This window comes from Leptodactylus fuscus, chromosome 1, assembly GCF_031893055.1.
Source record: "Leptodactylus fuscus isolate aLepFus1 chromosome 1, aLepFus1.hap2, whole genome shotgun sequence".
Lineage (NCBI taxonomy): Eukaryota > Metazoa > Chordata > Amphibia > Anura > Leptodactylidae > Leptodactylus > Leptodactylus fuscus.
This window is the reverse complement of record NC_134265.1, coordinates 116,109,302-116,179,328: the sequence shown is the minus strand read 5'-3', so window position 1 is coordinate 116,179,328 and position 70,027 is coordinate 116,109,302. Positions and strand designations below refer to the sequence as shown.

Below are 70,027 nucleotides of genomic sequence, written 5' to 3'. Positions count from 1 at the left end.
GCTTGGCACAGTTTATGGGATATATATAAAATGGGATCATTATTAAAACTCCAGGGTAATGCCAGAAGTGACTGTAGATCCTGGCAGTGTCAGCACAAAGGCCTAGCCTGGTTTAATGTTATTATAGAATCAATTGTACTTATTATTATACTAACTGACCTGCACTTTGGGAAGGTTCCTATGGAGAGGATAATATATAGGAGTGGAGGATACCTTGTATTCTCTACTTTATAAGACATTTTGGAGATGGCATCTTTATAACTTGTTTTTCCTTTCACATAAAAAGGCATCAGATCTAAGACTAATTATAAGTAGCCCAAGTCCAAAAGGCTTGTATCTCATTATATGTAACAATGATTTTTTTTTTTAGTTCAAAGTCAGTTCAAGAGGATTTCTTATAAGACTGGTACACTGTGTAACTTAGCTGGTAGAAGGACATTCATCTAAACAGCCACACTGCCCCCTAGTGTTCACTTACTTCATTGGCCCCTGTATTTGAAAAAAAAACAAAAAACGTTCAATTGATTTGTACTGTTCATTTTAGAGGAACTTTTCGTTGAATGCCTTATTTCACCATCATAAAGTCATCTCCGCTACTACATTCCTATAACTTCATCACATTTTATAATGGTCCTGAGTTACGAAGCTTGCATACAGTATGGTATGTACAGCAAAGATCATCTATTTTCTTCTAGAACTAACACTCAGATGATTCTCTAGGGAAACACAATCCTTATGAATATTCCAGCAGTGTTTAGACCTTGTGGCCTGCGAGCTAGGAATTACATTCACTATCACATCTAATAGCATTTCCATGGTACTACATACATTTGCATGGTTCTAGAGGCCAGTCAGCTTGTACTATGATATATATATATATATATATATATATATATATATATATATATAAAATATTATATATATACAGTATATATATATTTACAATATATATGTATATACACATTACTGGTTAGATTGAAAGTTAACAGTGTATATTTTACGTCTCATAATGGAAGGGCTTCTAATAAGAATAATAGCATAATATATCCTATTTTTCACAGTAAAGTAGTTAAGGCTTTGTTTATATGGCATGTTTTACAGGCTGAACAATATAGAGTTTATTTCAAGAGAAATCAGCGTCTGAAATCCAGGTATGTTTCTGGTGTGTTCCTTTCTTTCCAAAAAATATGCAAGATTAGTCGTCTGTGCTGGAAAAGGAAGTCTGTACCTCTAGCGCCACCTATACCTTTCTTTTAGTAGAATTTTCAGTAGAATTTTAAAGTATATATCCTTCCACAATACATACCAAATAGCAAACAAGTGTATTGGATATATTAGCTTAGGTGGACACGTCACTTACTTTCTACAACTGCCTCAAGTCTGTATAGTTAGATCAACATTATGTATTTTCCATTGAAATCAAAGGAAATGTGTTCTTAGGCTTATTTGATGTGTTTTTCCGAATGTATTACCATTTCTACATCATAAATGTGCATCGAATAAATGTGGAAATAGTTTCCCATCGGTTTCAATGGAAAATATGCATTATTGTTAATACAACATATAATTTTAAACATCTGAATACAAAGAAATATGCCAAAGAATATGTGAAAAAAATCGAAGATGATTTTAGATAAATACATTCCAAATACACTTTTTTTTGTTATTTGATGTGTATTTTGCAGGATTTACAACAACTGCAAATACCGAAGAAATGACTACACCAAACATTTTTCTTTAAATGATCTCTGTATCAGTTGTGTATTTTTAGCCAGTAATATATGCTATGTGAACATACCTTAAGGATTCGTTCAGACAGCTGTAAAATGTGGGTACTATACTGTCTGTATTACAGCATCATAGAGATCCATAGTGCTGTAAGTTTGGGTCATGAGGCCTATGGTCAAGGCCATATGGTATGACCTTTAATTCCATTAGCTGTAACGAAGGCAGTGTGACAGCGTGACCTTAAGCCAAGCCTTGTGTCACTTGGCCAAAGTCGCTGTGTTGCCCTACATTTAAAATTCCTGGGTCCTAATGTAAATTCTATAACAAGGCCCCTCTTACCAATAACCATTAATAATATGGAAATCTCATTATCAATAAAGCAGCACAGCAGTAAACATGACAATCTGTCCTTCTCTGTATCTGCGGCCATTTCAGGCTGGGAAGAGGCCAACTATAGTGTTAATCAAAAACATCCCTGCAGTCATACCACTACTAGACCTTATATACCTCCAGAAACATATCCATACAAGCTTTATTTTTGGATATTTTTGTCAGTTGTGGACGATATTAAAATGTTACTTGTCTTAAAAAGTGTAATTCATACAAGGAGCTAAAACTAAATAGTGTCTGAGATTATCTGGAATGTTTTGTTGAATGATGTTATTGTCATATGTAAAGCAAGTGTTGTAGCACTTGTCATAATAATTCTGCTGCACTGGCTCCATTTCCATTCAGAGTCTGGGCCCAGTATTTCAGTTTACTATTATAAACCATCTTCAGCTCTGAACAGGGCCGGTTTTAGACAAAATGGGGCCCTGGGCAAAATTAAAAGTGGGGCCCCACTTGTACATACAACATAGTCACATTCTGTTTTAATTCGATATACCGCAGTGCCTACCATTGGTACCTACAGGGGTGTTCTTAATGTCTTTTAAGTGGTTGTTTGTAAATTTGTAAGGTTTTTTGCCTAGGCAAACTAGTTACTTCTGTGCCCTATCTTTAAAGATCAGATGCAAAAGCAACAAGGCTCATGCCCTTCCCCCCACTAACAAATATTTACATACATACAGAGTTATCAAATAAGACCACTATACTAGGACTAAATACTGTTATGTCACCGGCTGACCACTATACCATGACTAAATACTGTCACATCACCTGCTGACCGCTATACCACGACTAAATACTGTTACATCACCCACTGACCACTATACCAGGACTAAATACTGTTACATCACCCACTGACCACTATACCAGGACTAAATACTGTTACATCACCCACTGACCGCTATACCAGGACTAAATACTGTTTCATCACCCGCTGACCACTATACCAGGACTAAATATTGTTATGTCACCCGCTGAAAGCTATACCAGGAATAAATACTGTCACATCACCCGCTGAAAGCTATACCAGGACTAAATACTGTCACATCACCCGCTGAAAGCTATACCAGGACTAAATACTGTCACGTCACCCACTGACCGCTATACCAGGACTAAATACTGTCACATCACCCGCTGACCACTATACCAGGACTATATACTGTCACATCACCCGCTGACCACTATACCAGGACTATATACTGTCACATCACCCGCTGACCACTATACCAGGACTATATACTGTCACATCACCCGCTGACCGCTATACTAGGACTAAATACTGTCACATCACTCACTGACCGCTATACCAGGACTAAATACTGTTTCATCACCCGCTGACCACTATACCAGGACTAAATATTGTTATGTCACCCGCTGAAAGCTATACCAGGAATAAATACTGTCACATCACCCGCTGAAAGCTATACCAGGACTAAATACTGTCACATCGCCCGCTGACCGCTATACCAGGACTAAATACTGTCACATCACTCACTGACCACTATACCAGGACTAAATACTGTCACATCACCCGCTGACCACTATACCAGGACTATATACTGTCACATCACCCGCTGACCGCTATACTAGGACTAAATACTGTCACATCACCCGCTGACCACTATACCAGGACTATATACTGTCACGTCACCCACTGACCACTATACCAATACCAAATACTCTCACATTATCCACTTACTGCCAGATTCGCCTTTGCCCGCATAATACAATCCACAAATAGCTGTTTTTACTGTATAATGTTCCCCTTACATCACCAAACACTTCACGACTATCAGAGTTTCCTCCATTCCCCATATGAAGAACATAACCAGACCCCTTTTATTTTCAGATTCCCCCTCATAATGCCAGCCAGCAATTAACCTCTTCCTGCCCTGCACTGTAATAGGACGCTGCAGTAAGCAGGTTGTTCCTAGGAGCCATATACTCCTCAGTTGTGAGTGTTGGCAGCTTACAATGACATACACTGCACCTCTGCAGGTTGGACAATGGTCCTGGATAACCAGAGAACTGATGCAGATGACGTGTATTGAAAGACAACCTTTCATGTCCTCAGAGATGTGCGGTATTATATACTTCTAGAAACCCGACTGAATTCAGTGCACTGTCAGCTTTGCCGGTATTTGCCATGATGGAGATATTGGTGCAGTTAGTTTCGGCACAGATATCTCTCCACTGTTGGAAAGGTGGACCTTTTAGCCTAGTGGCATCACTGGGCGGTAGAAAACGCCTATATGTCAGTGCAAGTGGAAGAGCACAATCAGGAGGGCAATCCTCACAGCCCAGGAATGACGCTGAGCTATAACACTGCTCTTCTGACAGTGGAGAGATATTGCTGCCGAAATTAATAGCACCAATATCTCCAGCACAGGGGCACATTCCGTGAAAGCTGGCAGTGCAGTGAATTCAGTGTACTGCCTCTTTCTAGTGGTATATAATACCACCCATCTCTGAGGACATGTAAGGTCTAGGTATAGGACAGCTATAGAACCTGCTCCATAATTTGCAGCTCTTCAATTTGGCCCAGACACATGGCTGCAAAAACAACAGCCATATGTATGGGACCATTGAAATATAATAGTCAATAATTTTATCCACAATTGAGTATAAAAAGAATGGTCATGTGTATTACAGCTTACGCTGGGTTCACACCAGCGCCCAATCTCCATTTCCAGGTTTTTGTCTGCTGCCAACAGAAAACGGAAACCTGGCAAACTGTGTCCGGCCGTGAGCGCCGATGAGAGTTTTGTGCTCTCTGCGGCAAAACCAGTTTTTTTTAACCGGACACAAAGTCCTGCATGTCCCAAAAAAAAACTGTTTCACCACGGAGAGCACAAAACGCTCACCGGCGCTCATGGCCGGACACTTTCCAAACAAAATGCCTACAGGTTTCTGTCTCCTGCCCAGTTTCGAGCAGGAAACAGAAACCTGCAAGATGGAGACCGGAGCGCAGGTGTGAGCGAGCCCTTAGTAACTCCATGTGCCTGATATTAATAGCAGTTGACCCCATTATGTCCCTCACATTAACCCCTGTGTACTTCACATAAGAGTTACTGATATGTGAGACATGGAGGTAATAAGTATCTTCATTATTAGTACCCCCATATATCTCATATACTAGTAATCCTTATGTGTAGCATATAAGGGTTAATGCATTAATTGTCATTAATATGAGGCACATGGAGTTGCTAAAACTAAATAAATCATCCCAAATGCCTGATATTAATAGAAATAGCAAGTACCTGGTGTTTTCTTCTTTTACTTTCACTTTGCTGAGCTGTCCTCTCCTCCTTCTCTTGTGTGCACTATGCAGACGGCAGGGTCCATCTTCTGTACAGTGAAAAGCCCCGCCTCCTGGGCTCTCCTCAGCCCTCTCATTGGTGGGCAGAGGGCAGCCAGAGAAGGGGGGGGGGCATCCTAAGAGCAGTGAATAGAGCTTCCTCCATCAATAGCTGCAGCTCCTGCGCTGGCTGCTGTCTATTAGCCGATGCTGCAGCTACACACATGTCATTCCGACATACACGTTCCCTATATTGATAGGGAAAGTATTCCACCGACAGGGGGCCCCTGCAACGGCTGGGGACCTGGGCATTTTATTTGACACTCTTTGCTGGTGGCTTAGTGTGGATGTAGAACCTTTCACAATTGTTTTAAGAGATTTCCTATTAAATATAGACTGCATCACACAATATTACTTAACACTATTTTTAGCTAGTTTCCAGAGATTTCAGAATTCACTTGATAGTATTGAACATTCATCCATTTTTTGTAAGGGGCAGGAGGTAGGAACACTAAATAGAGAAAATACACACATAATTAAACAAAATCACAGGAATTGCATATTTAATATCTTCCGTTCTTTTAATCATGCACATACAATTTTATTGCTACAATGAATATGAAATAGCAAAAAATTATATAAAACATGAAAACCTTAAAAATACCTTAGTAATATTGTGCCCAAAACTCTTATGTAGACCTGTGTGCTATGGTTGGCATAGTTTGGGTGTATTTTGTATGTACATAAGAGGTGCATAGACAAAAGGGTAGGATATTTGTATTCTGTGGTACTTGCTTAATTTTTACAAATAGTTATTCAGGTCACAAGAGATTGTCATACCCACAGTTATAGAGGGTAACTTGCTGAATTATCAAGGACTCTCAGCAATCACAATAACAGGGGTGTTTTGCCCCCAGTTTTAATAGAGGTTGTGGTTAGAAATGCATGCTCCCACTAAATTCATTGCTGTAGAAAGCCAAGTCCTGTACTTCACTTACCGTATATACTCGAGTATAAGCCGACCCGAATATAAGCCGAGGCCCCTAATTTTACTACAAAAAACTGGGAAAACTTATTGACTCGAGTATAAGCCGAGGGGGGGGGGGGGGAGTAATGCAGCAGCTACTGGAAAATTTCAAAAATTAAAATGGTCGGAGTTTTTGGGTGCAGTAGATGCTGGGATAGGGGAGCAGGTGTTTTGGTTGTCTGTCTGCCCCTTCCCTGAGCTTGAGGACTGGGGTTTTTCCCCCCTCTTGGAATTCAGCCTGGCTGAATATAGGGTATCTGCAGTGCTCCTATTAACCCCTTCCTGACGGAACAGGAGCACTGCAGATACCCTATATTCAGTAGACCGGGCACTGTCAGACACAGGGATACCTAATGTGTATGTGTTTCACAGTAATTTTCTACTTTTGTATGTATGCTAGGGAAAGGAGTGATTTAGAACTTTTATTTATTTATTTATTTGTACTATTTTATGGGAGATTCTATACATTAATATTGTGTCTGGTCATAGACCCCCCTCTAAAAAAAAAATAATTTTTTTTTTTTTTTGCTGACTTGAGTATAAGCCGAGGGGGGCCTTTTCAGCACAAAAACTGGGCAGAAAAATTTGGCTTATATTCGAGTATATACGGTATCTCCAGTAGAACCATTGAAATGAATGAAGTAACGGCACACATTGCAGACTCCATTCAGGCTGGGGTGCAAAACAAGTCCATTCTCGTGATTGATGGGGTACAACTGCAGTGACAGGAGGTAACTTGTGACCAGAATATGAAATGAAAAAATGTGCAATGTGCATGTCAGGAGCACTGAATAGGAGTCTGCTCAAGTCAGGAACTGACTTATACTTCCTATATAACTCATGCTAGTTTTCTGGCATGAGTTATAAAATATTTGTTGGGCTGAGGCATCCCTGCCCCATGTCTACACTAAGCCCACTAGAGATGAGCGAATATACTCGATCAAATACCTCTGGCGCCAGGGAAGGTGCCCCGGAAGTGTTTTTGCTCTGGGAGCTATGTGGCAGAGGTATTCGATCGCGTATATTCGCTCATCTCAAATGAATGGGTTTGAAAACTGACTGCTGATTTCCATCTTCTGTCCAGTTTCTCGGGCAGAAGATGAAAACCTGCAAAGTGGAGACCGGGCACAGGTGGGAACCCGCCCTAAGTGGTACAGCAACGACTATACAATGTGTTACCGCTATGGTTTTTCCCACATCGCTTTTTTGTTGCGGCCCACCTTAACTTTGACAGTTTTCTCAAATCTGGTATTCACAGTATAAACAAGTGACTTAACATTTTTCTACTCTGCAGTATTATAATTAATGTATTAAAATCAATGGCATATATGTGAATTACCACTTTATAGCAATGCTTCTCCATTTATGTATAGGCTATAGAATTTATTGTACAAGGTAGATACAAATGATATGTTATACTTCACAACACACAATGGACTTTAGTTTTATAAACTAGTGAAAATAGAAAGAAGCTGCCCACAGCATCCAGATTCTGGCTGACATTCCTCTAGAGCAGACATCTGATTGACTCCTATGGACAACTTCTCCACTAGCTTTAATACGTGAGGCCATAATCATCTCTACAACCATACTGAGCTGTATATTAGTTTTTTATTCTTTTTTTATAGCGATATATTTTTTTAATTCATTCCAGTTTTAAGAGTAGACAACACAAAAATTAGATAAAAGGAACAGTTTAAATCAGCAAATTCTGACAGACAACACTAAAAAACATCTCATGTCTTGTCTGTTGCAGAATACTGACTGAATATGGCTTGAAGTGACATACTACTCCTCGTATCATAGAAGGAAGCTGACATTTAACAAACAAGCTTCCCCCGAAATGTTCTCTTCATAGAGCAGATGAAGTTATTTAAAAGAAGAGCGATTATGTATACAGAATGCAGGGAGACGATATAAAATGATGGCTTTCACGTGGTAGCGTTTTAAAAGCGCAGCTTGCACTATAAAACTTAAAATAACTTGATCCTTAACCTGGAAAGTGAGCTGCAGAAGTTTCATTCTATAAACCCCAATGGTTAGAAATTCCTGTTTTGCTGGAATCCATGGTCTCGGATTAGTCATGCTTTGAAAGTTCCAATGAAATAATGGTTTAGAAAAACACAGAAAGGTCACACTGTGACCCCTACGCTTAAAGGATATATTCTTAATTGTTACCAATAGGCTTAGATCTGTAGAATTGGGTGAATGGGGAATAATCTGCAGAATTTAACATTACCCTTGAAGCAAGATTCTGACCATGGCTGCTACGTTACGTCATAGTGTCATGAAACGTGATATATTATTTAGAAGTCTGGAGGTTTACAAGCGTTTATACAATGTCATGTGGGAATGTATGCTGCATGTTTCTTATATTATTATGATTATTGGGGGTATTATTTGGAGTGTTATACAGGCTGTATGGGTTACAAGTTTATGGGTCATTACAAATTAATTGACCATTATACGTATATGCTATAAAGAGAACTCTCATCAGAAAATTTAGTAAAAACACCTTATTAAAAATAAATGTAAAATCATCATAATGATTTCATGGGTTATCGATACACATCAGTATATCAAGAACCTAAACCTTGAACCATGTATACTGGCCAACAGTCCCTAATTTGCTGGGATTGTCCAGAGTCAGGGTTTATATAAATCACACCTAAAAGTGGGCGTTTTCAGGTGAGCATAGAACTTAAATGTGCCAATTTTTACAAATGGGAATTGGTAAGTATAAGAACATTACAACATTTATGCAGCAGAACATATTTTACAGATAAATCACCAAAGGCCTATATATAGATACCAATATTTTTTGGAATTAAGATTAAGGATTTTTAATTAAGAAATTATTTCTTACACTGGATTACTAAATTATAAAATGTAATTTTAGATGTAACTGTGTAAAGAAAACCTTGGAGAAAAACAGATCACTAAATATGAGGAAACTGTTCTCTATTCTATCTATGAGCAGATTTGCCTTGCTTTAATAAATATATAAAACTTTTAGTATCTGCAGGAATTTAGGGCTACTTGTCAGTGTTGGGGGGAAAAGGGTCTGTGCATCAATATACAGTATGTCCTACAATGTATGACTTGTGTAAAATGCAGTCATGAGAAAAGTAATGTACACACTCTTTGAATTTTTCAAATGTACAACTCATAATAAATTACAAAGTGGCATTATTTATTTAACAAAAACTAGGCAGAAATGGTGTGTGAAAAATTAAGTACACCCTTACCGCCTCCATAGGAATTAAGAGGGTAAGTAAGTAAGCAGGTTCTGCTAATTCAAATACCCTTGGTTAAATGATCATCAGCAAGTGTGAGAAGAGCAGAGGTTTTGGCAGTTTGCTGTTCAGGCATGTGTTAACACAATGTTTAGAGAAACAATTGTTGCTGGCTATCAATCTAGGAAGGGTTACATGGCCATTTCCAAACAATTTTAAATTTATCATTGTACAGCTAGATAGATTATTTACAAGTGGAATGGCTGACTGTATAAAAACGTTCACTGAACAGAGGGGATAAACTAGTTTTTGGTCCTATATTATAACACCACTTTAACAAAATGCAAATAGAATGACAAAAGTGATTCATCCTAAAGCATGCAATGACTGATCTTTTACTAGAGAAAGGGAGGGAGAGACCATTGATATGTAGGATGATCCTTTTATTACTGGATTATTATGGATTACTGAACCGGACTACAAATTCCTATGACGGTCAGATTCATCTGGACATGGTTTACAGAAATGATTCTTTCCGTTAAAAACAACCCCATTCAAATGAATGTGCAGTCAAAGAAATCTCTGCAACAAACCTTCTACATACTACTCTATAGGTCTATTTGCGCTTACAGTTTTCTGTAGTTAGGGATTGCAAACTTGTTTCTTTGCTTCAGTTTTTGTTATTTTAGTGATAAATGTAGTAGTTAGGAAGCAAGGGTGAACTGCCATTTAGACAAAATAGTCATTGCCATCAGATCATACTGGGCATGAAAAGGGTGAAAGGCTTGGTTTGGACACTCAGTTCTGTTGCTCTCCTGTGAGACTCACCTAAGCATATGGCCTAACAGTATTGACCGTGCTTACCTAACACACGGTTTGTATAAAAGAAATTGCAAAGTATTGATCGGAGGGTATTCAGTCAGCAGCCTCCCCAGCTTGTGCGGTGACTGCTCACAGTCATTTCAATGAGGCTGTTTATTTAAAATGCTCAGAGGATCAATAATATGCAAATAATCTGACATAATCTCAGCATGTTGTCCATACTTGACCTTCTCTGAATTATGGGTATATTAAGGATTCTCACCTCAAAGGGCACACACTATCACATCCTCTATAATAATAGGCAAGGCCTTAGGACTCTCAGGGGAACGGAGATTTCTGCTCACTTTATTTTTATAGGAATCCTGCTAAGAGCTCATTGCAAACATGGATTGACGTTCTTCCCTGTATTTGTTCATGTCTTAGTCATAGGCTTTGTGATTACAGATCAGGAGCTGCGCTGACATGTACGTGCTGCACAGAAACTGCACACAATATATTGCACAATTAGATTCAATGCCAGCAGAATCCTTCTGTTTTATTAATTATTATCATTAATAAAAAAAACAACATTAATAAAATGAATGAGAGTATTAATAAATAAGTACATGCTTATATTTAACTGTATTATTTAAGAAGAGGCTTTGCAGTAAGTAGTACTTTGATCTACAGTAGAAAGCAAACAAATGCACACTACTTATCCTTTCCCACTATTTACTACTAACACAAAATAAAAACCTTTAAGTACTTTCTAAGTACTTTCACTTTTAAAAGGGAAGAATCATTTCCTTGAGATGGAGAAATTGTACTAATTTGAAGGATAATTTGCTGCCATCTTCTGGATAGAACTGGAAGTGCAAGTTTTCTGTTATTTTCAGGGTAGGTTCACACCACGTTTCTGCTCTTTAGAAAATAAAATAAAAGATGGAAATTGATACTTATTTTTATTATCTGTCAAATAAAAGGTAGGTGGTATACATACAGTCACATGGTTGTAATCCACCAAAGTACATGTCATGCAGGTAGTGGTGAACCTAGCCCCTCTGCTGCCTGAGGTGGATGATCAAAAGACACCCCATCCCCCCCTCAGACTGATGACCGAGGGATAGGGGCGCAATTAGGTTTTTCTTTTGATCATCTGCATCAGGTAGAGGGGGGGAAGGTGTGTTTCCTAGCAGTAACATTACAGTGAATAGAGAGTGCAGTAATATTTTGTTACTAACAGCAGACATCTTCTCACATTTCCAGGCTCCCTCATTTCCAGACGTCTTCCCTTTGGACAGCCATGACCACTTCTTCCAGCTGTGACTTGACTCTGTAAAGTGTGCAACACAGACATATTTGACTCCTCACTTCTCCACGCACCCAACTCACATATATAGATACATATATATTTATATATAATGTCCCACAGCGGCTGTGGAGCATAATAGAAGTTGCAGGGGGCCACTGTGGGGCATAATATAGGTTGCAGAGGCTGATGTGGGGCATAATAGAAGTTGAAGGGGCCAATGCAACCTCTATTCTGCTCCACAGTTGCCTACTGGAGCCCAGGGGAGGTGAGGGAACATAATAAACACTGTTACTCACCTCTCCGGGATCCGATGTTACTCCTAGCAGGCTTCAGGCCTGTATCATAATGTCCCAGACGTCATGGGGTCTGCCTCCACATTATAATGTTCCCCTCCAAATGTCCCACAGTATTAAGCCTGTCTCCTTGTGCCCCAGTTTAAACTAGCAGAAACTAGAGGGGGACATTAAACTGGTGGAACTGGAGGGGGGACATTAAACTGGGGCAGCAGGAGGGGGACATTAAACTAGGGCAGCTGGAGGGGGGACATTAAACTGGGGCAGCTGGAGGGGGACATTAAACTGGGGCAGCTGAAAGCAGACATGTCCCCCTCCCCATTGTTTAATATCCTCCTCCAGTTGATCCCAGTTTAATGTCACCCCTCTATCTGCCTTCAATTAAACTGCCCCCAGTTCCCTCCTCTTGCTCACACATGCTGTCTCTTCTCACCTCCTTATCTTCCTTCAGTCTCCATTTCCGGCAGCTTGTTCTCTCTGTGTAACACTGCAAATGTCCCACGTGGTTCTGCCCACTAACGAGTCTGCTCATAGTCTAGTGAACTAAACGACCTGTGATGATGTCATCACAGGTCCTTTAGCTGATTTGCAATTCAGCATTTATCTAGGTCCTAGATAGATGCCGAATTGCAAGTCTTTAAAGGACCTTTGATGACATCATCACAAGTCTTTTAACTTTAATAATGTTTAGGAAAAAAAGAAAACGTCCCGTGGTCAACATTCCCTCCGAAAGTGCCGCCTGAAGCGGCTGCCTCACCTCGCCTCATTAGAGGGTTTGCTAGAGAGCCTCAAGGGAGGTGATCTGTGCCAAGCATTTCACTATCTGCAAAGTCAATGGGGAAAATAAATGTGAGTAAGGGCTACTTCACACAGAGTTTTTTGGCAGCGGATTTTGACGCGGAATCCGCCTCAAAATCTGCCTGCCAAAATGGCTCCCATTGACTTCAATGAGAGCCACTTGCTTCTTTTTTCCGCTTGCTAGTAGCAGAAAAAAGAAACGAGATGCCCTATCTTGCTGCGGAATCCAAGCTGACTCAGCCACGGCATCCATGGCGCGAGACTCCCTCCTGATTAGGCACATTCATTCGGGCCTAATCCGGAGCGGAATGCCTAATCCGTCGCAGCTAGCCTTGCGGTATGTTCACACACGGAATCCATTTTCCGCCGTGTGAACATACCCTAAAGGGAATTATTCAGCACCTAAAGTCTAATGTATTTGTATAAACGTGAATGTTTCCCTATTTGTTCTACAGTGTACAAGAGTAATATACATGACCCTTCTGTGGGAATATATTTCGGTAATACAGCAGGCAGTAATACAAGATTCTTCTACATGTTATGTGTAAAAACCTCCATATAAAATTACAAGTACATCACAGTACAGTATAGGCCCATAAACAGGCTATGAGAACCTATTACAGGTATAAACCAGACATAATGTGCATAAGGTTTTAACTTGATAGATCACCCCACTCACCCACAGAGGCATAATAGAGACGAAAGTCAATAGACTGGGCTCTAATGGCTGCAAATGGTTATGGAAGAAACAAGAGCAAAGAGGACTAACGGATCGAGAAATTGAAGGAACTGTCAAGTTTGGTGGACGAAACCTAATGATATGGGGCTGTTTAACAGCCGAAGGCTAGGAATACTTGTCCAGGATCAATGCTTAGTTAGATGTGAGTATCCTAAAAGATTAATTACTTTGTGCATTCGAGTACTATGGGTATGAAAAGGACGACATAGTGTTCTAATGGGACAATGATCCAAATCATACTTCGAGATTAGCGGAGAAATGGTTCATTGATAATGAAGTAGAGGTGCTGGTGGATTGGCCCCCACAGTCCTCAGACCTCAACCCAATTGAACACTGGTGGGTAGAGTTGAAGAAAAAGCTATATTCGTACCCAAGTGAGTCAACCAGTATGTATCAACATTGGAAACAGGTAGAAGAGACTCAGGATCAGATTTCGGTTGAGACATACTTAAATCTGATTGAGAACTTGCCCAGAAGGATTCAGGCAGTGCTGAAATTACAAATTACTAACAAAATAAAATATAAATTTTAGATTTTTAGAAGCAAGACAGTAACAATGCAGTGACATGACAAGAATTGCATAACTAATCATATGCTAAATAGATGAAAGTCAAATTTATGTATGAGATAGCCAAGATGTTTGTCTTTCAAATGATGGTAGTCTCATGGTTGACGCTGTAGTGGATGGTGAGATATGGAGACTGAAAGTCAAAAGTTCAAAACATTGTTACCCTTTTGCTATTCAGTGTATAAAAACCAAGCCATGAGGTAGAAAGAACTGCCTGTAGAGCTCAGAGATAGGATTATTTAGAGACACAAAACTGGAGAAGGGTGCCAAGAGCAAAATGACTTCCTTAATTCTTAAATGAAAGAAATTTGTTACAACCAGGACTCTTTCCATAGCTCCTTTTTGTGAATGGAGCTCCATTCCCTGCTGTGGACTTGCTGGAGATTGCTGTCCCGACAGCCCCATAGCAGTGAATGGAGCGTAGGTCACACATGTACACAGGCATTCCATTCAAAAGCTATGTGTGTGAGAGCAGAGAGGCTGCTGCTGATGATGATGATGATGATGATGACATCTCTCTGCTCTCACACACATTGCAGAGAATAGCAGAAAAAAAAACCCAGTCCAAACAATAGGGACATGCATGCAGCTCATCCTGTGTAACCATTCATTGGGAACCAAGAACCAGAAGTTCGTGTTGGATCTGCGCTCGCTGGTAAAGGAATGATGCGGAAACCATATGGTCCAATGGGATTATTTTATTATGGTATAGCACGACACGTTTCAGCCCACTACGGCCACTACCCATTGGACATATGCTTTCCGCATCATTCCTTTACCAGTGAGCGCAGAGCCAACACGAACTTCTGGTTCTTGGTTCACATTTCTCTCCGTTTATTCGGTGTTTTGTTGTCTCTGCTGCCACTCCCACCTGCATTTCCAACCAAACGCATATAGAGGTTGTGACTACTCACATCCTCTTCAGGTGAGAGCCCAACTGGTTTTATTTTGCATCACTTATCTCGCTTTCATGCCGAACTAACATAACTACTACTCTCAGAGCGCTCGGTGTCTCTCTTTTGTGTTCTACTGTAACCATTCATTGACAGTGACCAGTGGCGTAACTACTGGGGTGACAGCGGTAGCAGCTGCCACAGGGCCCAGGACATTATGGGCCCGGTGACAGCCACTATCACTGCGGTTTTAATAGGCCGTTACCAGGCCCTATTTACTTACCGATCCTGGCAGGGGCCGGGATCGGTAAGTGACGCCGCGGGCCCCACAAACACTATTATTATACTTGGGAGTCTTTTCAAACACTGTTACCTATCTCTCCGCACTCTATACAGGCATCGGGCCTAGTTGTGTGATGTCCCTGACGTCACTTGACCGGAACCTGCGTCCCAGGTCATGAGGCGTTCTGACATCATTGAAGATAGTATATCTTGACTTCAGTAAGGCATTTGATAAAGTATCACATAACCTTCTTATTGAAAAAATGATTAAGTATGGCTTTGACAAAAAATCAGTTAGGTGGATTCACAACTGGCTTAATGATCGGGCACAACGAGTAATACTAAATGGCTACACATCGAACTGGAAGAAAGTCAAAAGCGGGGTGCCGCAGGGCTCTGTTCTGGGCCCAGTACTTTTTAATATCTTTATAAATGATCTGGACGATGGAATTATTGGGGAACTCATAAAATTTGCAGATGATACGAAGATAGGAGGAATAGCCAACACTAGAGAGGAGAGAGAGTGTATTCAAAAGGACTTAGACACACTGGAACAATGGGCTGAGGCGAACAAAATGGTATTTAACAGGGACAAATGCAAAGTTCTACATCTGGGTAACAGAAATGTAAAAAACATATATAGTATGGGAGGAATAGAACTAAGTGATAGCATAGGGGAAAAGGACTTGGGCATAATAGTAGATCACAAATTCAACATGAGCCAACAGTGCGGTGCTGCTGCAAAAAAGGCTAATAAAATTCTGGGATGTATTAAGACAAGCATTGAATCTAGATCAAGAGAGGTCATTATTCCGCTGTACTCTTCCCTGGTCAGACCACACCTGGAATACTGTGTACAGTTCTGGGCGCCTCAATTCAAGAAAGACATCGATATATTGGAGCAAGTCCAGAGAAGAGCAACCAAAATGGTGGAAGGTCTGCAAACCATGTCCTATGAGGAGCGGCTAAAAGAATTGGGATTGTTTAGTTTGCAGAAGAGAAGGCTGAGGGGAGATTTAATAGCAGTCTACAAATATCTGAAAGGTAGTCACAGTGCAGAGGGATCTACCCTATTCTCATTAGCACAAGGAAGTACAAGAAGCAATGGGATGAAACTAAAGAGAAAGAGATACAGATTAGACATTAGGAAAAACTTTCTGACAGTGAGGGTAGTGAGAGAGTGGAACAGGCTGCCACGGGAGGTGGTGGGCGCTCCATCAATGGAAATCTTCAAGCGGAATCTGGATAAACATATAGCTGGGATGATTTAGGAAAACCTGCACTCGCAGGGGGTTGGACCCGATGGCCCTTGAGGTCCCTTCCAACTCTACCAAAAGTAAGTAAAAAAGATGGCCGACACCACCGAGGACTGCAGCGGAACTGGAGATAGGTAAGTGACAATGTTTTTTATGTTTGTATCCCCCCTCGGTCTCCGATTATTATACTCTGGGGTCTGAAAAGAACCCAGAGTATAATAATTGTTCATGGGTGTTCATTATGGGGCATAATACTGTGTGCAGGGGACTCTATAGGGCATAATAGTATGTACAGGGACCACTATGGGGCATAATACTGTGTACAGGGGCCACTATGGGTCATAGTGGGGGGGGTGTCGGTCAAGGTCTTCGGTGTCGGTCGAGGGGGGCCCATGTCAATTGTGCAAAATAATAGCAGTGAGGAGTTAAACTGGTCAAGACATTCATTCCTATTTAAGTTAGGAGGAGGGCAAATGTAGCACATGTTGGTTATAGTGCATTTCCTTCTGAAATATTTGGCAGAATGACTTGGTTCCAGACATTGTTCTGATAAAAAATAAAAAAAAGTACTTTAATTAAAAAGTTGATTTGAGAGGGAAAAACATATAGAGAAGTATAATGAATTATGAGCTGCTCAGCTAAAATGATCTCAAATGCTTTGAAGTGACAACCAAAACCTGAAAGACACGGAAGGAAGAGGGAGACTACTGTCCAAAGGAATCAAAGAATAGCCAAAATGGCAGAGGCTCATCCAATGATCACCTCCAGAAGGATCACAGAAGATCTGAAGTTACCAGTGAGTATTACTAGTAGAAGACAATTAAGTGAAGCCAATTTACCAACAAGAAACCTGTGCACCCTTGTTAAAAAGATAGACATGTCCTGAATAGATTCAACTTTGCCAAGGAACACATTGCATGGCCCAAAGAGAAATGGTGCAACATATTATGAACGGATTAAAATAAAAATTGTTCTTTTTGGGTTTAGTGGCCTCGGATACTGTCAGACAACCTCCAAACACTAAATTCAAGCCACAGTACACAGTCAAGACAGTAAAGTAAAAATCATGATATGAGAATGTTCCTCACATTATGGTGTTGGGCCTATCACATCATGGATCAGTTTCGTTTTATCAAAATATTTGAGGGGATCCATGATGTGATAGGCCAAAGAAGAAAAGCCCATAAAATTTGTGTTTTAACATGACAATGACCCAAAACACATCAGTAAACAACATCTTGGTTACAGATTGAGATAATGGAGTGGCCAACCCAATCTCCTGGCCTCATTGCCAATATGAACCTTGTGCTGTTTATGCAGGTTATGAGGCAAAATATGTAATAGAACTGTAGAACATAGTCCAATATGCCTGGACTGGAATACCTGCTCAGAGGCGCCAGAAGATGGTGGAGTCTATCCAACATAACTGCTCACAAACAATGGTTATACCAACACAAGCTGGCCACATTTTGTTATTACTTTGATTGTATAGTATTCTCAGTTCATTTCTCACTATACAATAGGGATTCCCACAACAACAATATTTCATATAAAAGTATTTTACAAAATATCATTGTTACCTATTGAAAGTAATTGCCCAATTGTGGATGTCACTAGAAGAGCCCAATGAAGTCCATCTTCAACCAGGGGGAGAATGCAATGTGCACCTGGGAAATGTAATTTTCACTAGTCACATGATGAACATTAAGGGCTGCCAGTTTTGGTGCTATGGGGGTGCAAATCTTGGAAAGGGGACACATAGGAGTTGGGTGGAATGGATTGTATAACCGCATGGCTTTTCAATTATTTTTGTTTTTGGAGCTGGTTGTTGCTAAAAAAAAAAAAAAAACCTTTAATCCACACAGTTGCTATACAGCGACAGACACTGAAGAGAGTGGAGTCATTCTAGGGCATGACATGGCGACATTGTTGTCTTGCTGATAAGAATCCCAACTAATTCACAGATACCAATACATAGGATGGAATGCAGGTTCTAAAGCCCTTTATAAGACCATTGCATACATGTGGGCCTTTAGCATGTTCATAGGTTAACAGATTTAGTAACATTCATGCAGGACATTGTTATATTTATTTTAGATTTTAACTACATTATAGTTACACTAAGAACATCACAAAGGCAAACTGCAAAGAGGCATGCTAAAGCTCAAAGCCATGAAAGATTAGATAAGTGCACCCTCTACTGGCCTTGGCAAGTTACTGCATTGTCTCTGCCAAAATACAGGGTCACTTTTAAGATTTACCCTTTCAATTTATCTCTAATACAATATAAATTAGTGTACTTTAGTATTGTAAGAATAGAGCTACTACATTTTTATATAAAATAATATCAGTATACACCTTATGGTAGCAATAGATAAAATCAGATTAATAACTATTTATACAGAGGTATTTTGAGACTTAAAGGTACTCTCCCACCTCCTCCAAGAATATTCACCAGCATTACACAGCACATTACAGTGATATACAGTCCTATGAAAAAGTTTGGGCACCCCTATTAATCTTAACCATTTTTAGTTCTAAATATTTTGGTGTTTGCAGCAGCCATTTCAGTTTGATATATCTAATAACTGATGGACACAGTAATATTTCAGGATTGAAATGAGGTTTATTGTACTAACAGAAAATGTGCAATATGCATTAAACCAAAATTTGACCGGTGCAAAAGTATGGGCACCTCAACAGAAAAGTGACATTAATATTTAGTAGATCCTCCTTTTGCAAAGATAACAGCCTCTAGTCGCTTCCTGTAGCTTTTAATCAGTTCCTGGATCCTGGATAAAGGTATTTTGGACAAACAATTCAAGTTCAGTTAAGTTAGATGGTCGCCGAGCATGGACAGCCCGCTTCAAATCATCCCACAGATGTTCAATGATATTCAGGTCTGGGGACTGGCATGGCCATTCCAGAACATTGTAATTGTTCCTCTGCATGAATGCCTGAGGATTTGGAGCGGTGTTTTGGATCATTGTCTTGCTGAAATATCCATCCCCGGCGTAACTTCAACTTCGTCACTGATTCTTGAACATTATTCTCAAGAATCTGCTGATACTGAGTGGAATCCATGCGGCCCTCAACTTTAACAAGATTCCCGATGCCGGCATTGGCCACACAGCCCCAAAGCATGATGGAACCTCCACCAAATTTTACAGTGGGTAGCATGTGTTTTTCTTGGAATGCTGTTTCTTTTTGGACGCCATGCATAACGCCTTTTTTTATAACCAAACAACTCAATTTTTGTTTCCAAAATGAAGCTGCCTTGTCCAAATGTGCTTTTTCATACCTCAGGCAACTCTATTTGTGGCGTACGTGCAGAAACGGCTTCTTTCTCATCACTCTCCCATACAGCTTCTATTTGTCGCTGTATAGTTGACCGATGCACAGTGACACCATCTGCAGCAAGATGATGCTGCAGCTCTTTGGAGGTGGTCTGTGGATTGTCCTTGACTGTTCTCACCATTCTTCTTCTCTGCCTTTCTGATATTTTTCTTGGCCTGCCACTTCTGGGCTTAACAAGAACTGTCCCTGTGGTCTTCCATTTCCTTACTATGTTCCTCACAGTGGAAACTGACAGGTTAAATCTCTGAGACAACTTTTTGTATCCTTCCCCTGAACAACTATGTTGAACAATCTTTGTTTTCAGATCATTTGAGAGTTGTTTTGAGTAGCCCATGATGCCACTCTTCAAAGGAGATTCAAATAGGAGATCAACTTGCAATTGGCCACCTTAAATACCTTTTCTTATGATTGGATACACCTGGCTATGAAGTTCAAAGCTCACTGAGGTTACAAAACCAATTTTGTGCTTCAGTAAGTCAGTAAAAAGTAGTTAGGGGAATTCAAATCAATAAAATGATAAGGGTGCCCATACTTTTGCACCGGTCAAATTTTGGTTTAATGCATATTGCACATTTTCTGTTAGTACAATAAACCTCATTTCAATCCTGAAATATTACTGTGTCCATCAGTTATTAGATATATCAAATTGAAATGGCTGTTGCAAACACCAAAATATTTAGAACAAAAAATGATTAAGATTAATAGGGGTGCCCAAACTTTTTCATAGGACTGTATAACATATCTTTATTATGTATGTCCCTTTTTACATTTTTTTTGGGAAAAAAACACTTTGAATCCTTATGCAACTTGGTGCACTAGGTGCGGGTACTCAGCCCAAGGAGCTCGGCTCTTTATGCTCAGGTAGGATGGGAGACATTACAGTAGTGGGAAGATCAATTCCCCACGACATGGGGTGGCACAAGCAGGAGATGGTGGGTGTGTGAGCAGTAAGAGCAGTGCTCCAGGAGCTTATTACAGAAGTGCCATAAGTAACAAACGTATGTTGTTGGGTAATTTTTCCTTACTAGGTAATAAAATCCATTAAAGGGATTCTATCATTAAAATGACATTTTTTGTCCCTAACACGTAGGAATAGCCTTAAAAAAGGCTATTCTTCTCCTACCTTTAGATGTCTTCTCCATATGCAAATAAGCACTGGGGGCATCCCCAATGCTGCGAGAGAAATCTCCAGCGATGCCTCTATCTTCTTCTGTAACGCCCTCCTGTGTCTTCTTCCGTCCTGGGTTTCAATCTTCTAGGCCTCGGTCAGAGACGACTGCGCATGCCCACAGGCCACAAGAAAATGGCCGCTTACACAGTAAGCTGTGTAAGTGCCCAATTTCTTGTGGCCGCTTACACAGTAAGCTAGTGTAAGCGGCTATTTTCTTGTGGGCATGCGCAGTCGGCTCTGCCCCAGGCCTAGAAGATTGGTAGGAGAAGAATAGCCTTTCTTAAGGCTATTCCTATGTGTTAGGGAGAAAAAAAAATGTCATTTTAATGATAGAATCCCTTTAATGGATTTTATTACCTAGTAAGGTGTTGCATAACGTGAAAATAAAATTTGCCAACCTTGTCTAAAGTCCTAGCCAGGGGCGGATCCAGGGCCGGGCGAGCCGGGCAACCGCCCGGGGCCCCGTGCTTAGCGGGGCCCCGCGGCCCGGCCCTAACAAAATGGTCCCGGTCAGCCTCGGCATAGTCAGGCAAGTGCCGGGGCCCACAGAGCCTCTGGGGGCCCCCCGGCACTTGCCTGTCACGATGTCCGTCCGCCGATGAGCTGGAATACATACGCAATGCAGGAGCTGTGAGATCAGCTCCTGCTTTAAAGCTCCGGCCCGGCTTGCGTGTGTAGGCGCGATGACGTCATCACGCATACACACGCAAGCCGGGCCGCAGCTAAGCAGGAGCTGAACTCACAGCTCCTGCATCGCGTATGTGACTGGAGAGAGGAGCGTCGGGGGAACGATGGAAGGTGAGTGATAGAAGGTGAGTGTAAGTGTTTATTTTGTATTAAATATTAAGGTGGAACATAATGAAGGGGGCCCATGAAACTGGGGGGCAAATGAAGGGGAGGGGGGAACGGCATGACACTGGGGAAGATGAAGGGGGTGGGGAGAACAGCATGACACTGGGGCAGATGGAGGGGGGGAGAACAGCATGACACTGGGGCAGATGGAGGGGGGGAGAACGGCATGACACTGGGGAAGATGAAGGGGGTGGGGAGAGAACGGCATGAAACTGGGGACAAAGATGGAGGGGGCCCAAAGAAACTGGGGGGCAAATGAAGGGGAGGGGGGGGCAAATGAAGGGGAGGGGGGGCAAATGAAGGGGAGGGGGGAACAGCATGACACTGGGGCAGATGGAGGGGGGGGAGAACAGCATGACACTGGGGCAGATGGAGGGGGGGAGAACAGCATGACACTGGGGCAGATGGAGGGGGGGGAGAACGGCATGACACTGGGGAAGATGAAGGGGGTGGGGAGAGAACGGCATGAAACTGGGGACAAAGATGGAGGGGGCCCAAAGAAACTGGGGGGCAAATGAAGGGGAGGGGGGGGCAAATGAAGGGGAGGGGGGAACAGCATGACACTGGGGCAGATGGAGGGGGGGAGAACAGCATGACACTGGGGCAGATGGAGGGGGGGAGAACAGCATGACACTGGGGCAGATGGAGGGGGGAGAACAGCATGACACTGGGGCAGATGGAGGGGGGAGAACGGCATGACACTGGGGCAGATGGAGGGGGGGAGAACAGCATGACACTGGGGCAGATGAAGGGGGGAGAACGGCATGACACTGGGGCAGATGGAGGGGGAGAACAGCATGACACTGGGGCAGATGAAGGGGGGGAGAACGGCATGACACTGGGGCAGATGAAGGGGGGGAGAACGGCATGACACTGGCAAATGAAGGGGGAGAACGGCATGACACTGAGGCAGATGAAGGGGGGAGAATAGCATAACACTGGGGTGGATGGAGGGGGGAGAACAGCATGACACTGGGGCAGATGAAGGGGCGAGAACGGCATGACACTGGGGCAAATGAAGGGGGAGAGAACGGCATGACACGGGCAAAAGAAGGGTGGGAGAACGGCATGACACTGAGGCAGATGAAGGGGGGAGAATGGCATGATACTGGGGCAGATGAAGGGGGGAGAATGGCATGACACTGGGGCAGATGAAGGGGGGAGAATGGCATGACACTGGGGCAGATGAAGGGGGGAGAATGGCATGACATTGGGGCAGATGAAGGGGGGTGAACGGCATGACACTGGGGCAGAGACGGGGGGGGACATGAAACTGTGGGCAGATAAAGGGGGAGAATGGCATGAAACTGGGGACAGAGATAGTTGGGGGACATGAAACTAGGGGTAGATGAAGGGTGTATATGAAAATGGGGAGAGATGGAGGGGGGACATATAATTTACGGGTGACTGTAGGAGGATTATACTGTGTGGAATCACATGAAAAATGAATGAGAATGGGCGGAGTCAACATAAAAGTGGGCGGGGCCTAATTTGCTGCGGCGCGCTGCGCGTAGGGCCAAAGTCAATTGCCCAGGGCCCCGCAAACCCTGGATCCGCCACTGGTCCTAGCAGAGACAAATATTTGAAAAATAGGAGAGCTTGTGTACAGATCTTGTATGCTAGCGTTGCCCTATACTACAGGCTATACACAAGAAGCATTTTGTGCATTGTGAAAAATCATCTCTCCCAGAAGGTGGTGGTGTCCTTATCTAAAGGATTGGAGTTGCCAGCAAAGATAACATTAGAGTGACCTGACCCCCAGAAGCACTAGTAACACCACTTCTCACCTCTTACAATAACTTTTTTGTTCATTGGCATCGGCTATCCATTGTTCTGGTCATTCGGAGGTGTCTGTCATTTTAAAACTGAAACCGGTGGGTGAAAAAGCTGCGAGTGCTGGACTTTTTTTTTTGGTCACTGATTTCAGCAAATGTGAATGCACCCTTATTGTTCTTTCTTAACAGGCTCTACATATTTTGAAAAGGGGAATTTCTCTTAATAGTTCTCTGAAGCAGTGCGGACAACATAACTGCCGGGTTTCCTCTGTTCTGTACAGCAGATACTTGGTGGTAATGGCTGCAATGGTTATGGTCATAGACATTGTACCTTTCAGAAAGTGCCCCCAAGCTCTTAGTTGTTTCTTCCAGTACAGCTCCCATGCAGCAACATTGTGAAAGCTTTCTAGTGTTCATGTCATCCAGGACCCTTATGAAGGCTTCTAGGTTTGCCATCACTATATTGAGGCATAAAAAAATATAAATTCCCCCTTTCCCTAAATCACAAATATGAATGAATAATTTATGTATCCTCACGTCCAAAAATGCCAGATCAATAAATATAACAAAATGCTGTCTTCTCATTGTTTCAATAGACCTACCACTTGTGTAATGCAATTTTATAGTATATATTTTCAAGTTTTATTGGCTTTTGAAGTCAAATAAAATTATACAATGGTGTATCATCAAGAATAAGTCATAACTAAGTGAGCACAGGAAAACAGAGGCATAGAACAAGTATCACAATAGTCTTGCATGGTGTGGTGTAAGGACAGGAGGAGACTGGGAGGGAGAGGGCTGTTGAGGGACCATTCACTGATGAATTTATTGATGAGTATTGCATTGAGGTGTCTTCTATAAAGATGAACCAAAATGACCAAAATTTAGGGTAGGTGTGCAATTGAAGATGAAAAAGCTCTTCCAGATGTGATATTTGAGTGATATACCTAAGTGTGAGATCTGGGGGGCTGTGTTGGTTCCCCAGAATAAGGGAATGAAAGCTTTTGCCGCAGCCAAAAGTTGGGTTATAAATGTTCCGGTAAACCTGTCGGGAGTGTGGGCCATAGGTTTAGAAGGACTACAGGGTAACGGGGGGGGGGGGGGGGGGGGGGGGGGGGCAAGAAGGGAGCCATGTGGCTACATTATCAAATAGGCTCTGAGCCTGGGATCAGTAGGGAGTTTTTTGTGATACGGAATCAAGGTTATGGAGTGTTAGTAACTATCAGGTAGCGCAACGTCCTGTAGTGTATTCGGTTGCCAGAGTAACTGAGCAGCAGGAACGCCTCACCTTCTGTGATTGGCTGATTACCTCTTGGACACGTGATTCAGCCTCTTTCTGGAAACTCTCTCTTAGCCAAGAGATGGTTTCCAGAAAGAGGCTGCATCACATGTCCAAGAGGTAATCAGCCAATCATAGGAGGTGAGGCGTTCCTGCTGCTCAGTTACGCTAGCAACCAAATACACTATCGTGAAGCTCTGTGTCCCTTTGCTAGAAAACAGTTTCTTAGAACTGATGCCAGCCCGCCACCCTGCAGACCAGCAAAAAAGCCCCAACGGCATGGTCCTGGTCTGCAGACCGGTGGTTGGGGAACCCTGGTTTATACCGCCTAGATATAAGTTTGTACGTAGATTCCTGGATGTGTACACACCTTAGTATGGTAAGTAAGTATAGGGTAGGAGGGGAAAGCTCCACCTATCAGGATTAAGTCATAGGTAATGGTACTAGCCATTTTAGGCAGGGTTGGTCTGTTCCCTCAGATAGACAGCGGAGAGAGGACTAGATCTTGCACCATCACAGGAGAGGAGCCCCATGGGATGGGGAGGATGCTTCTATGTTGATTCATTTAAAAAAAAAAAAAAAAGTCTCTGACCTAACCATCAGAGGTGCTGAGTGCTGTTTGAGCGCTGGGGCCCGCCCCCAGTGCTGCGAGAGAACTCATTTGCATACTGGCAAAAACCGGGATTTCTATGGAACGGCGGTGCGGAGAAGACATCTGAAGGTAGGAGACGAATAGTCTTTCTTAAGGCTATTCCTACGTGTTAGGCAGAAAAATTTGAGTTTAAATGATAGGATGCCTTTAATGGAATTTTTTTGTTCTATGCAGAATCTCTCTTTGAAGGGTTATTCCCATATTAAATGTCAAACGTCTGGTAGTTGCAGGTACCATGAATGAAGAGGTGGACATTGAGATTTGTAGTACACTCTGAAAGTCAGGCAAGGTATTATGCTTGGCTGTTTCCATATCTCCCATAAACCTCTGAAAATGTTTGAGAGTCATGTGGTTTGGTGCAAACCAGAGCTCCTAGGAACCTATCTATCCAACATCTAGATCTCTAAGGCAAAAACAGCCGAAGTTACACATGTGGACAAAATTGTTGTTACCTATCGTTTAATTAAAGAAAAACCCACAACGGTCACAGAAATAACTTGAATCTGACAAAAGTAATAAATAAAAATTCTATGAAAATGAACAAATGAAAGTCAGACATTGATTTTTGCTTCAACAGATTTTTTTTTTTTTTTTTTTTATAAACTCATGAAACATACCTGAATAGAAATGATGGGTCCTATAACTTAATATTTTGTTGCACAACCTTTTGAGACAATCGTTGCAATCACACGATTCCTGTAACTGTCAATGAGACTTCTGCACCTCTCAGCAGGTATTTTGGCCCCCTCCTCATAAGCAAACTGCTCCAGTTGTCTCGGGTTTGAAGGCTGCCTTTTCCAGACGCCATGTTTCAGCTCCTTCCAAAGATGCTCAATAGGATTTAGGTCAGGGCTCATAGAAGGCCACTTCAGAATAGTCCCATGTTTTCCTCTTAGCCATTCTTGGGTGTTTTTAGCTGTGTGTTTTGGGTCATTATTCTGTTGTAAGACCCCTGACCTGTGACTGAGACCAAGCTTTCTGACACTGGGCAGCACATTTCTCTCTAGAATCCCTTGATAGTCTTGAGATTTCATTGTACCCAGCACAAATTCAAGACACCCTGTGCCAGATGCAGCCCCAGAACATAAAGCCTCCATGTTTCACAGTAGGGACAGTGTTCTTTTTAAGATATGCTTCATTTTTCCATCTGTGATTTTTTTTTTTATATATACACACGATTATATTGCAAAAAGCAATGGTTTTATATAAAAGACTGTTTTGGGGATCACCTTTAAGTTGCAGAAACACTGGAGGACTAGGCTCATATTAGCATTTCCTGGACACGCATTCACTTACACATTACTGATGTTGGGGTGGATGAAAATGAGTAGGAGAAACGTTTGATTATGGTTATAATAATGATGACCCTGTGCCAGGTCTGGATGAGGCCTGCCAGTAAAGAAGATCACTGGAAGAAGTAGGACGACCCTTCTCACCTCCCGTGCCAGACTTCACTGGCCATTTTATTTTCCCAGGATACGTTCAAAACGGTCAGTGGGGCAAACAAAAATGAGATTTTCAACTATAGACGACAACAGTCAGCTTGTTTAGTTTTTGCTGCGATACTAGCACTTTGTATGTGTTGGTTCAAGTGATTGTCCGCGGAGCTGTAACCGATTTACTTGTTCCAGGGTTCTCTGGTGATCCGCACCCTGCTGCAGCATTAATTGCTTGTGCTATGCGGGCTTATTTCCCCTGTGAGATGGGGAAGGGGAAGTAAGCCCCCATAGCACAGAAGGGGAAGGAGGGGGCAGAGCACCGCTTCCAAACACATGACCCAGAGGTTGGGCATACCCAAAAACCATGGGTACATCATCAGCTATTGCCCCCAAAAAACTTTAACAAAATTGTAGAACAACATTCATATTTGGTGATCAAATTTATTAGTACTTACATGTAATTGACATACTGTTCACACACCAGACTGCAATTCTTGACATTTTACATTCATTAAAATTTCCCCTGAATTTTAAAATCTGGACTGAGACACTGCAACATTTCCTCCCACTCGACTCTGTCATTCCCACCTGAGAGAATTAAAGGGAACCTGTCACACACTTAAGGGATACTAAAGCAAACACGTTCTTATGGACCAGTGGCTTAGTGTCAAAAATAGCTGTAGCTAAAATTAAAAAATAAATTAAAAAAAATTAGGTGCATGCACACTGAGGACGAGGTGTATTTCTCTCAAATTCAGTGGAGAGCTGGACAGGCGCCTTGAACACCAGAGAAGTGTCTGGTGAGACTCATTGGATTTGTATATAGGCAAATATATAAATATAGGCTGTTATTTTCCAATAGTGGCCACGGAAAGAAATAGGATAGGGCTATTTGCGCTACCAGTCCATATGAACCTTGGAGTAGTCTAGTGTCCCAGAAATCCATAACAAATTCCCTGTAATGTCTGGAGTATGATAACAACCGACTTCAAGATGTATAACTAGATATCTAGAATAATCAAGTAGAACCAGGGGCATTTACTACAGGTGTAACCGAAAGGCAAGTGTGAAGACAGACTACTAGAGTTTAACGTTGCAGTTCTAGCTGAACATTTTGTAAAAAAAAATCATTTCTGTCATTCCTAAAATATTTCCTTTAGAATTCATTTTAATAAGCCAAATACTAAGCATTGAACATGCTCCGTTACAAAAATGTATTGCCGACATATCTACAACTGAAGTGTATAACATTGTGTTAACCTCGCACTCGCATAGTTTAACCTCTAAATTCAGGTTTTTACATATATATTATTTTGAATTAAATATTCATTTTACACATAGAAGAGCTGGACAGCATAAATAATGTAGAAATGAAACAGTTTGCATAGATTCCAAACTGCAATATCTGAAATGAGCAACGTCTTTCAACTGCGTGTGCAAGACTCATTCCAAAGAAGGGGCAGAACGAAGAGAAATGATGAACAAACGCACATAATAGTAAATGTGTTTGATGTATTCCAGATGCCATCCAGAAAACTACTGAGGAAACTATCCCATAGCTACGTAGCTGAAAGTGTGCACAGCATACCCACATGCCATGCATCATTTCACCAGTAGTTTTCCCGCACTCTGCTCCATTTAAACAAAAAGGGTGGGAGAACGGGGGTAGACAAGACCCCAGAAAGACAGACACATCTCCTACAGATAAACATATATCCAAATTTAGGACAGATCAGCGACCCAAAAAAAAAAAAAAAAATAAAAAAATTATCTTATGCTACAATCCTGCCAAAATTCTATTACCATTGAAATAAAGCTATTCACTGCAATGGCAAATTCAATTAGTTTAATAAAAAAAATTAAGCATATATGACCCACTGGGCATTTTGGAGTTAAATCTAAATTTCCCCTCAGTGCTTCTTAGATGTTTGGTGACATCAGTCTCATCTCCGATGAGTGTCAGGATACAGGTTCATTCTAAGCCCAGACATGATGCTATAATAATGCCATAGTCAAAGCCACTATTGGTAAATCTGTTACAGAACTTAAATTTTAGTTTATTCACATGGCTTCAAACTAGAAAAAGTAAAAGTGGAACAGGATTTGCAAACGGATGGCCTGGCTGTCAGGAGTCCATGCCTTACAATGCTAGTGACATTCATGGGGTTTGTAAACTAGTCATGTACAGTACACCTTCTTTACATTTTTTGCTCATGTCAGGTACAGTACACTTAAGTAGTTTATGCTCAGAGAGTGTTTATATAGCTATAAACGTACAGATATATAAACACAGACGTAAATGACAAAATTCTGCATGCGGTTTGGTCAGGTCCGTCTTCATTCGTCATTGGCAGCACTTGTCCCTCTCACTTGACCTTGGTTACGTAGCTGCGTCATAAAATAAAAAGAGAACTATTAAAACAACATTGTATGCGGATGGGTATTAAAGGGGTTTTCTGGAACCTTAATATTGATGACTTAATCCTTACGATAGGCCATCCCTATAAGATTGGTGGGATTCATACTGATCAAGTGACAGGCAGATCCATCGCAGTCTCTTGACCATTTACCAGGCACAGCTCCACTCATTTTCTAGTGGCTGTGCTGCGTGAGTGGAAGCTACAGAGCGCTGCAATACCAGGAAACTAATGATCTGACGCCCACATATCTGACATTGACGACCTTACCCTAAAAATAGGTCATCAACAAGGTCCTAGAGAACCCCTTTAATAAACACTTCAAATAGTACAAACCAGAAGTACAAATTTTCCCTGTGTGAGCTAAATATTTATCAGCAATGCCGAACTGAGAATATTCAGTGCTTGGAAAGAGCCATTTAATACCGAAGCGAACCACTGCTAAAATCAAACAATTCTTAACTTCCCAGACAGGTAAAGTGAAGATAAAGAAGACAAATAGGAAGTAATAAGAAATGTGCAGCAAATAGCAAGAGCAATAGACTGGACCAAGCATTTGGGGCGTATGTAGTAGTATAGAACCATCACCTTTTTATTTGCCCACTACTTACTTACAGACCTCAATACTGCCCCTGTAACTAGACTTGGCTTGTTTAGGTGTCTGCCGCAGTTGTACCTCGAACAGGACCCTTCTTACGTATCTAAATGTGGAATGAAATTAAAGGCTGCTGAAAAAATGAAATTGACGGAAAAATAAAACAAACAAAGTGGAACCGACCAGGAGAGGAAGAAACATGCTGCCACATACAGGCCAAACATGATGTGTGCAGAGCCCTATGATGATGTGGTACATGCACACTGGTCAGGAGTCGGTAGAGCAAAACTCAAGGAACACAGGGCAGAGATTGTAAAATCCACAGCATATTAATTCATTTGCATGGATTTCTCTCCTGAAGCATGTTATTAGGGTTTGTAAAGCACCTATTCACATGTGAGATCATCACATTCTGCATGCATATAGGAGTGGAATTTCCATGAGGAAACAGTCAGAATTTACAGATAATTTATACAATGTATCAGCAGCAGCTGCACAAATCTCTCTAGAAGTTCGTTACAGCACATCAGGGTGTTTAGATCACAAAGCTTTATTTTGTTTGGATCAAGCTGTACAGCTGTAAAAAAAAATAAGAATACGCCAAAAAAATCCTTTACGGTTAAGGCCCCATGTTGCAGAAACGCAGCTTTTTTTTGTTGCAGATTTTGCTGCAGTTTTTTGAGCCAAAGCCAGGAGTGGACTCTATGGAAGGTAGAAGCATAAGAGATTTCTATATTTCCCATTCCTTTTGCACTCTTGGCTTTGGTCCAAAAAAACACAATAAAATCTGAAACAAAAATAGCTGCATTTCCGCAATGTGGGGCCACAGCCTAAATCTGTTCATCTGGGGTTTTTTTTTTTTTTTTGGTTTTTTTTTTTTTGGGGGGGGGGGAGGGTTTGCCAATGAGGAAAGTGTGTTTATTGGTTTTTACTGTAGCACACAATTCATTTCTTTAAACAAGGTATACAGACATGAATTTGTGGCACTAAGGTTTGGTCGGGGGGAGGGGGGTGTTATGTCCAGTATCTCCTATTTTAAACCTTTAAAGGGATTCTATCATTGGGATTTCACAGAAAGGATCCAAAATTTGTTATAAAATTATATTACAAAATTCATTAAAGGGATTCTATCATTGGGAAAACTCCTTTTTTAACAAAGCATATATTTGTGCAGCCTTTAGAAAGGCTATTCCAGACATATCCTTTGTTTGTAAATCCTCCCAGCCGTTTTTGAATCAGCCCGCTTTTATTGATATGCTAATTAACCAGCAACGAGCACTGGAAGTTCAGTGAGCACTGTGTGCTGTGTGTACATAGAGGGAGGTGAGAGCAGGGAGGCTGAAAAGTCGTCAGCAGCAGCCTTCCCCTGTGTACACACAACGCTCACTGAACTTCCTGTGCTCGTTGCTGACTAATTAGCATATCAATAAAAGCAGGCTAATTAAAAACCGGCTGAGTGGATTTACAAACAAAAGGTATGTCTGGTATAGCCTTTCTAGAGGCTATGCAAATATATGCTTAGTTAAAATTTAGTTTTCCCAATGATAGAATCCCTTTAAGGCATTAAAGTTTTCTGAAATTAAAGGGGATATTCAGCTTCCAAAAGTGATCTGCAAATACATCCACAACAGTGCTAAATCCTCACTGTTCCCTTGTGCTGCCTATTCTTGGCTTTATTATACTTGAGAGTCCTTGTATGACTGTTCACAGATTCACTGCAAGTAAATAAACTACATTTCCCAGGATGCATCTCTCTGATCTCACTCTCTGTGTACTCCTCCCTTCTCCACTCTCCCCGACAAATGAAACCACATGTAATAAATCATTCCCAAATCTGAGGTCACGATTCTGTGTTGTTTCCGTCATGCTCCTCCCCTCCTTCATGTTCAGCAAACACAGAATGAGAGCAGGCAGATGCATCAGAGGAAAAGTTGTTTCTTGACACATCCATTGCATGTGAATAACAGTGATACAAGGAGTCTCAAGTAAAATAAGGGCAAGTAAAGGCTGCACAAGGAAACCATAAGCATTTAGCACTACTGTGGATGTATTTGTAGATCATTTTTGGAAGCTGGATAACACCTTTAAGCTTAAAGAGTACTGACATCAGGTCTGCAAAGCTTAATGGCATACATCATCAGATAGATGTGGTCACCCTGAGCCTACAGTATTTCATTTAGCTGTAGCGAATGAAAAATGTATCAGTTAAATGGATGCGCTGTATGGAAGGCAACATGGGATCTCCACTGTTCGTTTTATCCCAAGACTAGGCCATTAACTTAGATTCCTAAAATTCCCCTCAGAGAAAAAAATTATTATCTTCCCCATCATTTCTATTTATCCTTTAGTATGACACGGTACTTAAGATATTTACATATTTATCAAGAAGAAAAGATAAATTCATCATCTTTTATTTGTTCCTTATACACGGGCAGCGCCGCACCTCCCATGAGGCAACCGCTTCAGGCGGCGCTATGCCAGGGCCCCAGGGAGGGCGGCATTTTTGCTTACCTAAGCAAGCTGTCCTGGACTGGCTTAGCACCGAGTGGTGGATTGGGGAGGCCGCTGGAGCAGCGCTGCTCCAGCGGCCTCCCCTCACGCTCAGGCAGAGAGCAGGTCCTCTCCGTGCCTGCTCTCTGCCTGCGAACGCCGCTAAGCCCCGCCCCTTCGTTTAGCCACGCCCCCTACTCCCCGGCTGTCTTTCATCCGCCTCGGGTGGCGAAGAGGGCAGGTTCACCCCTGTACACGGGTAACAAAAAATGATTACAAATTCTTACCGCTTCTAACTCTTTCTGTGTTTCATCCTCCATTCGCCTTATGTCTTCCATTGTTAAGTCAATCCATTTGTCAATCCAGCAGAACAACTGACGGTGGAAATTTGTAAATATTCGTTTTTCTTGCTTAAAAGAAATACATAAAAAAAGGTCAAAACCAAATATATTGAATGCAACATTCACTAATTGTATCATTTTGCCAGTCTACAAGGCCTTAGAAAAGCAACTGCCAGGACAAATAGGCTGGATTGAGGGAAGGCAAAAACGTAATGTCTTTGGTCAGACTGAAGCTGGCCATACACTCTAGGTAGCTATAGACCCCCAATACACAAATGGCCAAGCATGCAAGTGTCGTCAAGGTGGAGAGGTAAATTAGGCGCTGCTCTAGTCCTCTGGAACAAGGGTCTTACCTTTTGAATAAAATTTTCTACTTTATTTTGTAGTCCCCACCATCTAAACTTAATAGTAACTAGTTTGTAAGCACACATTCGTGGACAGTCTTCTGAGTTTGCCAGTTCTTTCTGCAAAAGTTGAAGATGAAAGCAGATCAGTTTTCATTGAGTAAATCATATGAAAATATACAGTTTACCAATATAATGCACTGAAATACATAAACACCCCCAAACAAGCCGCTACTTGTACAATATAAGCTATCAGATTGAACGAGTCAGTAAACTCAATACAGCCAGCCCTGACAGAATTGTGTGTTCCTTCCTATGACGGGAGGTTTTGTTAGATAGCAGCCAAGCTCTAGATTCTTGAGAAGAATTTGTATAGTACTGTACAATACTAGACAAATTGTACTATACAGAGTAATATAATAAAGTGAGTATTACAATCCATTTCACAACCGCTGGGACTAGAGAAGTGGCTTCTGTAACTTCTGTAAGTGTTCCAAAAAGTTTAAGAACAAATTGTTGAGGTTTTGGATATAAGTAAGATAAGTGATAGATGTAGATGAAAATATTAGTCCTAGGTTATCTGATGGCAGGAGAAATCTATGCAAAGTGTACACCATGGGGCCCTATATCAATCGTGTACACAGGTGATAGCAGCTTAGCCACGGGCATCTCCACTACTTCACTCAGACCAGCCAAGCAAACAGGTTGACCGCCAAGGATAAGATGCAGCCAGAAACCTCTGGCAGAACCAGTCTCCTAGGGGTCAAATTATCAGGTGACTGTAGACAGGTGGGCCTCTCCCATATTCACTTAGACATCCAAAACATTTATCTAATGTCTATGGCCACTTTAAGAACGGTTGGAAATAGGAAAAAAAAGAGACAACATAGTTTTATAAGGGACATTGTGCATTGTATAGATTTCCCATACACAGCTAAGCTTGGAAAAATTTGTAAAAATTGTATTACATCTTGAAGGGTCCAACTACTCAAGGTCAAGTGAAAAGACTCAGCACCACATCCTTTGATTTTTATTAAGTTTATTTTTTATGCCCTTAATAACTACCACAACCAGACTGTGTGAAGGTAGTGGGATAAATATGAAGGATTGATAATACAATTACAGTTACCTTCCAATTAGGTCCCAGAGGTCCCCGCTTTGTTTTGATTGACTGAAATATTGCTGGATCTTCGTCAGCTTTGTAATCCTGCACAATACAAAAACAGGATCAGCATTATTTCTCTTTTTATCAAAACAACATTTTCTATTACTTGTTGAAATCATGACAAATAATAATAATAATAATTACAAATTATTATAAATCCTGCTCCTCAATGTCCTAAATACTACTGACAAGATAATAAGCATGCCCAGTCTCCTGCAAGTGTTAAAAAGGACCTTTCACCACCTCTAGACCATTACACCAATTAAGGCCGGGGCCCCACAGGACGTAAACGCCGCGATTTACCCGCACTGGAGACGCTGCGGGAAAAATCGCGGTGTTGTACAGTGCAGGCAAATCGGATGCAATTCATGCAAATCCCATCCCCACTTTGCGGAAAAGATTGCAGCGCGGACAAGCTGCAATTTGCAAAGCCGTTGCAGCTTTGCAAATAGCAGCATGTCATTTATATGTACGGAAACGCCGGTGGCTTTCCCGTAGATATAATGTTAAGAGAAAGTCCGCAGAGGAAAACTCTGTGAACTTTCTCTTAAAAGCGCTGCGGAAAGAACCGCAATGCGTTCACACCGCAGTTCTTTCCTCAGCACTTTAGCGCTGCGATTACGGCCCGTGAAGCCTTAGCCTTATAGGAGCTGCTGCACTGATTCTGAAACAGCTGGATTATTTTCTCTAGCCCACAGCGTTCACATTCACTAGCTTTGGTGCCTGATGTGCCATTTAGTCTTTGTACTGTCAGGAGGGCGGTGTCAGGCAGGAGCAGGTAAAGGGTGTGATTCTGAGCTCTGACACTGGCTGCCTCTGATTGGATATCTGAGTCACACCCCCTATCTGAGATCACCCTTCTGACATTACAGAGCTTAAATAGCACATCAGGCACCAAAACTAACTGTGCTTGTTGTTCTGGAAAAGACGCTAAAGAAAACATTCCAACTGTGCTGGAGTCAGTGGAGCGGAATCCATTAATAGATGCTGAGGACTAATATTGGTGAAAGGTTCCTTTTAAATAAACAATAGAAATAAATAAAAAATAAACCATAACCGATGACTCCTTATACAAGAGGTGCTTCAGAGCAGACCACACGTCTCACACCTGTTACTGGATAGTACCATGAAGAAGCTAATCCACCTACTTCACCGACTGACTCTACCATGCTCCCACAGACATGAACCGCACTTACATATAGAAGACTGGACAGAATATATTATTAACTGCATAAAAAGTTTACTGTTTTTTTCTATTTAACCAAAGATTTAGTTTGCAAGAAAAAAGCAGAGGAAAAACAAAAGCAGATTCTATGATACATGACAGAACTCAGCATAGGAAACACAATGCGCAGCTCCAATTACAGCTGTAAATGAGCAATAGTGTGGAAGGAGACAGCCTTCTGGCTTTGTTAGCATGCAATCTCCTTCAGGATCCCACAGGGAGCGCGGAGCCACTGGAGGCGAGCCTTTGGCTTGTGGTTTATTTTGTTTGCCACCAGCTGTACACTTCTCATCTCATTAGGTTACTTGGAATACTCTGGGGGGTGACAGCTGGAGCCCACTCCAATCTTCAGCTCTGAGGATTACTGCCGGCTAATTCCGCTGTGCAGTTTCTGCAACCCTTAGACCGGCGCGTCCACTACATATCACTGTACGCTACAAACAGTTTGAGCTCCTGAAGTAGGTTAAAAACGCAACAGGCCAAGATGTCAGAACGGATGAGAAGGCTTCCTGTCCATGGAGCGCCCGAGCAAAGGAAACAATTCATTTTAAACCAAGGGAAACTGCAGACAGGTCACATTGGCTGCCTTAAAGCCTGCCGTCTCGATAAGGCAGTGTAGGAAATAGGACTTGTAGAACAATATAAAATACCGCCAATGCATATTAGCACATCAGCATAGCTGTATACTACGGCAGATATGACATAACCAATGCCTTGGTACAAGGCATGTCCAACTGACCCGAGAGCAGACACAGACTGGACTGCAGAGATTATCCACAGGCTACGCCTTAACTTGCTTAAAGATGCATCAGCGATCTTAAGAACAGCAATTCTATACCACTGGGAATGGAGTGGTGGTAATACATATGGGCTCTTTCCATACATATCTATAGAGGTTACCAAAAACAGACACACACGCATGAACACCAATAGACCTGGATGGAGAAAGCTGCACATGGATAGTCACTGCTTTATTTACAGTGGTCATACAATGATCCTGTTTTTCCAGAGGTGGTGTCTGCATCTATAAAGGCCTTTATAGCATACCCTGTGGACATAACATACAGGTCTGAAGAAACCCCCTTAAAATCCAAAAATGAAATGTACATTGGGCCCCAAAAATATAGTAATTATGTGTATTATGTGTATTCTGCTTGTATTACACACTTCTCCCTTCTTTACTTTCTGGTTTAGGCAACAACATTGTCTACCATAATAGGACTCGGGGTTAATTGTCATTCAGTAACTCAGATGCCCCTCACACACCCTCTCAGGTCTACCTGGATGCCAACCAGAGCACTCCTCACTGATCAGTCATACAGTGCCTGTAAAAGGGAAAACATCAGGATAGGTCAGATTGTGTCCAAATAGTCTATAGTATAATATAAAGTGTATACATAGGAAACAGTCAGTGAACAAACATTCATTTCATGACTTCGCAGCCTCTACATGGGCCTGGGCCTTTGTGACTTGGGCCTCCCCAGTTAGCTGTGACGTCAGCGCTTCACCAGCAAAGAAATATTACTACAGTGGGCCGAACAAATGCCAGTATGCCGTACACACACAATACCCACACCGGTGTCATTAACAAAAATGACAGCATAGCACACAAATAACAGTGCAGCAAAAAACACCATCTCAGCAGTGCCAAATACCAACGTCCAGACATGACAATACCAAACATGGCAAACACATAGCACAGCTCACCATAACACGGACTTTATTTTAACATTTTTTATTTTTTTTTTTTAATGTAGATTGTGAGCCCCATATAGGGATCACAATGTACAATTTTTTCCTATCAGTACGTCTTTGTGGAATGGGAGGAAATCCACGCAAATACAGGGAGAACATACAAACTCCTTGCAGATGTTGTTCCTGATGGATCTGAACCCAGGACTCCAGCGCTGCAAGGCTAACCACTGAGCCACCGTGTTGTCCCTATTTTAACAATCTTTACGCAGCAGACATTGCACACCTGTAGTTCTTATCTTGGCCACTAGAGACCAGCAGAGGAGTCTCTTATACTGAAGAAAAAAAAAAAAAAGAAAAAAAAAAACACCTGTTCTTCAAGCCTTTGCAGCTCCTTATTACTAGTCCTGGAGGTTTACAATGATAAAATGACAGCTATTGGACTTTTTGGCTACATGTAGTGACACAGGCTCAACGCTTGCTCTTCCAGCATTTTCTCAGCTGTTCTCTACCTACATATATTCCCATTTCAATAACAAGAAAATGAGCAAGAAAACAGAAGCAGGCAATTGCAAATATTTTATTGAGATTTCATTTCCCATAGTGCCAACATATTCCACCATGATGCACACAGGCTAGAACCATAAGCCTCAGACCAAATATTCTCTGGATAAAAAGAGGTAGACCGGGCTACATTTTTTTAATGCTCTCTCCACCAAGCCTACCATATACTACATCAGTCAGACATGTGAGTAACAAAACTAAATCACTGACTACTGGGCGGCCCTTCGTCTCCTTGCCTTGTCCTCTCAGCTGCCACTCTTATCTTAAAGCACTAAACGATAAGAAGCAAGTGTAGAGTCTCTGCCAACCTACAGTCCTGGTACTTCTAAGTAGCATAAAGAAACAGAGAGAATACATTAATCCCAATGGGTTGTCTGTTGTAACCAGCAGTGCGACCGGTGAAGAAAAACAGCAATATAGTATTTCTATATTATCAATTAGCAACAACCCCCTTATGTCAAGTCTGCAGGAAACAGAGTGGTTCCGGTACCTTATTCAGTCAGTACACAAGTCCAAATATGAGAGGAGATTCTGGGGAACCCAGTTTATCTCTGGGACCAGCACCTAACAGACATATCTTGTCGATATACCAATAATATTTGTGATGAGAATAACCCTTTAAAAAGAAAAAAAGGCACACAAATTTGTGATAGCAATAAGGATATTTTTTACATGGCCATAGGTGTGGGATAGTTATTGTGGCACATGTACCGTATTTTTCGGACTATAAGACGCACTTTTTTTCCCCAAAATTTTGGGGGAAAAGAAGGGTGCGTCTTATAGAATGAAGGTGGCGCCTGGCATCCGCTGTAATAGAGAGGCGGAAGCCGGCAAGTTGACGCCATTACAGGTGCCGGGGCCTGAGACATCGCTGCGCTCCTCTGCCATGCATGAAGCCAGCAGCGGCAGGGGCTCCTCCGTGCCCCCGCCGCTGGCTTCATGCAGGGCAGAGGATCGTAGCGATGTCTCAGGCCCCGGCGTCTATCCCTCCCCGGCATCCGCCTCTCTAGTACAGCGGATGCCGGGTCAGTATCCGTGGCCCCTTCTCCCCCGGGGCCGGTCCCCACCGGCCCCGTACCTGTAAAGTTGCAGGCCGGCTCCTGCGCGGCGATATCGCAGGAGCCGACCTGTTCGGGTGACAGCCGGGAGCCTAATGAGGCTCCCTGGCCTGTCACGGCTATATTAGTATTACGGCTGGTCTCTATGACCAGCCGTAATACTAATAGACAGAATGTCCCATAGACGGCAATACAGTTGTATTGCCGTCTATGGGACTTGCGATCAAGTGACCGCAGGTTCAAGCCCCTGGGGGGGAATAAAATAGTAAAAAAAAAAAAAAAAAGCTTTAAAATATGAAATAAATAAAAGTTCTAAATCACCTCCTGTTTTTTTTTTTTCAATACAAGGTGATCTAAGCAATAGATATCCCCCAAAATGGTATAACTAAAAATTACATCTGGCCCCGCAAAAAAAACGCTCTATGCATCCCCGTACAGCTGCAGGGTCACCTGTCAATGTGGCCTTGCAGCTGTTGCAAAACTACAACTCCCATATATTAAATATTTTACCAGTTTTTGCTTCAAAAATTTTTTTCCCTATTTTCCTCCTCTAAAACCGAGGTGCGTCTTATAGTCCGAAAAATATGGTAAGCTGGCACATAATTTATATTAACTATATTGTATATGTAAAAACAAATGCAATACCATCACACATGCACCATTAAAAAAAAAAAAAAAAACCACTAGTAGAATGCATCAAGAATGGCAGAAACTTACAAATTTGTTGCATCTTTACAAAGTAGGGTAGTACTGTTGGGGGGGGGGGGGGGGGAAGACATGCCCACATAGTTCAACCATAGTAAGGGAGAGGATCCACATGCACTGGCATAGATTTGCAAGCCATTGTGCTATGTGAGATTCCCACGGCTTGCTGGCGAGCACCACAAACTATTCAGAAAAGTGTGAAGATCGACAGTAAACTTTTACCTTTGGTTTTTGGTGTTCTGGTATAAAGACATTGAGAAATTCTTCCATTAACATGTATTTGTCATGGTTTCATGGAAAAAAATATAGTGATTCATTTAATAAAAAGGATTTCTGAAAGATTGTGTTTATTTTAGGATTTCTTTGGTACATTATTTTATTTTCAATACAGACTGCCCTTGTCCATATACCTTGTAAAGGCAGATCATCATCTTCTCTATGGCCACCATGTAACCAGTCACCCGCTAGATGAAAGAGGAAGTCTATAGTGTACCTTTAGGGCTTGTTCACACTTTACAAAATAAAATTTGAGGCAGACATCAGTTTCAGATTCCTCTTAATTTTCTGCTCCCCATGTCCCTGTGGTAGAATGCCGAAGCATACCACGGTCACAGGTTAGGCTCAGATGTATATAGTAATCCGAGGGGAGTCTCGAGCCACAGAATACACTGCAAGATCGAGCGGGACACTTTTTTTTTCAGCATTCTGCTCAAATCTCTGCTTCTTATTGTACAAAGACAGACAGAATCCAGGAGGATTCAAAATCAAAATACGGTAAGCAGATTCCGCCATGTGAACCCATGTGAGTTAAACTTAACTTTTTTTTTTGTAATGTACTATGCCTATGTACAATATAGCTTCGTTTGCATCAGGATTGGGAGATTTTGTAATGACAATGTGTAATGTTGTGATTTCCATTATGAATGTAAACTATCATGCGGATGTGAGGAGAGCCCTATAGGCATTTGCAGCTGCTATGGCATGCCTAGGATTCCCTAATGGTATAAATGTAATCAGAATACTGAAGGGAGGTGTCAGCCTCTGCCTGATATCTCCCTTCTGACATTACAGAGCTTAAAGGGGTATTCCTATAACTCTTGTTCTGCCGCCTGCAGGCTCTGTGCTCTCTTCACTTCCTGGATTTCTCGGCACATTGGTGGGCGGGGTTTCACTTCTGCTATGTTTGCAGTTAGTAATGAGGGATTGGTTGTAAAGGCATTACCACAGTATAAAGCTGATGTGGAAACTGATATAGCAGAGCTGGATTTGAGTCAGCTTGCATTACTTATAGAGGTAACGGACTCCTTATCTCAGCCCTTATCAGCCAAATTCAATTAAACCGGCTGATAAGTGGAAAAGCTGAAGATAGACAGCACAGTAATCCTGGAGGGAGCTCTCACCTCCCCCCTCCCTTATCTGAGGAGCCCCTTATCTGTCAGCCCCTCCCCCCCCCACTTGGGAAATGAGCAGATAAGCCCACTGGCCATAGAAAGGCAGTGTCAACAATGAAGTGAATAAATTAAGATAGCGGTCAAACAAAGCAGTTTTGATAAAGCATTGTATTTAGGAAAAGTCTTAAATCCACATAAAATAGCAGTATAAATAGGATCCTTGTGATGGGACAACCCCTTTAAAGAGTACATCAGGCACCAAAGCAAAGGTGGGGCATCATCAAAATCCCAAAAAGAACTAATAAAAAAGTAAATCACTTATATGCATCCCAAAAAGATGTCAATAAAAAAATGTATATCATCCTACGATAAATAAGCCTTCATATGGCTACATCATAAAAATAAATAAATATAGCTTGAACAATGTAAAAAAAAAAAAAAAAAAAAAAACACTCAAAAATAGCCAATTCTTTAGGCCAAAGATGGCTGCAGCAGGAAAGGGAAGTATAAACTGTGCAAGTGTGTATTAGGGCACATACCAGATTTAGAGCTTATAAGGGAAAAGACACAAGTGACCCCTAGAGTGATCCTCCAATACAAAACAAAATAGTGGGGAACTTGGTGTATCCAGTGTACTGAACACAGCTTATATATTCACATACCACCATCCCCTGTGCATTCACATCTGGGTAAACTATTCCTCACTACGCCCATGAATAAATTCTTTGAGGGGTGCAGTTTTCAAAATGGGGTCACTCCCAAGGGAATTACAGTATAAAGGTACTTTAGGTCCTCGACAAATGTGACATCCCATTTCTTTTGGAAAAACATCTCTGGTGCCAAAATGATCACTATACAGTTTGATAAACACAAATAGTTTCCAAAAGGTGGTCACTTCTGGGTACTGTCCACTGCACTGGCACCTTAAGGACTCTGCAAATGCTTTATGGCACCTCAAAATGATTCTGCCCTTGAAAAGAGTAAATGATGCTCTTCAACGTCTGTACCCTGCTGTCTACCCAAAGACCAATTTTCATCCACAGGTCGGGTATTTCCATACTTAGAAGAAATTGTGGGTAACATTTTCTTCTTTAACCCTTTGTGAAAATGAAAAAATTGGGACTAAAGCAACATCCTACTGGGAGGGGGAGGGGGGTAGAGGAAGTCATTTTCACATCCCAATGTTAATAAAATCTGTGAAACCGTCTCAAACATCAAAATACTCACTATATTCCAAAATTAGCCACTTTACTGGTATTTTAGGGGTTCTGCAAATAGAATATGGCTCCTGAAACCTATTCCAGCAAAACCTGTCCTCCAAAACCTAAATAAATAGCGCTCTGTCCACTTTGAGCTGCAGAAATATGGTGGGTAATATTTATTGATTCATTTGAGTGGTATGACTGTCTGAATAGGAGAACATTTCACATTTTGTCAATTGTAAATTATTCCAAATTTCCACTACTTTTCCTATATTTTCACAAATTAAAAAAAAAAAAAAAAAAAAAAAAAAAAATCACCTAGATAAGTTAAAGTGACCCAAAGTTAATACGTAATTTTTGAAAAATGGGACAGTGGCCTTAAAGGGATTGTCCAGGACAACATTTTTTTCCCCTTCACCATCCCTGACATTTAAAAAACAAACAAAAAAAAAAAAAAACACCACACACACAAACATACTCTCCTTTTCCTGATGCTCTGCTGTCTTGCAAAGCAGTCTGGTCATGTTGCTGTTCCTAGCAGCCTAAGGAAAGGACATGGGACATCACAGGTTTTGATGTCCTAGACCCTTTCCTGAGGGAAAAAACCACCAGAGCAGCAGGGCTGGACCGTTCTGGGAGACACTGGAGCGACAGGGACAAGGGTGTATGTTTGTTTTTTTCACCTCCCCCAGCCTCATATTAAAAAAGTGGTTATCCTAGACAAGGCGATTTTTGGCCATGTCCTTAAGAGATGAAAACAAGTGTCTATTTTACGTTTTAGTAGATTTTATTATTTAGACATTTTATATATTACTAAAAGTTTTTAAGAAATTATGATTATTTTTACATTTTATTAATATTGTTTAGATTTAATTGATTAGTGGAGTATAGAACAAACCTATGAAATACTGGATTTGTGCACTCCAAGAAGTTACACTTTGGTCTTGAGGGATAATTGTATCAACCCAAGTACTTGTTTGTTGTACTCTTATGTGGAGCAGTAAGCACTGTTACTCTTATTGCATAGTTATAGTTATGTATTGGAGATTGAATTTACTTTTAAATTTCATAAATTTATTTGTCTTCTTTAGCCCAAAAGTTGTTCTTTGACCCACAGGTGAAAGGAACTTGAGTTTCAATATATTATATACAGCAAATCACTTACTGCTGGTTCTACTTGGCTTCTATCTGCAATGTCGATATGGACCACTTCAACAGTCTTCCATACATTGGGATCTAGACAGTGTACCTAAAAGGAGGGAAAAAAAAAAAAGAAATAAATGGGTATTTGCAAATTACAAGAAATAAACTAAAAACTGTGAAACTACTGTAAACTGTTGTGTAAGCCTCTTGTGTACAAAAATTCTGAGATCCACAAGCCAGAATCATTTAAGGCTAGGGTCCCACCTAGCGTCTCGCAGCAACACATTGCGGTTTTCCTACAGCATTTTTCACTGAAAGTCTGCAGAGGTTTCCTCTGTGGACTTTCTGCTTCAATTATACCTATAGGGAAACCGTATGAGGCCCCTGGCCTAAAGGAGTTTTCTGAAACCTGAAAAAATGATTAAAAGGGAGAAAATGGCATACAAACAACAGCATTAAAAACAACAAAAGACACCCTATACTCGCCTGACAAATCTGTTATAGTAGTCCTTGCCACTTTTTACTGGAGAGGTGACATGCCTACAGCCACGAGACAGTTGCATTCAACCACTGTCCTCATAGAATCAATATTCACAGAATCTTAGAGATAGAGAGTCAATTTTGTACAATATTCATTGGAATCTTCTAAATGGAAACACTGGTTCAAAAATTCATATAAAACTTCACTTTTATTAAAAAAAAATGTATATAAATTTATACACACACAAATATATACATATGCTCCCGGCCAAAGTTCATAAGTCACACTAGTAACACTAATACTGCTCGATTGCAGTATAAAATAAACATATAAGCATGTCCAAAAATCCTCCCATATGATATTAAGAAATGTATGTAGGGGGGGATGAATCCCTTCCTACCCTGAGGCGACTGGCTTAATGCCACACCAACTTGGTTCAGAAAGGAGACAAAACCACTTTAAATGGGGGATGACCACTGTCAAATATCTCACTTTACTGCAAGGAAATACTAACCCTATGCGTTTCCTTGTTACAATTCATCAGGGGCACAGAAGAATTACAAATAGCAGTCCAAACTGTAACATACAGATGTCAGCAGCGTGACAGTCATTAGGCCTGTAGCCTCAGGTATTCATCCCCCTACATCCATTTCTTAATATCAGTATGATATGGGTGACCATCACAAGATGTCTAATTACGTGCAGGTATGGATAAGGGAGTTCAGATAGTAATTGTTATAGAGAGGATGAGAGTATCTTCCCATCTGCCCATACACTACCTGTGAACTCTGCCTGGGAGCATAGGTTTTTATATATATATATATATATATATATATATATATATATATATATATATATATATATATATATATATATATAGTCTTATAAAAGTGAAGTTTTATATGGAGACCAACAGACTAACAGCGCTGGAGCAGTAGGGTATCAGAAGAAAATACTGCAAGTTGGAAAACTAATTTGAAAGAAAAAATTCCCAAAATTTCCACAGGATATCTAATATACTTATTAAACAAAGCAAATAACTTACATTTTCTTGCGTCCCCACATCTGGTTTGTGCCAAGTCTCAATTTTAATAAAGAAATCTTCTTTCATATATTCATTCTAAAACAGCAAAGTAAACATAATATATACAGAAAACTTAATATAATTTGATAAAAATTTGCTGGTAGTAGGTGGAGAGCTTAAGCTTTCCTTTTACAGATTCTCATATTTAATTAAGTCTTAAATTTATGGTTTGTACATTTATCTGGGTTCATTCTGTAACTTGTGAAAGCAGCATCTATAGAAAAAGCAACTTAGCTGCTTTTTTTTCTAATTTAAAGATGGCGGCCCCCATGTGATTTTGATTGTGGCATCCATGTGGTTAAAAAGCCACAAGCTGTATAAACACTGATCGTCACTCTTAGCAGTTCCTGCTGTACAATAGAGCAATTCATTCAAAGAAAATTCATTAGCATACCGAACAAAACTGGGATATCAACAAAACGGCGGCGCGGAGAAGACTTCTAAAGGTAGGAGAAGAATAGCCTTTCTTAAGGCTATTCCTACGTGTTAGGGAGAAAAAAAAATTCCATTTTAATGATAGGATCCTTTTAAAGAAGGGTTTTTAAAATCTTAAATTTTAGTCTTCAACTATAAGGACATGTTCACTTCTAGCGCAAATGCTGCAGATTTTCTAACCAGACTAGGGAACGTTGACATCTGTCATAAGAACGGATTAAACAAAGACATATCTGTTCCATAAGAGACAACAGACCTCGAAGGATCTCACTGACTATAATGGCGTCCACCTAGAATCCGACACTTTTCCCCTACATTGCTGGATTATGTCTGTGATTTTAGACGGATTTTGTGCTGAAGCCTCCAACACAGATGTAAATATATCCTTATCGGGCAGAAAAACCCCAAAGGAAAACATCTGCAGCAAAGTGGGAGAGATTTTATCAAATCTCATCTAGAGAAAATAATAACTCATCAGATTTAGAGTCTGGACTACAAGTGAGCTTCAGCAACAATCCCCCCCCCTTCCCTCTATTTCTAGATCTACCTGAAACATTTCCAAGTCAAAGTTTATAACTGAAAACTCACCGTTACAACTGATCCAAAAGAGTAGGGTGCACATAGAAGGAAATGAGGGGAAAAAAAAAAAAAAGTTAAAAATGACAATGTACAGCATATAATAAACACCACTAAAAATTTCCCAATAGATTTTCTGTATAAATTCCTAATACGCTAGCTTTCTAAATCAATGATTGCTGTCAATCTTTATTTACTTCCAGTGGATAAAAATCAGATTATGGTCATGTGATATGCAGTCCACGGTCATATGATAAACACAGCTTGTTACTAGGCAAATGTCCGAATACAGTCTATAATGAGCTGTGCACCGGTGTGTCTATCACATGACCATGGACTGATTTTTATCCACTAGAAGTAACAGAATGAGCGACCGCAAGCAGTGATCTAGAAAACCGTGAGGAATTGATACAGAAAGTATATTGGAAAATTGTACAACTTTTCATTAATACACACAGTAATATTTATTTGCTGAAACTGGACAACCCCTTTAAACGGAAATGGAGCAGTATTAAGCACGAACAGCAGCTATACAGTGTACGAAGTAGTGTACTTCCGGACTGCTGTGTGTCACTGTACACAGTGATATTTCAGGCAACTGCAGACCCAGCCATCATCTGATGAGTGGGGTGCTGGGTGTTGACTTCCATTTTGGAAAAGAAGCCTTCCTATAGTTTCCAGACACAAACCTTCTCAATTGCAGAGTTAGGGGATGTAAAAAATAGATGCAAAAGGATGGGCATCCATTTACATAGAGATCAATGATATATATACACACACATAAATGATTTCTATTTATACTTGAGTTCTTAAAATATTTTCTTCATTGATCTCTATGTAAAAAGATGACCATCTGCTTGAATCCGCTTTTATCCATCTGTTAAGCAGATATGCTAGATGGACATGATCCGAATGGAGCCTAAAAGACGTCAGGAATTCCACATCATCTATATACACACACACACATTATATATATATATATATATATATATATATATATATATATATATATATATATATATATATATATATTTGCAGTAAAAAACATAACTACTTCTGCAGCATTTGTGCCACAGTATAGTGTAACGTACAGTGATATGCAGTGGTGATCAGAAATACAAGAGCAACTGTATTCACTGCTAGGCCATCCACGCATAAGTCCCAGAAACCCCCTTCAAATCAATGTGCTTTGGAATTTTAACCTCTTCTTAGATTAGACACCTTTTGGGCTGTTCTAAACAAGAAGGTTGATATCTACGCTTGCTATGAGCAGGGAATTTGTACTTATTTGTGCTAGAATTTCTCATCCAGGAGTAAAAACTTCTCAATGCCATAAAACTGGCAAAAATAAAAAAAAAATAAAAAAATCATTTAAAGAGGACCTCTCACCAGGTCCACCAAAAGGCACAACTTCACTAATTTTGCCGCAATAAGAATTTTTTCTCTAGACCTCAGTATTTCCAAGCAATCATTAGTTTCAGAGCAATTAAGCTGTGCTGTCAGGTGGGTGGTCCCAATCTATATTCTCCTGCTTAGAACCACCTACCAACAGGGGACAGTACGATTGTGATAGTAAGAGAACTGATTACTTTTTTTTTTATAAAAAAAAAAAATTCCAGCTGCACAAGAATCATTGTCGCAATACCTATTAAAGGATGCAAAAGGTTTGAGTTTGTGAAGGTGGTGAACCGTTCTCTTTATAGGAGTTGTCCCAGCAGAGACCACCCGCTTTAGAAAGCAGTTAAAATTGATAAATTTCATCTAAATGTCAAAAATAGAACTAGCAGATTCTTCAGTAAATCCAGAAAAAGATAAAGCAGCCGCATTGTCAAGATCCCAAAGGGAACATAATTGTGCAGAAATGACACCGATTAAAAATTGTTCATCTGGAACTAGATGGCCTGAATTTACTGCTAGGATGGCATCCTACCAAAATAGTCACCATGCCGAAATGCCGAATTAGCAGAAAATCACTCAAAGCTTCAACATCTTCAAGGTCAGACTGATAAATCTCAGGATTCTCGTTTCGATAGTATTCAGAGTTTTACTGTACCTATGTTTTACAAAATATGTCCGCTAAGGTTTTCACTAAAAAAGAACTTTAAAAATTTTCTGCAAGGTTATCCATAAAGGGCCAACCAACCAGTGCGGCTGCAAATCTTTATCAGGAGATAGGGAAGTTTGCATTTATTATTATTATGCATTTCATAATACTTAACTGTAAAGCTCCCCTGTGCACTGAAAAGGATTAGACAAGGTCATCCTAATTTCACATTTCTTTTTGTAGAAGTTTATAAGATGCAGCCATACTTGTTGTAAGTTGTGCAAAACAGATTATTTTACTATCCACCAACATGGCTGCTGCGGCAGTGAACACTGAGCCATCAGATGTCCGCCAATTCACAACCTTCTCCTATCTCACAGACTGTAGACTACACCAGCATCCCCTGTTCCACCAATTTACAATTTTACAATAAAGGGATTTTTAGGTAAACTTAGGTGGTTTCGGTTAGCCTGCGATCTCTGGGGAACTACAAGCTTAAAAAGGGTTATTCAAGAACCCCTCCAAAAATATATATAAATATTAAATTTCTGGGTAGTAGGTAGGACTTACAGTTTCATGATGCTCAGAAAACTACACAGCCAGTCAATAGTTTCCCCTTACCTCCTGTATTCTTTCCCACCCTCCTGCTGTCTTCGTGCATATGCGCTGTTATTCAGAGAAAGCATTGTGACAGAATGCTATGGGCTTAAAGTGTAACAAAACTTTCAGATAACTTATGTCCTTTAAAGGGGTTCTATAATTGGAAAAACTCATTTTTAACTAAACGTATATTTGCATATTCTTTAGAAAGGCTATTCCACACATACCTTTAATTTGTTAATCCACTCAGCTGTTTTTGAATTAGCCCGCTTTTATTGATATGCTAATTAGCCAGCAATGAGCACCAGACGTTCAGTAACCACTGTGTGCTGTGTGTACACAGGGGGAGGTGAGAACAGGGAGGCTGATGAGCCATCATCATCATCAGCATCATGTGTTGATGCAGCCTCCCTGCTCTCACCTTCCCGTGTGTACACACAGCGCTCACTGAACTTCCGAAGCGCACTTTGCTGACTAATTATCATATCAATAAAAGAGGGCGAATTAAAAAAAAACAAAAAAAACAGCTGAGTGGATTAACAAATTAAAGGTATGTCTGGAATAGCCTTTCTAAAGGCTATGCAAATATACGCTTAGTTAAAAAGGATATTTTCCAATGATAGAATCCCTATAATACATTTAGTGATATACTTTATCAACAAATTTTGGATCCTTTCTGTGAAATCCTGCATTTTTTCACTCTTCCCCATACTTCAGTAAAAGCTGTATTGTAAGCTGCCTTACGGAACGTTGCTGTGTATGGGAAATGGGACTTGCTTTTGGAGTCATATGAAAGAGGAGATTCTCTTCTTTAATGGGACACTAAGGCTAGTCTAGTGCTATCCACATTACTTCCAGAGATATCACTGGTTGAAAACATAGTTGGGAATGATACATTTACATCATCTATATTATACAGCTGCACACTATAATAATTTAGATAGTTCTGCAGTCTTAGTTTGTGCGATTTATAATGCCTGAGTTATAACTGTGTGAAGTGACCCTCCCCTCATTTTCTCTACATGTTACACAATCCGTACTCCATAAATTCAATGAGAGGTAGGAATAGCTATCAATACAAAAGCAAGAGAAAGAGTGGAAAATGAAGGATTTCACAGATAGAAGAGAAAATATGTTAGTAAAAGTATATTGCAAAATATATTAATGATACAAATACTGCCCAAAAAAAAGTTTAATTACGCTTTAAGTTCTCTACATCATCACACTGCCAGGGTCTAGTGGTCAATGACAACACAATGGGAGGTAAGATCACCAGTGGTCAATATCATTATAGCAGGAAAGAATGGGAGTTCCAGGGACATATGACTGTGTTCACACATGGGAAGTCAGTGTCTTAGTAGAATAATACGTGTATTAGTATGTCAGCTTATTTTATGCAACAAGATTGGCATATAATTTTCTGTTCTCAGAAACGCCTTCAAGTTTCCCACATTACTGATTTCTTTAAAAAAAAATGTATTAGCTAGCAGGAGAGAGGACTTAGGTTGTTTGCCTCAGCTTCCTCAGCAATGCCCACAAAAGGAGCAAAAAAGCAAAAAAAAAATAAAAGCAGCTTACTTGTTCTACAGTAAGGATATGCATTCCAGGCTTTTTCATGGAATACCAAGGATCCCTCTGGAGCAAACATCTTTACAAAACCAGGGACTTTACTGGAAAAGAAATACATCCATTAAGTACACAAACATGTGTCCATCTGATTGGACATAACCATTTTTAGCAGCGTTTAGCTGTCATTTCTCATTACGGCTATTTTCCCATCTATAAATATTAGGCATATATAGACCTATCATTGTCAATGTCACCAGTGAACTAAGAGAGATGTATGTGAAATGTCTGGCATTTGTTGACACAGACATTTGGATGTAATTGGACTTTTCAGAAAGAGATTAGTCCTGACTTGAAATGTTAACCTTTCCATTTACTTTATTAGGAAACCTGTGTACTCAGTTATTAACTTTATGGCCAAAAGAAATATGCATGTACAGAATTTCCACTCAGAAAACTAACAGCCCGTATTCCTCGGTTTTTGTTTTGACAATCAGCATATTGGTGGGCCTCAATGGCAGAGGTGGGAGGGGACCCAGCAAAACCCTATAAAGCAGTTGTCCAGGAATTATAAGTTTTGGCAAGGAGGTCGGGGAAGGTGAATATTAAAAAACAAACAAACATACTCACCGGTGTGTCCAACAGCTGTCCAGTCCAGTGGTGCGTCATGGCATGTTCCAGCACTTGATCGCAGAGGTCAATCAGAAGCTACAGCAGGCTAAGGAAAGGAACCAGGACATCACAGGTAACGTATGTGAGTGACATCCCAGTCCCTTTCCTTAGGTCATACAGCAAGGACGTCCACCGGAACAAGTCCCAGGGCGTCGCTGGACCAGATTGTGATGGGGCACACCGGAGCACTGGGGACAAATTAGTATGGGTTTTTTGTGGGGGGTTTTTTCCTGGCCAAAACTTATTTTAAACTGATCAACCATATTCAATTATCGACAGTCGAATGAATCACTTAGGGGACTTAGCCGTCTAAGGTGCATGGGGGCCTATTGACCCTGCCCTGAAAATTTGTCAGAAAAAAAAAAAAAAAAGAAAATCAAGCAGTTGGATTTCAACATTCTTAATCGTCTCGTTCTGGGAATCACTTACTCCTCTACGCCTATTGATAATTTATGCTCAGCCTAAGATGCGAGTGTATGTACATGGATGGGGCTGAAGGGATTGCTGTCTGCTGAACAAGCATTAGGTGAACAGTTATCTAATGCTTAGACCTGCCAATGAAATCAATTCCTGATTCTGGGAATATAATGCAGCTCAACCCCAATCATTCGATAGGAAAAGCGGAAATCTTAGGTCTGTTATTCCATCCATAGCTACCTTCCACCCCAATAGGTAATTATGCAATTTAAGGTGACAGTAATCCAAGCATATTATTTGGGTTAGCGTTTTAAATTATGACACATTGAGAAAGTTAGTAAGTAACAAGGCAGAAACAGGCAGAAAATTGCAATGGAGACCTATTCCTTACAAGTAATGGGAGCAGCATCTTCTGGAGGGCTTACCTTTTCAGATGGTAGATTTTGTGTGTGTATTGGCCCTTTTCCCCATCTTTTTCATATGGTTCATTTTTCAAGACTTCGATTCCTTCCCCACCACCTGTTTCATTTTTGCTGGCTTCTGCCACAGAATAAAGCTGACCAACTTGATACTGAGGAACACAGGGAGAAAAGAAGTAGAAAAACATTGGGAGCGTTAACAAAAAACATCATAATAGCAGGTCTGCCAACTCCCTTTTGTCCTTCTCAAACAATTTGCCAGACATTTTCAGCAGAATAAGAACAAACTTAAGCAGCGGGTAATACCAGAGATTACCCAGTGCCAGTATCTAACAAGCAGGGAAGGATTTAAATAGGTAGATCTACTCTAGGACAAATTGCACCAACGTACAAAACTGACAAACACATAACCAAAGCCACCACCAGGGGGAGCTTGCAGCCTACCCACCAGGGGGAGCTTGCAGCCTACCACTTGAACTAACTAATGCCAAATTATACCGTAAATTCTGAAGCTCCCTACAATGGCGACTGCTAACAGCAAGAATTCTAGTATTTAAAAGGGGATCTGACCTACATCATCTGAAAGGCTCGGGCACCCTGAACATTTTGGAGTTTTGTTTATTCAAATACATTCAGCCGTTTCAAAGATATAAGACTTTTTAATTTAAACTTAAGTTAGAATATACTATCGAAGTGGGTGGTAAAACTATATGACATACAGCACAGAGTCCCTGTCCCCAGACCACTCATTTAGCCATCATACCCTAATTTGCATAAACACTTGCAAAGCTTATATCTTTGAAATAGCTGATCGAATATAAAGACGTCAAAATTCTCAAAGTGACAGTGTCTTTCAGATGAAGTACGTCATTGGGAGTCTCAGATCTGGTTACAGGTTCTCTTTAAATGGGCTGTTCCAAGTACTGTGTTCTGCTTTCCTTAAAAGGAGTGGTGCCACTATTGACATTTCTCCCATATACATGGTATAAGCGAAAATTGCTTAGGGGCCCTAAGCGTCCATCACAAGTATGTAGTATCCGTATCCCCCATTGTATGGAGTGACACAGGTTATATGCAGAAGAAACATTTCACAGCATGAATCCTAACCCTTCAGAAAAGTTACCAATTGGGGGTCTGTCCATGCACACTCTCCAATCTCTGCTGACCGGGTCAGACTTTGTATAGACATGCCATTCTACAACCTTTAAATCCTCACTTCGGTCACATGTATTATGTCTTAGTGCTTTAGTACTACTGCAAAGTGAACGCTGCTTTCACTCACCCGGTGCCTTGTTCACATTCTTCAGCCGCTGCACAGTGACCCAGCTAGTCATGTGATCAGCAGTCGGACCTACTGAAAGACACATCAGCCAGAAGTGTCTGCTTTTTATGTAAGTCTAGGAGAGCATAACATCCCAACTCTCAAGACCTACATAAAAAAACGGGAATTCTGTGTGTGGGTTATTCAGTAGGTCAGTCTGCTGATCACATGACCCGCTGGGTCACCATTCAGAGGCTGACTAATGTGAGCAAAGCGCCCAGCGAGCAAATGCAACACTCACTTTACATTCGTTTGCTCTGAATTAAGAAACTAAGGCATAACACATTTGGCCGGAGTAGGGGCTTTAATATCTCTACATAGTAGAATGAAGGAGGTACTTCTTATGTAACCAGATTACAGGCTGTAAATCACATGGCACACCACACAAGTTAAACCCTTTGTAAGAAGTTGCATAGACACGTTCTCTTTAGATTAACATATTTTTCTGTTGTGTCAGTGATAATTCTCTCTCCATCTGATCAACTTAATTTACAATATACACGTAATGTAGGGAATGACTAATATGCCAGTCACATTATGTATTACTTTGCCCATCAGCACAGGGATCCAGCTGAGAAGCTAGTAGATAGCTGTAGAAGACAGTGGCAGGTTAAAGGATTTATCTGCTTTCTAATATTGATGGCTAATCCTTAAAAAAGGCTATCAACATTAGATCTGAGGGTCCAAAAGCAAAGGTCCGCCACAGGTCAGCAGTTGAGACAGCATGGCGATCAGTAATGTTTATATGCTGCTCACTTGCAGAATCTTCAGGTACTGTTTTGCTGTCGTATAGACTTCAATGTAGCAGCATAGCAGTACCTGAAGCTGCTACTAAACATCTATGGTCAATGAGCGGCATGACTCCTAGCATGTAAACATTACAGAGAGGTGTGCTATACTGGAGCAGCTGATCTGTGAGTGTCCCGCTGTCAGAACCCTTCAGATCTAATATTGATGGCCAGCAATATAAGAAAGTGGATAACCCTTTAACCAACCAAAAATTTCCCTCAAATTTCCAATAGAACTGACAATGTTAAAGCTGCAGTTTGGAGAGATACAAAAGTTCTTTAGTTGTTAAATAAAACTTACTATTTCTTGTTTAGCTGTTTAAGAACGCAGGTTACTTTGTACGTTAATGCTCAACAACTCATTTTTGATATGAATCACTTTTATATCACTTTTTGTTTCTATTTTTAGGGAGGAAGCAAGATGGCCAAAAAAAATTTATTTATTTTTTTTTAACGCTGTTCACTGTACTGGATAAGTAACGCTATTTTAGGATAGTGCTGACTTAAATGAACATGGGGATATCTAACAGGTTGGTTTACATTATGTGTTTTGGTGATTATTTTTTTTTTTTACTTTTTTTTCTGCATAGAGCAGAAAGGGATTAATTCTGAATCCGGCCCCAATGGCCTGATTAAATACCCCTCTTCTGTTCCTGGAAGCTCCACATCAGTTTCATTATGACTGACATGGAACCCCCGCTATACACACACTTTTTTGTTGTGGTGATGCGTTCCACAGTTCAGTAAAGGAGATGGCCACTTTCAGACCAATATGAAGGAACCGATATTTATTTATTTATTATTAATATAGGGCTCACAAAGTCTTTGGAGTATAGGAGGAAACCCACGCAGACACTAGGAGAACATGCAAACTCCTTGCAGATGTTGTCTCTGGCAGGATTTGAACCCAGGACTCCAGCATTGCAAGGCTACAGTGCTAACCACTAAGCCACTGTGTTTCCCCAAGGAACCAATATTATTTGTATAATAAAATGTTGTACAATTTTCCAATATACTTTCTGTATCTACTCCTTACAGTTTAGATCTCTACTTGCCGTCATTCATTCATCCATCCTCAAATGGGTAAAAGTCAATCTACAGTCAAGTGATATACAGTCCATGGTCGTGTGATGAGAATACAGGTGCACAGCTCGTTACCAGGCATATGTCTGATTACTGTGCCGTCATTATAATGAGCCGTATAGCTGTGTACACATCACATGACCGTGGACCATATGTCACATGACCATGGACCATATGTCACATGACCGTGGACCATATGTCACATGACCGTGGACTGTTTTTTTTTTATCCACTGAGAGTAAACAAAATGAAGAACAATCATATCATACAATTACACTATACAACTTATTACTATACAAATAATATTGCTCACTTAATATTGGTCTAAAATGGCCAACCCCTTTAACTAAATGATGCTAGGTTCACAGTAACATATTTGGGCAAATACACCTGAGAATCGGCAAAGAGAAAAGTCATAGTCTATGAGGTTCGCTGGTAACCGCTTTTTAGGCAGACAGGGTACTAGTGTGAACCTAGCCTGAGCCATCCTGTCTTTGCATTAGTGGTGACTGAGAAGGGGGCTGACTGGGCAGATAGATGGCCCCTTCATTACCAACACAAAGAGGAGAGAGGAAAGCTCAAAATGTCCTTACACCAGGGGAGGGGGTTCTAAATTCATGATAAATGGGCAGTATTTGGAATTAAAGTTCATGAGTAATTTTTATGTTACATTCTGACAACTTTTAAAGAATTTTTATCTTGTAGGACAACCCCTATAAAGTGAACCTGTCACATGGTAAATGCTGTTAAATCTCAAAGTAGGTCATGGAGCAGAGGAGGTGAGCGTATTGACATACAAGTTTGAGAGAAAAGATTCTGAGTAACTTACCATTTATTGAGATTTCTGCGCTGTGGTGTTCCTATAGGTGAGTGACAGCCTCCTTTCTATGTCTGTACATACAGAGATAGCTGTCAATCACTGATAGGACCACCCCCCTTGACTCTCAAAATAGAAACTAGCAGAGATTACAATGAATAAATGACAGGTTATATTGAATCTTTTCCTACAAACCTATACATCTATCCTGCTCTATAACATGATGCCTGAAGAATTCACTGCAATTCCTATGTGACAGGTTCCCTTTAAGAGAGTCTTAGTATAAATACTTGCTGCTTAGCGAGAATCATCTTACAATAGCATTTACTGTATGTTACATATAAGAATAAACTGTTTCTAGCATTCTGAATGCTGACATGAGCAATGTATTATTTCCCTAGAATAAAAACAAACCAAACTGACAAGTATGATATGCACAGTATACCAGGACTTTGCCCACCATATTTGGAATGAACTGAAGGTTACCTATACTTGCACTTTTCTCAGGTTGTTGTTGTTCAGGAGTAACACCACTTCTGATATTATAGGACTTGTTTCTAGCAGTTTCACCCTCTACAGGCTATCATGTCAGAAGACAGCACATTGAGAAAACAGGAGATTCTTCTCCCTACCTCTCTCACTGACTTGTACCAAGGAGGACATTATAAAGTCGTGCTTATTATCAATGTGAAGAGAACACTTGCGGCAAAAGTACAGAAGACATCAAAAGGATTGCGCTGCTGTAAATTTCAATACTTCATTGGATCAATGGCAACACATTTCGACACTTAGGCTTAGTTCACACGTAAATAACGTGTGGCTTATTTTGGCACCGGAAAAAAAACGCTTCCTAATTAGGAAGGGGTTTTTTTGTTTTTTTTTTACCTTGGCACGCTTTTTGTAAAAACCGCTTCCAGGCGGTTTTCCCATTCTTTAAAAGAACGGGCCGCAAAAAACGCGTTGCGTCTTTTACTTCGCAGTTTTTTGTAAAAACCTGCGCGGTAAAAAAAAAAAAGCTTCCCATTCACTTCTATTGCTTTCTTCAGGCGGAAAACGCCTGAAGAAAGGTCATGTTGCTTCTTTTTCTCTGCTAGCAGAAAAAAAAAAGCTAGCAGTCTACATAGACTAACATTGTATGTAGGAGGATTATGACGTGGATTCCGCTGTCAAAATCCTCCTCCATGTCCCCGTGTGAACTAGCCCTTAGACTGGTGTCTTCATCAGGCCAACCTGGCGGTGTTTGTGGGTAATGACCGAAGGGGCAAAAGAGAACACTTAGTATTAGCAGCAGCATGTCTGTGACTGTTTCTCTCTCCTCCTCCCCCCCCCCATCCTGGGCTAATAGAAAACAAAGTACCCAAAGCACCAAACACTGGCACCATTATTAGTCATTAAATGTGTACAGTATCTAATCTTCTCAAACACAAGTACATTGTACCCAAGAAAAAGTGCCAATGTGTGTAAGTAGCTATTACTATAATCACATACATGACACTATCATTAAACAGCGTATAGAGAAAGAGGAGTAATAAATATTTAAGGCATACCTCTTCTACGGAGCACGGCAAAACTACCCGGCTGAAAAAAAGAAGAAAAAATATAATTTAGAAAAAAAAAAAAAAAAAAAGACTTGGCAAAAGTTTTAATTTAACGTACACACATTTATGCACAACAATGGGACATTATGATAAATGTAAATGAAATATCATCAAAGAAATGTGATGTAGCTCAGCTTTGCGGCCACCAAAACAGATACTGATCATTGCAAAGCAAGGGTGAGTTCACACTGAGTATACGCCAGCTTATTCTGAACGTAAAACATGTTCAGAATCAGCGGCGTATAAAGCAGTTCCCATTCATTTCTATGGGAGCCGGCATGCGAGCGCTCCCCATAGGAATGAATGGGCTGCTTTTTTCACTATGAGCAGTCCCATTGAAGTGAATGGAAAGTGCTCGCATGTACGGCTCGGCATGAGCAGAGCTAGCCGTATACGCCGGCACTTCCCATTCACTTCAATGGGAGTGCTCGTAGTGAAAAAAGCAGCCCATTCATTCCTATGGGGAGCGCTCATATGCCGGCTCCCATAGAAATGAATGGGAACTGCTTTATACGCCGCTGATTCTGAATGTGTTTTACGTTCAGAATAAGCTGGCGTATACTCAGTGTGAACTCACCCCAAGAATGCTTTTACTAGTGGTAATAGTTTGTATTTTTCAATTAACAAATGAAAAATTAATGAACAAGAGAGAAATCTAAATCAATATTTGGGGTATCCATCTCTTGTCTTCAAAACAGTAACAATTCTTCTAGGCATACTTGCACACAGTTTTTGAAGTAACTTAAGAGAAAGATTGTTCCAAACATCTCGGAGAACTAAGCACAGATCATCTGTGGATATAGTCTTGCTCAAGTCTTCCAAAGGAATACTGCCAGAGCAGGTGGGATGGGGGGATGAGGAACCACACTTTGTTTACTAGGTCTTTGATATTTATTATGATCCAGATGAGTTTACAATATCAGGTAAAAGGAGTCCATCATTGGCAAAACTGATTTTTTAACTTTTCCAGAACTTGAGCCGAGCATAGGCCTCTGGAGCCACGCTGAAGTAGCAAAAATTTCGAGAGAGAAGAAGGGGAGGAGCACAAGCAGCAATGGAGCGATGTTCGGTGATGACGCGAGGGGATTGATGCTTCCCAGAGAGCTGGTTGAACGCCCCTGGTGCTTGGTGAGGCTCACTAGCATAACAGAAGAAAACGGCGGGGAGAATCCAAGAAGGAAAGGTAGGAGTAGAATAGCCTCTTTGAAGGCTATTCCAACGTGTCTTTAGTTAAAAATGAGTTTGCCATTGATAGACTCCCTTTAAGGCTGAGTTCACACAGAGTTTTTTGGTAAGGAATCCGCCTCAAAATCAGCCTGCAAAAAAAGCCTGCCAATAGAGTTCTATTGGGAGGCTTTTTTTGGAGGCAGATTTTGAGGCGGATTCCTGACCAAAAAACTCAGTGTGAACTCAGTCTAAGGGTCAGTTCACACGTGAAAACCGCCTAGCTTATTTGTGCGAGGTAAAAAACCTCGGGGAGTTTTTTTGACGCTGTTTTTTGCATTCTACGCGGTTTTTGACGCGGTTTTCGCTAGCGGTTTTCGCTAGGGTTTTTTTTTTTCCTATATGTGCTATAGAAACTGCAGGCGAAAACCGCGCGGTTTTTTGCAAAAAACTGCGTGGTTTTGTGTGCAAAAAACCGCGCGGTTTTGTGTGCAAAAAAAACGCGCGGTTTTGTGTGCAAAAAAAAACGCGCGGTTTTGTGTGCAAAAAAAACGCGCGGTTTTGTGTGCAAAAAAAACGCGCGGTTTTGTGTGCAAAAAAAACGCGCGGTTTTGTGTGCAAAAAAAACGCGCGGTTTTGTGTGCAAAAAAAACGTGCGGTTTTGTGTGCAAAAAAAACGCGCGGTTTTGTGTGCAAAAAAAACGTGCGGTTTTGTGTGCAAAAAAAACGTGCGGTTTTGTGTGCAAAAAAAACGTGCGGTTTTGTGTGCAAAAACAACGTGCGGTTTTTTACCGCGCGGTTTTCGCCTCCCATTCACTTCTATGCAATTCTTCAGGCGTTTTCCGCCTGAAGAAAGGTCATGTCGCTTCTTCAGGCGGAAAACGCTAGGAGGAAAAAAAAAGCTAGCGGTCTACATAGACCACCATGTTAAAGTGGCGGTTTTTGAAGCGAATTCCCCTGTCAAAAACCTCCCCTTTGCCCACGTGTGAACTAGCCCTAAAGGCAACACAGCAATGTGCTATCTCGGTGGCTAGAAAAAAAGATTTTTACTCTTTATTCAAATGAGGATCTAGGAGCACAGGGGAGTTTTCGTCTATTACTGAGCACTGCTGCATCATCACTAAACACGCCCAACCTGCATTCAGCTCCTCCCCCTGGGTAGTGTGAGGATCAACTGAAACTGGGAGGATCAAATGACATTGCCCAGGGGGAGGAGCAGAATGCAAGATGGGAGTGTTTAGTGATGATGTAGCAGTGCTCAGTAATAGAAGAAAACTCCCCCGTGCTCCAAGATCCTCATTTGATTTGAATAAAGAATAAAAGTGCTTTTTCTCCCCACTATGGGAGCAGTTTAAAGTAGTGAAATGGATACAGAAAACCCAGTCAGGATATGTATTAATAGTGACACCACTGACCAAAAAATCACAAGCACAGGACAATCCCATCAGATATGAAGCAGAGCCCCTCTTGTTCTATATTCTCTGAACAATAGGGATTGAGAGATGGACAGATTGCAGTAAACCTAGTCAGGACCATGTTCCACCTCCTCAGGACCTTATACCCTGCCTCAACAAGAGAGTTGTTGATTGAGAGCTTGGAGCTATGATATCCCATGGTTCTACTATCCTCCAGACCGAAATATGGATGCGATTTATAGATAGATTTATTTATAGACTGCCATAGATATTATACTGTTATCCACTTTCTAATATTAATGGCCTATTTTTAGCCTATCCTGTCCGGTCAATATTAGATCTGTGAGGCTCCAACACCCAAAATCCCCACAAATGAGTTATTCTGAGACAGCATGGTTCCCAGTAAGGTTTACATGCTGGAGCCACACTGTTTACTGTGTACAAAGTGTAGAGGTGGCTTTAGGTGCTGAAGCACTGCCTAACTCAAGTCTATCAAAGCTTACTAAAAGGGTCCCATTGGAAAACAGCCAAATGACTATGTATACAGCAATCAAATAACCCCCCACCCAAAAATCAAACAACAAATAAACATAACGCTTATTAAAGTACTATAAACTAGTATAAACAAGGGAGTAACAAGATAAGTAATACATATTCCCCCCTATAAAGCTGATGAGGCTACATAAGCAGTCAGTTCACTCGCTCAATAACCACAGTGAACAATGGGTGAACAAACCATTGCCGGACTGTTTAGTCGGAGTGCTGCCTCTCCAAGTTTATCTATTTAAAGTGGGGGGGGGGGGGGGGTTACCTAGTGCCTAGCACCCGTCTTACAGGCTTCTTATTGTACAGCTCTCTCTTTTTGTACTTTTATTAACAAATACAAGATGATGCTTGTATAATAATAGCTGAAACTATCCAGGGCGATATAATTGTTGGGTGGTTGTCCTGAACCTCATAATGTATCACCACTGATACACCCATGTACAGCCAGGAGCAGCATGTCCTTCTCATTGTCTTACAAGAGAAGGTCCAGATAAGTCATTAAAAATGTGACTGACATTATATATAAAAATGCAGAAAGGTGGTACAAAGAGTGAAATACCAGAAACTGATGATATTTCAAGGAAAAAGTACAAAATGCTCACATGTGACGTTCTTTCCTAGAAACCTGACCAAACAATCTGGCCAAATGCTGATGTTAGCTTTCCTGAGAAGTAGGACTGCAGAGCTTTTACTCAACTTCCTGAGCGGCAGGACTTTCTATGTTTAGCTAAAGACGGTGTCTTAAGTCAGCTGGGTTTAGTTATTAGGCAATTCCATATGTCATCATTTCCTTTATTTTATATCTTTCTCTTTGTTGTCTAAATCACTGCCTAAAAGGGTGGATTATAATGGACATGACGACGCTGGTAGACTCATCTATTGTGAAAATAGGTGACCCTAAACAGGTGGGGGTCCCAGAGGTGAGCCCACACCTATCGGACCAATCTCGAGGACAATAATCCTGTTCTAGAACAGTCAGCAATTCTAAGGCTTCGCCCTCATGTAGTGGCAGCTGTATGTCCGCATGCAGCCACCAATGACTGAACAAACATACCTGGCGGCTGCATGTGGGTTTGGTTTCTTCCGCATGAAGCTGTTGTTACTTTGGAACACACTTTAACATTCTATTTTCATTGAATTGAAATAAAAATAAGTAAAAAAAATAATTTTGCAAAAACCATCAGTATTTACAAGGATATGTGCCAAACCTCAGCATGAAATCAATAACACAGAAAGTACCTTTATACCAAGCAAATTAAAAGCAATTTACACCTCCTGGCCAAGAGGTTCTGTACGAAATACACAACACACACACCAATCCATCTCTAGCTAAAGAGATGGGAAATAAACTGTGCAGGCTTAGGAGCTCGGACAATATCAAGAGGAGGAGTCGGCCCCCTAGAAGAAAGTGATATTCCCTGCCCAGAAGATCTGGACAGGAGAGACAGGTAAGTATGATGGGGGTGGGAGGGTTATATTGGTGACGTTCTGTTTCCGGAAACAGAACGTCGCCAGGAAATCTGTAAATGTGCCTGCAATCTGGGGAAACAGTTTTTTTGTAAAATGAGTAAGTTAAAAGATAGACAGGTGACAGCATTTAGCTAAGTTTAGAAATAGCATTTTATCCCAGACGACCCCTTTAAGACGCTGTATGTTTTTCACCTCCTGCTTTCCAAAACTTAAATTTTCTGCTGACAAAGCCGAATGAGTATTCCTGGTGTGAATGGAAAAAAAACAGAAATGCTGCATTTTTTTTTTTTACCTTATGCTGTACATTTGTACTATGTATACACTAAAACAAATACATTTATGTGCCATATTCTGGGAGAGAAACCTTTTATTTCCATCAAAGGAGTTGTACAACATCTTGTTTTTGCAGGAAAAGTTATACGGCACTTTTCTATTATGACAATGTGTAGTTTTTATTAAAAAGAAATAATTAAAATTAAAAAATAAAAAGTTAACCAAATCACAGTCTGTGTACTGTTTCGGTCTTAAAAAAGAACCAGAGATGGAAATGTATAGAAGATATTATTTTTCAATTTAATGGTCCTAAGCATACAGGTGAGATGTATAGTAACAACGCTACTTATTACTGCAATTGTACATGTAGTTCTCAAGTAAAAAAAAAAAAAAAAAAAAAAAAAAAACACGCTGTATTTTAAAGTACCAGCAGAGGTAAAGAGATTGTACTAAAGCTGGTTCCTGTGTGTCCGGTATCCTTCCAGCGCAGATTCATTTAAGATCGCTGGACAAAAGTCCCGGAAGGCTGACTTTTTTTTGTCAATTTCAGTTAAAGAACAGACATGAATGGGGTCCACTGGAGTCTGAAAATTTTGTGGTCAATTTCTCCGTTCTTCTGGTCATCTGACTAGCCAGAAGGATGGACACATGCCGCAGACGTGAACCAAGAGTAACTCTCATCCGTACATTGCAAGAAACGCAACACTGTCAAATATGTGTCCCTTTTTGAAAAACGCAGCATTATAATTTTACCAGCAAAATGCGGCACCTTGCCATACATTTATATAGACTGTGGGGACAAAGATGTTAAAGCAGTAAAAACACTACCATGTTGGGGGATTGTGGATTTTTTTTGTTGCTTTTTTTTTTTCTACTTGGCTTTAGTCTAAGGCTACATGCACAGACCATATGCATGTAGAAGGACCATGATTAAATGGCATGGAAAACACACGGATAACATCCATGAGCCTCCCGTGTCTTCACGGCCGTATTCACTGTTGTCAGGGAGCCAGGACACCAAAACATACAGGTATGGGACAGATGTGTATAGGTGAACATAAAAATGAATGGGTCAGTATGTTAGCCATAAAAAAAATAAATAACATAGCTAGCGCATTGATCAAGCACATGGTTGTGAGCATGAAGTCTGAGGCAGGAAACTGGTAGGCGTGTTTTTTGTATTTTAAAAGGGCTCTATCATTGGGAAAAGTCATTTTTAACTAAGCACATACTTGTATAGCCTTTAGAAAGGTTATTCCACACCTACCTTTTGTATGTTAATCCCCTAAGTAGTTTTTGAATGAGCCCGTTTTTACTCATATGCTAATTAGCCTCCAGCGTGCACCAGAAGTCTCAGCGAGCACTCCTCTTTCTGCTGTGTGTGTGTGAGCTCAGGGAGATGAGTCATCAGCAGCCTGCGCTGTACACACAGCAGACAGTGCTCGCTGAGACAGTGCACACTGAAGGCTGATTAGCATATGAATACAAACTGGCACATTCAAAAACGACTGAGGGGATTAGCCTTTTCTAAAGATTATGCAAATATATGTTTAATTTAAAATGACTCTTCCCAATGATAGAGCCCCTTTAAATATACTATTTAGCATGCCACCATGTAACTGCTTCTATAATACACTGCAATATGTCTGTATATGCAATGTATTATGCCGATCAGGCATTCTAATACACCCTGCATCACAGAAAGGAATATTCTGACAAATGCAGCCATCTTTCTCTGTAAACCACATACATTCTGCAGACCCCTCAACGAATGACCTAGAGGTAGGAGAGGCCAGCAGATCTATGGGTGCTCTTTTTCAATGGCTTGCGACTTCCTGAATGAGTTCTGTAACATGGAATAACAAATTGCAACTCCTGTCTCTCAATGCCTTCTTTATCTGAAACCTGACATGGATCAATAGTATCTCACATTCTTACTGAACTTGTCACCATAGTCCTTGTCCCTGCTTCCTAGAGCCTAATGGGCTAGGTAGGTAATGAAACCTATTGTAAAGAAAACCCCAAATGGCATTAGAGAGTGACCTTCTGGGGGGGGGGGGTCTTCTCTAGGAACAGGGCCATGATTTATAATATATGGAGGATTTTTGAAAACCTGGTCTGTATAAGAAAGTAGTCTCTTTAAAGTGGTGTTCACTTTAATTTTCTTATAGATTCCTCATACACGGAGCCATGTTATAACCAACTCCAGAGCATAGATAACAGCAAAAACACAAAGAACATGGAGGTATGTGCAGAATATTACATGAGAAGATGCACACAGTGTATGGTGTACAGGGTGAATTTAATTTCCTGCCACTCCGATGCACATGACAGCGGGCAATATTCACAATTCACCAGTTATCTTTACCACAACTTTCCTTATGGTAACGCAGGAATGGACAAGATACTGCAGACGTCTTTCTAATGGCCATTCGGAGATGTATAACAATCTACATACATTGTGTACATTAACGGGTGGAAACATGAATGAACTGCTAGAAACCTGTGACCTTAGACACGTAAGGTATGTGTATGTAGCAGGAGTGCTGGCCTTTCAGGAACTCTTCAGCCCTATACAGGTGTATCTAAGGTAAATATATACAAACTGTGACAGAGCTCAGATACAGAGGAGATGTTAGTCATCTGCCATTAGTCCTAATGTCTTCCCACAATGGGGCACATTTATCAAGACCGGTGTTGTAATAAAGGCCCTGACTGGCGCAGGGTACAACAGATGCAAGAGGCTCCAGTCTCTTCATATATTAGTCTCACGCGCGCCTGTATGAAGATCTACGCCAGTTAACAACTAGAAGACTTCCATCATATTTCACTAGCATGAACTAGAAATCTAGCATGAGTTGTAATAAAAGTGTTGGACCGAGGCACCGCCACCCATATTCACAGACTGTGGCACCACAATTATCATTCTTCTACATCAGGTCTGTAGAAAAATGGCACATTTCCACGAAACCTGGGCCACAAAACAGACAGGTATAGGATGCGTCCTTAGTTTTGTACTAGGCTCACGGACTTGAGGTTAGAGGTCACAATAACCCAAAATAAAGAAAAAATTTCTCCAGCATGCCTAATGGTCACAATAATGCCTGCGCAGGCGTCACACGTGTACAGGCAAATTTAAGTCATGAAAAAAGACTCATGATACGTTTCTCGTATGAGGAAAGCTACTGGCGGCATCGGCGGCACAGCAATACTACTGGTGCCCAGCATATCAAATAACAAAGCTCCTTACTCACAGCCACTGGCAAGCAGACTGTGGAGATTCTTGTAAGGTGGCTGCATCTGATAGGTCGGGGTAAGGGGGATGCAGCGTCAGTGGAGTGGCTACATATCAATGTAGTCCCATGGAAATCAGGACAAAGTTCTCATAGGAATATATAGAAAGACTTTAGTGAATAACATAGGGCCTGCAGCAGGTCACTGAGACAGCCTATTATAGTGTATATAACGTCTACCCAGCTAGTGCCATACAGGGTCTTATTAAAAATAATAAGAAAAAAGTCTGATAATCCACAAGAGTTGGCCCTCTATCCCACTGTGCCAGTCGGTCACTGTTCGTATTGTACTTGTGTGGTGTATTTTGTGTACAGAAGCATGGAATTGATGGTGCTCTATAAATAATAATAGTAATGATGATACAGACCTTGTGCACAGATTTCCATGCCTACACCTGAATGTAGCCTTACCCCACACTCACAAGAGTGAGTTTCAGCCATGACACTTTGTATGTTGGCCGGATTTACCGGCCTGAACAGTATGACGGGGAGGGACACCTAGCAGTATGGTGGTGCCACATCAAACATCACTTATCTACTTTAGATTGCGTGCATACGTACTGGCACCTTCTCTCCTCCCATTTACACTAGAAGGGCATGCAGAAATCATACAGATAGTTCCAGATCAGACATGTGACCTTTTAATTCTACCTAATACAGATAATTAAATAATATTACCGTAATTCTATTTAATTAGCTGTAAAAAATTAATTTACCATAATTAGTTAGAAAACTAGGTTGAAATACATATGTGATATCCAAAGTGTGTACACTAGTGGCTGGGTGTCACTATAAGGCACTATAGTCTGAGGTCTCTCCCAAACCCAGTGTATAATAGGGGGGCATAGCTCACAAGGCAAATCTTGCAGACTTTGCCCAACACTTGTAAAAGGTGAGTGACCTATATAATCGTAATCGAGGTACAATGCCCAAATAATTTTGATTGCCCATCCCTAATCTGGACCACATTCAGTCTCAGGCAATACATGGTTCGGACCTCATCTGCCCCATGTACATGGGGCCTGTCAGTCTTCAGCTAGCCATAACCATTAGATTTTAGACAGTCATCACTCATCCAAAATGAACTGTGCTTGATGGCTCGTGCAGCCAATTTTCCAAGCGAATGAACAACCAAGGACCTGCCAACAAACATTCGACTATCCCAACCACTTGGAAAATTAACAGATGAAAGTCGTTCAGTGGTAAAGTGCTGAACACAGGATTTGAGTGTGACCAACTTTAGCTGATGGTTGGCTGTATGGGACAAACCCATATAACCAATCAATAGCAGGCAGGTCCACAGTATAGCATCTCATGTGTATGGCCAGCTTGTCCTTACCCAGCTGTCCACAATGTAGGGTAAATTAGGGTAAGGGCTCAGTCACAGGCTCAGTAATGGTCCCTGAGGTCAGACAACCACTAAGGAGAAAGTGATGGCCTATCCGAACAATATGTTATAGGAAAGCCCTTTTCTGGGGCTACAACTGGTTACAGGATAAGATCCACTCACATAGGAAAACCTGCTCAGTGTTTGGGTTCAGATTCTTCCGTTTTTGCCATTTTGCCTAAATAGTCCTAAAGCTCACTAGATCTTCTTTTAGCGACTAGACTGTTATATGTTACAGTCCATTCATGGAGCCGGAGCGGACACGCAGCCTTATGGCTAAAGCTGGGTCTACATTGTGACTATGTGATCCTGCCACCCACAGGGACATCCATTACTCCCTTCTGCCCCATGGAGACTCCAGCAGGCTATACTGCTGTATAGGACTGGCAGCCCTGGCCTGGTCTCAGGCAGCATAGGACTGAACCCAGTCCTGTCAGGCAGCTGCTAGTCATGTAGCCCGGGCTCACAGGCTAGAACAATCAGGAATGACAAGTCTCCAGCCTGTCCTTCTACACACTAGCCGGCAGACAGCGCAGAGAAGCAGCGCTGACGTCACTACACAACACATGGACGTCACAGGGCGCCCAGTCACCGGCACATCCCGGGCTGTGATTGGCTGGGAGGCTCAGGAGCCTCTGCTGCGGCCACTCGGTAAGTACAAGGTCTCAGGAGCTGTCCCATGATGCAACCTGCTCTGCCCCAGGGATCAGAGCCAGAAAAACCGGCACTTCCAGCTGCCGAGGCCCCGACTGAGCCCTGAGCAGAGGCCCCAGCACAGGAGGCCTGAGCACTTATCCTCCCTGACAACGGCAGCCCCTCCACACCAGCTGCTTGTAAGCCGACTACCGTGCACCTCAGCATGCTGCCCTCACTACACACTGCTCAGCCGGCAGCTTCCCGAGCCCGCCACTGCACGGCCATAGCAACAACACTCACAATTCCTTGATCAACACCATTCTCCGCAGCGACCGCCGCAGCTCCTGTGCGGCACCGACGTCACACGACGCTTTCCGGGAGAGAGGACGCCGCGCTAAACCACGCCCTCAGAGTGCTCGGGGCCACACCCACAAACTCAGCTATTGGATGCGCCGAACAGCCTGGTTTCTAAATCCCCGCCTACAGAGCGCTGATTGGCCGGGATAATGGCATCTGTCAGAGCGCCGATGTGTGCCAGGTATTGATAGTAGCTTTACTTTCCCAGGACACCGCAGTCTTACCGAGTGTGTCTGATCAGCCTCCTGCAGGATGGTGCCTAGATTTAAAGGGACACGACCTGTAAAGTCTCTGCTTCCTCCACTGAATGCAGGCATTGTTACGTGTGAGCAGCCATTAGAATAAGAGCTCTGCTCTGCCTAGTGACTCAGGCGTTGTGTATGCCATGGTGTAACCAAGGATGTGCTTCATCTACAGAAACCATTTATACTTTAATAAAGGGATTTTACAGGATTAAACCTAGAATACATTGTCAGTGCAACGAAAAATTCTACTGTAACCCCCATCTACAAGAATCACAGCCAAGGGTCCCATGATGTCATAGTGATGTCACAAGCTGTTGTCACACGTCATGTCTTATAAAGAGATTGCAGTGATCACTGCAGTATGTGACGTCTCTATGGATGACATGTGGGGATCCCAGTGAATCCACTATACACATATGCATGACTGGAAACGTTTTGACTATGTTGGACGATGTAGCTCGGAACACCAAGGGATTTTTTTTTTTTTATATTGAATTAAATTGGTTATCAGATCCTTTACTACCTGGCTGGTCAGCTTCGTTTTGTTAAGCCCTGGCTCTCCCCGGAGCAGCTCCGGGGCCCAGAGACGCATCTGGCCCATCACCTGGACTTGTGTTCCCTGTGGCCGTTGTTAGAGACTCCCCAACTGTTTAGGGGCAAATTTTTGCCTCTTCACGCTCTGGCGGCACAGGTCTGGAAGCAGGCCCGTAAAGTGTCCTCCTATTCTGACACCCCTGAAGAAACCCCCCTATGGGACAATCCTGGTGTTCCTGACCTCTATGGGTTACCTGATGTCCGGTCTTGGTCCCAGTATGGTGTACTCTTCCTTTCGGACCTGAATGTGCAGGGGGTCTTTGTTTCTTTTGACTCCCTATCTTCCTCACACGAGATTCCCCGCCACCAGTTTTTTCGATTTCTTCAAATTCGTCACGCTCTCTCCTCTCTGTTTCCTGCCCAGCCGAGTGCCATTTCTGAATACCCGTTGATTGGTGTGCTCTATTCTCAGGGTCCACGGGGTCTAATTTCTGCCCTTTATGAATATCTGATTTATGCTACAGTGTCCTTGGTTGAGACCATGGCCCTGACACGCTGGCGCACCAACATCCCGGAGCTGACGGATGAGACATTTCAGGATATTTTGTAGTCTCCTCCTCTACATTTCTCCCTCGGCTAATAATAAGTTGATCCAAATATTTATTTTACATCAATGTTATCTGACCCCGACCCGCCTTCACAAGATGGGTCATTTGCCTGCCTGGCATATGATATGGAACTGCCCGATTGTACTGGCTTTCTGGAGGGGGGTGGTGGATGTCCTGGCAGACATCCCAGGCCATCCTATCCCATTTTTTCCTGAAATTTGCTTATTTGACGTCCTGGACAATGAGGCTTGGCACCATCACGTCCAGATCTTTCTTCGGGAAAGTCTATTCTACGCCAAGAAGGCTATTGCCCTTCGGTGGATTGCCCCTCAGTCTCCGTCAGTGTCTCAATGGCGCAAACTGGTTAATTCAATCCTCCCCTTTAACCAAGTTATATACAAAGGTAGGGGCTGCCCCCAGAAATTTACTAAGGTCTGGGGAGCGTGGTGCGCCTCCCCCGTCACCCAATATTCTGCACCCTCCATGCGCTCGGCATTAAGCGCTTACATACCCTGAGGTATGACGTCTGCCAGGTGGATCCGTTGCCCTTTACTTGTTGGTAAAATTGTATACTTGCTGACACTGTAATGTCTTTTGCTTTTGCAATTTTCTCTGCTCGTGGTGGAGGGGCGGGGGTGGGATGGTGGCGTGGCAGTTCCTTGATTGTTTCTCTGTGTTGTTCTGTTTCTATGTTTTACTCTTTTTGCTATTCTGTACATGTTT

The 70,027-nt window shown here is 41.3% G+C and overlaps 1 protein-coding gene across 1 annotated transcript; it reads right to left on the bottom strand.

The window, feature by feature from the left end:
* Positions 1–27,568: 27,568 nt before the first annotated feature.
* PITPNB (phosphatidylinositol transfer protein beta) lies at positions 27,569–67,979 on the bottom strand. Its single transcript, XM_075276539.1, has 11 exons — positions 67,861–67,979; positions 57,326–57,356; positions 51,776–51,921; positions 50,274–50,365; positions 46,064–46,071; positions 45,002–45,076; positions 43,498–43,581; positions 34,460–34,537; positions 33,340–33,450; positions 32,933–33,055; positions 27,569–29,531 (listed from the first exon to the last, which is right to left on the bottom strand). Exons 1-11 carry the CDS (start codon positions 67,878–67,880, stop codon positions 29,481–29,483), a joined length of 819 nt encoding a protein of 272 aa, XP_075132640.1. The 5' UTR covers positions 67,881–67,979; the 3' UTR covers positions 27,569–29,480.
* Positions 67,980–70,027: the final 2,048 nt, after the last annotated feature.

Coding starts and splice junctions, on each gene's coding strand:
- PITPNB (XM_075276539.1), bottom strand. CDS start 67,880: ATGGTGTTGATCAAGGAATT. Junction 34,538..43,497: donor GAAGCCAAGTAGAACCAGCA/GTAAGTGATTTG, acceptor TGTATTGTGCAG/GATTACAAAGCTGACGAAGA. Junction 29,532..32,932: donor CACAGAAAGAGTTAGAAGCG/GTAAGAATTTGT, acceptor TTTATGACGCAG/CTACGTAACCAAGGTCAAGT.